This window comes from Muscardinus avellanarius (assembly GCF_963383645.1).
Source record: "Muscardinus avellanarius genome assembly, chromosome: 21".
Taxonomy (NCBI): domain Eukaryota; kingdom Metazoa; phylum Chordata; class Mammalia; order Rodentia; family Gliridae; genus Muscardinus; species Muscardinus avellanarius.
In genome coordinates this window covers 16,165,577-16,236,648 of record NC_137807.1, presented here as the reverse complement: position 1 = coordinate 16,236,648, position 71,072 = coordinate 16,165,577, and the positions used below count along the sequence as shown (strand labels likewise).

The 71,072-nt window shown below is 46.0% G+C and overlaps 2 protein-coding genes across 3 annotated transcripts in view; one reads left to right on the top strand and one right to left on the bottom strand.

Annotated features, from left to right (window-relative positions):
- The window catches only part of DRG1 (developmentally regulated GTP binding protein 1), a gene marked incomplete at both ends in the record, with an annotated part of 18,636 nt that extends 2,644 nt beyond the window's left edge, over positions 1–15,992 (top strand). Inside the window, 8 exons of the mRNA XM_080717375.1 lie at positions 159–282; positions 2,837–3,012; positions 5,678–5,747; positions 8,172–8,341; positions 10,628–10,758; positions 11,772–11,939; positions 12,316–12,438; positions 15,893–15,992. Of these exons, the coding sequence (XP_080573501.1) occupies positions 159–282; positions 2,837–3,012; positions 5,678–5,747; positions 8,172–8,341; positions 10,628–10,758; positions 11,772–11,939; positions 12,316–12,438; positions 15,893–15,992 (1,062 nt within the window). The remainder of the gene's footprint in view (positions 1–158; positions 283–2,836; positions 3,013–5,677; positions 5,748–8,171; positions 8,342–10,627; positions 10,759–11,771; positions 11,940–12,315; positions 12,439–15,892) is intronic.
- An 8,613-nt stretch (positions 15,993–24,605) lies between these two features.
- On the bottom strand, positions 24,606–68,602 carry EIF4ENIF1 (eukaryotic translation initiation factor 4E nuclear import factor 1; the record flags this gene model as incomplete). 2 transcript variants are annotated; one of them, XM_080717655.1, is made up of 18 exons in its annotated part: positions 24,606–24,847; positions 25,574–25,738; positions 28,023–28,361; positions 31,145–31,277; positions 31,987–32,071; positions 32,361–32,500; positions 33,383–33,462; positions 36,649–36,832; positions 37,285–37,356; positions 40,621–40,853; positions 42,827–43,006; positions 43,199–43,334; positions 44,067–44,242; positions 47,080–47,281; positions 47,559–47,845; positions 52,083–52,210; positions 55,936–56,009; positions 68,507–68,602. In XM_080717655.1, 18 exons carry the CDS (start codon positions 68,597–68,599, stop codon positions 24,606–24,608), a joined length of 2,949 nt encoding a protein of 982 aa, XP_080573781.1. The 2 variants fall into 2 exon arrangements, with proteins under 2 accessions (XP_080573781.1, XP_080573780.1); XM_080717654.1 differs by lacking the exon at positions 37,285–37,356 and having other exon boundaries at positions 68,507–68,599.
- Between the last annotated feature and the right edge of the window lie 2,470 nt (positions 68,603–71,072).

The following is a 71,072-nucleotide window of genomic DNA, read 5'->3' as shown; positions in this document are numbered from 1 at the left end:
GCCACCCCGCCTGGCTGTTTTAAACATTTTTAAAAGGTATACAGACATTAGCGGGACCTAGGAAGAAGAAAAACATCATTCTCAGGGCTGTGGGAACATTTTGGATATTTTACTGTCAGTTCTGCTTCTGATTCATGGCTGTTATTCCTCCCTTATAGATGGCTCGGACTCAAAAGAACAAAGCCACGGCACACCACCTGGGGCTGCTTAAGGCTCGCCTTGCTAAGCTTCGCAGAGAACTCATCACTCCAAAAGGTGGTGGTGGCGGCGGGCCAGGAGAAGGTTTGTGTTTTTCTTAAAAAAAATTTTTTTTCTGGTAGTACTGGGGGTGGAACCCAGGGGCTTTCTACCTGTAGGCTATACTCCCACCTATTTTATACTTTATTTGGAAACAGGGTCTCACTAAGTTGCTAAGAGCCTCACTATGTAGCTGAGGCTGGCTTTGAACCTGTGCGATCCTCCTGTCTCAGCCTCCCAAGCAGGTTTTTTTTTTTTTTTTTTGTGGCATTGGGGATGGAACCCAGGTGCATTTTACCTCTGAGTTACACCCCCCAGCCCCATTTATTTTTTTATTTTGAAACAGGGTCTCGGTAAGTTATGGAGGCCCTAAATAGTCAAGGTTGACTGTGAACCATGATTCTCCTTCTTCAGCCTCCCAAGTACTGGGATTACAAGTGTACCACGACACCAGGCTTTTTGTTATAATTTTTACATAATAATAATGAACGTTGCTTAGAAGTAATTAAAAGTTTCCCATCAAAGTTTTTTTCGTATGTTTGTTTGTGTGTGGGGGTGCAGGTGTAACCTAGGGGCTTTACTACCTCCAGACTACATTCCCAGACTTATACTTTATTTGGAAACAGGGTCTCACTAAGTTGCTGAGAGCCTCACTAAGTAGCTGAGGCTGGCTTTGAACCCGTGCAATCCTCCTGTCTCAGCCTTCCAAGCACTGGGATTATAAGGGTGTCCAGCCACTCCTGGTTAAAGTTTTTTTGTGTGTGTGTGTGTGTGTGTGTGTGTGTGTGTGTGTGTGTGTGTGCGCGTGTGCGCGCGCGCTGTGTGTGTTTGTTTAATTGTGGTACTGGGGATGCAACCCAGGGACATTCTACCTCTAAGCTACACCCCTAGCCCTATTTTTTATTCTTTATTTTGAAACAGGGTCTGAGTTGCAGAGGGCCTCACTAAGTAGCTTAGGCTGCAAACTGTGAACCTTCTATCTCAGATTCCTGAATGCTGCGATTATAAGCGTGCACCACCACTCCCAGCTCTATTTTCTTTATATTTTAGGTCTTGCTTGGTTGATGGGCATCTCTACTTGCCGAGGCTGTCTTCGAAGCTGCAATCCTCCTGTATCAGCCTCCCAAGTATTGAGATCACCAATATGCACCACCACACACGGGGTGTGTGTGTGTGTATGTGTGTTTTTATGTTGTACTGGGAATAAAACTCGGGGCCTTCCATATGCTATCACTACCACCCCCAGCCCCTGTTTGTTTGTTTGTTTGGGGGGTGGAACTGGGGTTCCTGGAAACCCTTTTACCTCCGGGCTACACTCCCAGACACCTATTTTTTTTTAATATTTTTATTTGGAAATGGTCTCTTAAGCCAGCGAGTCTGGCTTCAAACCTACGCAATCCTCTTATCTCCACCTCCCAAGCGCGGGGATTACAAGCGTGTGCCACCACGATTGGCCCCTGTTTGTTTTTGGTGGTGCACCACCACACCTGGCAGTATGCTCGGTTCTCTGTTAGAGGTAAACTATAAAAACTTTGGACAGGTGTTCTGGTGCACACTTGTAATCCCAGCACTCGGAAGGCTGAGACAGGAGGATCACACGTTCAACACCAGTGTCAGCTACTTAGTGAAGCCCTCCGCAACTTAAGATAAGAGGGCTGGGGGTGTAGCTCAGAGGCAGAATGCTGCTGTGTTCAATCTCCAGTTTGGGGGGGGGGGAAGGTTGAAGTTGGGCACAGTGCCTCACACCTGTAATTCCAGTACTTGGGAGGCTGAGATAGGAGGATTGCAGGTTCAAAGCCAGCCTCAGCAATTTAGTGAGGCTGTTAGCAACTTAGCAAGACCCTTTTTCAAAATGAAAAATGTAAGCAGTGCTGGGAATGCAGATTGTTGGTAGAATGGCCGTTGGGGGTTAAATCCTTAGGGGCTTAAAAAAAAAAAAAGCCAGGCACAGTGGTGCACACCTGTAATCCCAGTACTTGGGAGGCTGACACAGGAGGATCACGGGTTCGCAGCGAGCCTCAGCAGCTTTCTTTATTTTGAAGGAATTGTTTATTTTGAAACAGGGTCCGAGTTGTAGCTTAGGCCTTCTGTAGCTTAATGAGACCCTGTTTCAAAATAAAAGAATAAAATAGGGCTGAGAGTGTAACAGGGAGGTAAAATGCCCTTCCATGTATTTTATCACTAGTAATGCAGGGGGGGGAGGGGTTTGGGAAACAGGACCCAGCAGATGGGCAGCAAAACTGAAAGGAAGCCAGGCGTGGTGGTAGACGCCTGTAATCCTAGTACTCGGGAGGATCCGCATGTTTGTGGCTAGCCTTGGCATTTTAGCAAGGCACTCAGGAACCTAGTGAGACCCTATTTCTAATTAAATTAAAAAATTGGGTTGGGTGTAGCTTGAAGGTAGAATGCCTCTAGGTTAATCTCTGTACCACACACACATTTAACAAAAAGTGAGAAAAGAGCTTCCCTCTTCTGTGCCTGGGATGGGACTCTGAGATTTTGCCTGCTAGGCCAACTCTCTACCACAGAGCAACATTTTCAGCACCTATGTGGAGTCTTAATATACCCAGGGCTAACTCTTTTTTGTTTATTGTTTTAGGATTTGATGTGGCCAAGACGGGTGATGCGCGAATTGGGTTTGTGGGTTTCCCATCTGTGGGGAAGTCAACACTGCTGAGTAATCTGGCAGGGGTCTATTCTGAAGTGGCAGCCTATGAGTTCACTACTCTGACTACTGTGCCTGGTGTGATCAGATACAAAGGTGCCAAGATCCAGGTGAGTCAAGCCTGCAGGCCGAAGGAGGGAAGAAATCGTTCTTAGGTTCATTTAAGAAGCACGTTATTGGGAGTGCACTGAACGCTAGGTCTGATCTTCAGTCTACTAGACCCTTACTGTCTAGCAGGGTAGATAGAGCAGTATATAAATAAAGTAATACAGTGGACTAATGCCTGTGAAAAATAGAGAAAGAAGTGGCTTTTTTTCCATCTGAGAATGGGGTTAGAATAGCTAGTTAGAAAAGCAAAGAAGACTTCTTGTAGGAAGTGACATTGCAGGTAAAAATTGAAGTTAAAATAGAATTTCACCAGGTGGAGAAGGAAATGTATCAGGCAGCAGTACTACCAAATGTCTTACTGTGGTGTGAGACTCGGTGTGTGGTAAGAGTGGTGGAAGTTTAGTCTAGAAAGGTAGGATTGGATTGAATTACGAAGAGCCTTCTGCTCAGGAAGTTGAATTTTATCTTGTTTTTTTGAGGTACTGGGGATTAAACCCAGGGATGTTTTAACTCTGAGCTATACCACCAGCACATTTTAGAGTGTGTGTGTGTGTGTGTGTGTGTGTGTGTGTGTGTGTGTGTGTTTACTGGGGATGAAATTTAGGGATCTTCTATCTCCAGGCTATACTCCCAGACATATATATTATTTGGAAACATGGTCTCACTAAGTTGCTGAGAACCTCACTAAGTAGCTCTCAGCCACACCCCAACCAAGCCTGACTTTATTCTTTACTTTTGAAATAGGGGCTCACTGAGTTGCTGAGTCTGACTGCAGACCTGTGATCTTCCTGACTCAGCCTCCCAAGTACTGGTATTACAAACATGTACCACCATGCCTGGCTTTTATTTATTTATTTATCTATTTATTTATTTATTTTTGCAGTACTGGAGGTGGAACCCAGGGGCATTCTACCTCCGAGCTACACCCTCAGCCCTATTTTTTATTCTTTATTTTGAAACGGTCTCACTGAGTTGCAAAGGGCCTCACTAAGTAACTGAGGCTGTTGAGATCCTCCTGTCTCAGCCGCCCGAATGCTCGGATTACAAGTGTGCGCTACCACACCCAGCACTATTCTTTTTAGTTTTGAAACAGGGTCTTACTGAGTTGCAAAGGGCCTTGCTAAGTAGCTTAGGCTTTCCTCAAACCGCAATTTTTCGGTCTCCCGAATGCTGGGATTATAATCATGCGCCATCATGCCTGGCCCAGCTTGGCTTTTACTTTTTATTTTTCTAATTTATATTTTGGCACTGAGGGTTGAACCCAGAGGCATTGTACCGCTAAACTACACCCCCAGCTTAATTTTTTTTTTTTTAACGTTACCGGGGTGGAACCTGGGGGTGTTCTATCTCCGAGCTGCATACTCATCCCTATTTTTATTACTTATTTAAACAGGGCCTTCGTAATGTGCAGAGGGCTTCACTAAGAAGCGTAGGCTATCTTCAAACCTGCAATCCTCCTGTCTCAGCTTCCCAAATGCTGGGATTATAAGTGTGTGCCACCATACCCGGCTGAATATTTATTTCTTTATTTGGAATCAGGATCTCTAAGTTGCTGAGATCCTCACTAAATTGCTGATTCTCCTGTTTCAGCTTCCTAAGTACTGGGATTACCAGTGTGTGCCACCACGTTGGCTTACTTTTTTTGTCATTCTGGGGACTGAACCCAGGGGCATTCAACCTGCAAGCTACACCCCCAGCCCTATATTTTATTCTTTATTTTGAAACAGGGTCTCACTGAGTTGCAGAGGGCTTCCCTAAGTAGCTGAGGCTGTCTGAGAACCACAATCCTCCTGTCTCAGCCTCCCAAATGCTGGGATTACAAGCGTATGCCACCATGCTCAGCCCCAGCCTGATTTTTTATTTTTAATTTTGAAACAGTTTCACTAAGTAGCTGAGGCTAACCTTGAACCTGCAATCCTCCTGTCTCAACCTCCCAGGTACTGGGATTATAAATGTGTACCACCACACCTGGCTCTTTTTTTTTTTTTTTTTTTTTTTTTTGGTGGTACTGGGGTTCCTGGAAGCCCTTCTACCTGCGGGCTATACTCCCAGACCTATTTTTACATTTTTATTTGGAAACAGGGTCTCCAAAGCCAGCACAGCTGGCTTTGAACCTGCGCGATCCTCCTGTCTCTGCCTCCCAAGCGCGGGGATTACAAGTGTGCGCCACCACGCCCGGTGTGGCTCTTTATTTTTAATTCTCAATTATTTTCTTTTTTGTAGTACTGCTGATTGAGTCTAGGGGTATTCTTTTTTTTGGGGGGGGTACTGGTGGTGGAACCCAGAGGCTTTCTACCTCCGGGCTATACTCCCAGACCTATTTTATATTTTACTTGGAAACAGGGTCTCACTAAGTTGCTACGAGCCTCACTAAGTAGCTGAGGCTGGCTTTGAACCTGTGTGATCCTCCTGTCTCAGCCTCCCAAGCGCAGGGATTACAAGCGTGCGCCACCATACCTGGTGAGCCTAGGGGTATTCTACCTCTGACCTACACCTCCACTCTCACTATTTGCTGAGCTTGTCTTCAAACCTGTGATCCTTCTGTCTTAGCTTCTCATCTCATAAATTTTAGATACTTGAAAGAGAAAGAGATCATTCTATTTGATCTATTTGGGTTGTATAATTAGTTGTTCCTTTGTTCCCCTCCCTTTGTCCTTAATCTCACAGCTCTTGGATCTCCCAGGTATCATTGAAGGTGCCAAGGATGGGAAAGGTAGAGGCCGTCAAGTCATTGCAGGTGAGTGGTCCAGGGCCACCATCCTGACACATCATCCCTTATATGGTTCCTGTGCCTTTTCCTTTACCCAGGCACTATTGGGCTTAGATAGTATAAGAGGGTGGATAGCATAGTTTTACCTGACTTCACATTACAACAGAAGGTCAAAACTTGAAGGAATGATGAATGTCGTGGTGCATGCTTGTAAGCCTAGTACTTGGGAGGCTGAGACAGGAGGTCATTGCTGGTTTAAGGCTAGCCTCATCAACTTAAGCCCTCTGCAATTTAGTAAGATCCTGTTTCTAAATAAAATACAAAATTGGGATTGAGGTGTAGTTCAGAGGTAGAATGCCAGCTAGCCGTGGTGGTGGATAACTGTAATCCTAGTACTTGGGAGGTGGAGACAGGAGAATTTCAGGTCCAAGGCCAGCCTCAGCAAGTAGGGAGACACTATCAACCTAGCAAGACTATTGTTTCCAAATAAGAAATAAAAATTGGCTGAGGGTGTAGCTCAAAGGTAGAGTGCCTCTGGGTTCAATCCCCACTACTATTTAAAAAAAAAAAGAAGAAACTTGAAAGAAAGTCATCATACTAGTCCACACCTGTAATCCCAGTACTTTGAGATAGGAGGACTGCGGGTTTGCAGTCAGCCTCAGCAACTTAGGCCCTCTGCAACTTCCTGTTTCAAAATGAAAAATAAATGCCGGGCGTGGTGGCGCACGCTTGTAATCCCCGCGCTTGGGAGGCAGAGACGGGAGGATTGCGCAGGTTCGAAGCCAGCCACACGCGCTGGCTTAGGAGACCCTGTTTCCAAATAAAAATGTAAAAATAGGTCTGGGAGTGTAGCCCGGATGTAGAAGGGCTTCCAGGAACCCCAGTACCACCAAAAAAAAAAAAGAAATATAAAATAGGAGTGGGTGAAGTCTGGCGTGGTGGTGCATGCTTTTAATTCTAGTACTTGGAAGGCTGAGACAGGAGGATTGCAGATTTAAACCCAGCCTTGGCTATATAACCAGACTCTAGAAACCTAGTGGAACCCTATTTCCAAATAAATAAAATTGGGTTGGGGTATAGCTTGGAAGTAGGATGCCTCTGGGTTCAATCCCCAGTATAAAAACCACCAAAAAAAAAATAGTAGTGGGGGTGTAGCATAGAGTTAGAATGCCCCCAGGTTCAACCCCCAGTAACACACACACACACACACACACACACACACACACACACACACCTGTAGAAATCTCTGGAAATGGTCGTGGTATGCCTGTATACCCAGTACTTGGGAGACTGAGACAGGATAGGTTCGAGGGCAGCTTCGGCAACTTTATGAGACTCTTTGAAAAAGTCAAAAGGGCTAGGGGTGCTGGGCATGGTGGCACACGCCTGTAATCCCAGTACTTGGGAGGCTGGGATAGGATTGCAGGTTTGTGGCCAGTCTTATTTTAGTGAGATGCTGTTTCAAAATAATAAGTCAGGTGTGGTGGCGCATGCTTGTAATCCTAGTGCTTGGGAGGCTGAGACAGGAGGATCGCTTAGGTCAAAGCCAGCCCCAGCTACTTTTAGTGAGGCTCTCAGCAACTTAGTGAGACCCTAAGTATAAAATGGGTCTGGGATTATAGCCCAGAGGTAGAAAAGCCCCTGGGTTCCATCCCCAGTACCACCAAAAAAAAAAAAGAGAGATTAAAAAATAGGGCTGGAGTCAGGGATGGTGGCACACATTAGGCCCTTTGCAACTCAGTTAAACCCTGTTTCAAAATAAAGAATAAAAATAGGGCTGGGGGTATAGCTCAGAGGTAGAATGCCCTGGGGTCCATCCCCAGTAACACACACACACATATTTACAAAATATGCCTTCATCCTTTGTCTCCTAAATGTATGGCTAAGAAAAGAACAACCTCATCTGGGCATGGTGGTGCACGCTTGTAATCCCAGCATTTGGGATTGCAGTTTGTGGGAAGCCTCAGCTACTCAGTGAGGCTCTCTGAAACTTAGACCATGTTTCAAAATCAAGAATAAGTTGGGCGTGGTGGCGCACGCTTGTAATCCCCGTGCTTGGGAGGCGAAGACAGGATCGCGCAGGTTCGATACCAGCAGTGCTGGCTTAGGAGACCCTGTTTCCAAATAAAAATATAAAAAACAGGTGTCTGGGAGTGTAGCCCAGAGGTAGAAGGGCTTCCAGGAACCCCAGTACCACCAAAAAATAAAAATAAATAAATAAATAAATAAATAAATAAATAAATAAATAGAATAAAAATCAGGGCAGAGGGTATAGCTGGGAGGTCAAATGCCCCTGGATTCCATCCCCAGATGTGCAAAAAAAAAAAAGAAAGAACGAACGAACAACCTCTATTTGAATATTTGAGTTAAGACTATTGAACTAACTTTGGATGTGAACATATATGTTTGTTTGTTTTTTGATTTTTTTTCTTCTCTTTTTTTGATTCTCAGTGGCCCGGACATGTAATTTGATCCTGATTGTTCTGGATGTCCTGAAGCCCTTGGGACATAAGAAGATAATTGAAAATGAGCTGGAAGGCTTTGGTATTCGTTTGAACAGCAAACCCCCCAATATTGGGTTTAAGAAGAAAGATAAAGGAGGCATTAATCTCACAGCCACTGTAAGCGAGGAAGGAGACACTGGATAGGCTTCTGAAGGGATGGGAGTGGGGAGTGTATCATGGTGTATAGATACTGACATTAAAAATTTCTTGAGCCAAGCCTGGGCCTGGTGGCACACGTTTGTAATCCCAGCATTTGGGAATCTGAGTCAGGAGGATTGTGGTTCACGGACAGTGTGAGGTACTTAGGGTGGCCCTTTGCAAGTCAGTGAGACCCTGTTTTAAAATAAAGAAGGCCGGGCGTGGTGGCGCACGCTTATAATCCCCACACTTGGGAGGCAGAGACAGGAGGATCGTGCAGGTTCGAGGCCAGCAAGAGACCCTGTTTCCAAATAAAAATATAAAATCGGTCTGGGAGTGTAGCCTGGAGGTAGAAGCGTTCCATCCCCAGTACCACCAAAAATTAAATAATAATAAATAGGGCTGGGGGTGTAGCTCAGAGGTAGAATGCCCCTGTCTTCGATCCCCAGTACCCCCAAAAGAAAAAACAACAACAACAAAACACGCTCTTGGTTAAAGTAGAAAACAAATTTATGAGTAAATACAATGTGTTAGATGATGATAAACCTAAGTACAAATGTGAAGTAGGGAAAAGGGATTATATTGGTGCGGGGTTGCTTTTTCGCATGTGTGGTTCTGGGAATTGAACCCAGGGGCATTCTACCTCCAGGCTAGTCCCCAGCCCTGTTTTTATTCTTTATTTTGAAACAAGTTCTCACTAAGATGTTGAGGGCCTCACTACTAAGTAGCTGAGGCTGTGAACCTGTGATCCTCCCAGTCTCGGCCTCCCAGATACTGGGATTACAAGTGTGTGCCACCATGCCCAGCTCACCCCAGCTGTGTTTATTTTTGTTATTATTTTGAAACAAGGTCTTGCTAGGTACTGAGTCTCGCCCCTCGCTGAGGCTGCCTTTGAACCCACAGTCCTCTTGTCTCAGCCTCCCAAGTCCTGGGATTACAGGTGTGCTCCACCACGTCTAGCTTGGGGGTTGCATTTTTAAGTTGAGTGGTTAGGGCACTGGTTCATTTTTTTATTGGTCCCTGAACTGATGTGAAGTATAAACCAAATGGATATCTTGGAGAAGAGGGTTTTGTTTGGAGGGAACGGCCACGTGCAAATCCCTGAGTAGCGCCCATCTTTCCACACCTGAGGAGCAGCAGGTGAAAAAGCGGAAGAGAAGTTAGAGAGCCAGTCAGTCTGGCTTAGGGCCGCAGATTTGTACTTTTTATTTGCAGGAGATGGGCAAGTATTATTTGGGTTCTTACCCATGGAGCTAACCATGATTTGACTTAAGTTTTTTTATTTGTTTTGTTTGATTGTTTGTTTTTGTGGTACTGAGAGCTGAACCCAGAGCCATTCTTTCTCCAAGCCACACCCCTAGTCCTATTTTTTATTCTTCATTTTGAAACGGGGTCTCATTAACTTTCTTTTTTATTTTTATTTTATTTTTATTTTTTGTGGTACTGGTGGTGGAACCCAGAGGCTTTCTACCTCCAGGCTATACTCCCAGACCTATTTTTTATATTTTATTTGGAAACAGGGTCTCACTAAGTTGCTGAGAGCCTAAGTAGCTGAGGTTGGCTTTGAACCTGTGTGATCCTCCTGTCTCAGCCTCCCAAGTGCAGAGATTACAAGTGTGCGCCACCACGCCCGGCTTCATTAACTTTCAAACGGTCTCACTAAGTAGCTGAGGCTAGCCTCATACCTGCGATCCTCCTGTCTCAGCCTCCCAATACTGGGATTGCAAGTGGTGCCACCATGCCCAGCTTCTAATTTATCTTTTAAGGTCCCTCCTAATTCAGGAAAGAATTTCAACACATGAATAATAGGCAGTAGAAGTTTGAGGAATAATAAGGAGACTGATGGGATCCAAGGATACACAATTCATCTGTTTACATAAATGTTATCAGTTATTTCCTAAGCCAAGTGTGGTGGCGCACGCTTGTAGTCCCAGCATTTGGGAGGCTGAGACAGGAGGATCGCGGTTCGCGGACAGCCTCAGCTACTTGGGCCCTTTGCAACTCAGTGAGACGTGAGACCCTGTTTCAAAATAAAGAATAAAAAATAGGGCTGGGGGTGTAGCTTAGAGGTACAATGGCCCTGGGTTCCATCCCCAGCACCACAAAAACAACAACAGTTATTTCCTACCAAATGAGTTCGTTTCATCCAGGACAGCGTCTTTAGAAATGAGCTTGTACCTTAGCTGGAATTACTCAGGTCCGAGTAGGCATTCTTGTTTTTGTTTTCCCCCCTCTGACTAGTCATTGTTTGCTGTGTTCATTCAGTGCCCTCAGAGTGAGCTAGATGCTGAAACCGTGAAGAGCATTCTGGCTGAGTACAAAATCCACAATGCTGACGTGACTCTGCGCAGCGACGCCACAGCTGACGACCTCATTGACGTGGTGGAAGGAAATAGGTACTGGCCACGTGTGCGGTCTGCGCTTGAGTTTGAATTTGAAGCACTGTGAAGGGACAGTATTGGACTGTGAATCTAGTTGTACTACTGTTTTACTGTCATTTTATTTTGGTGTAGGTGACTGAACTTAGAACCTTTTATATGTTAGGCAGATGCTCTACTACTGCGCTACACCTCCTAGTTGTGCTAGTATCGTTTTTTTTTTTTTTTTTTTTTTTTTTTTTTTCAGTACTGGGAATGAAACCCAGGGGCATTTTACCTCCAAGCAACACCCCCAGCCCTATTTTTTATTTTTTATTTTGAAACAGGGTCTCACTGAGTTGCCAAGGGCCTCACTAAGTAGTAGCTGAGGCTCTCTGTGAACCGCCGTCCTTCCTGTCTCAGCCTCCCGAATGCTGTGATTACAAGCGTGCACCACTACGCCCAGCATGTGTTACCTCCAGTCCTTCCGTCTCAGCCTCTTAAGTACTGGGTTTACAGGTATGTGCCGCCACGCCTGATTAAGAAGCTGTTTTGGTAGTGAGGCCCTCTGCAACTCAGTGAGACCCGGTTTCAAAATAAGAATAAAAAATAGGGCAGGGGGTATAGCCCGGAGGTCAAATGCCCCTGGGTTCCATCCCCAGACCCGCAAAAAAAAAAAAAGAAGAAGAAGAAGAAGCTATTTTGGGTAGCTTTTTGCGATCCCTTTTGAGAGCCTCTAATTTAGGGTGAGTATGGGGGTACTGGAAGTCATTCAGGCTGAGGTTTTCTTAACTCCAGACTAATGCCTTGCATCTTTTTTTTTTTTTTTTTTTCTTTTGTATTAGTGATTTTATCTGCGGACAGTCTACCTTCAAGCTATGCCTTTTTTTTTTCCTTTCCATTTTTTCTTTTGAAACAGGGTCTTGCTAAATTGCTAAGGCTGGCCTCAAACCTCAATCCTCTTGACTCAGTCTCCCAAGTACTGGGATTATTAAGCGTGGACCATTGCACTCAGCTCAGACTAATACCTTGGGTCTCTTCTACATCTGTAGGGTTTATATCCCCTGTATCTACGTATTGAATAAGATTGACCAGATCTCCATTGAGGAATTGGATATCATCTATAAGGTACCTCACTGCGTACCCATCTCCGCCCATCACCGCTGGAATTTTGATGACTTGCTGGAAAAGATCTGGGACTACCTGAAACTAGTGAGGATGTAAGTCTTTGTGGAATTAAACAAGGCTGTCCTAAAATGATACCTCCTGGAGCTCACTATCACAGTCTTGCTTTTGATGAATGTGGTGATGCACACCTGTAATCCCGGTATTTGGGAAACTGAGACAGGATGATGGGTTCAAGACTAGCCTCATCAGCTTAATGAAACCGTCAAGCAACTTTGAGAAACTTTAAAAAAAAAAAAGGAAATCTCGCTCTTTCTGGAGGTAGAGGTAAATTTGTTCCTCTTACCTACTAGGTCATATTGGTGGCGCTTTCCTCCTCAGATTGGTCTCAGGGGTGATAAAAGGTTGGTTTATGTTCAACACATAAATAATTCTGAGAAGCTGGCAACCTTTGTTTTTTCTTTTTTCTAGTTATACCAAACCCAAAGGCCAGTTACCAGATTACACATCTCCAGTGGTGCTGCCTTACTCTAGGACCACAGTGGAGGATTTCTGCATGAAGATTCACAAAAATCTTATCAAAGAATTTAAATAGTAAGTATCATGGGTGCGTGGCATCTTTTTCTTGTGAGCTTCTGAGGCTGGTACTGATCCTGTGATCCTGCTGTCTCAGACTCCCAAGTACTAGGATTACAAGGAGGTAGTACCATGCTTTGCTTTATCTATCTGTTTTTGTGTGTGTGTGTTTGTGTGTGTGTGTGTGTGTGTGTGTGTGTGTGAGAGAGAGAGAGAGAGAGAGAGAGAGAGAGAGAGAGAGAGAGAGAGAGAGAGAGAGAGAGGGCGGGCGCGCGCGCGCGCGCGCATGTGCTCGAGAGTGGGTGGGGGGTTCTGTGTTGGGAAGTAAGTGGGGATTGAACCCAGAGGCATTCTACCTCAGCCCTATTTGACTTTTTATTTCGAAATAGGGTCTCAAAGTTGCAGAGGACCTTGCAAAGTTGCTGAGGCTGGCCTTGAGCCTGCGATCTTCCTGTTTCAGCTTCTCAAGTACTGGGATTACAGCTGTGCACTACCACACATGTTTCCATTCATTTGTCTTAAAAACCATGAATTTATCCAGACCTGTTGGCGCATGCTTATGATCCTAGTACTGGGAGGCCGAGACAAGAGAATCACTGGTTCACAGCCAGCCTCAGCAACATGCGGCCCTCCACAACTTAATGAGACCCTATTTCAAAATAAAATCCAAAAAGAGCTGGGGGTGTAGTTTAGAGGTAGAATGCCCCTGTGTTCGATCTCCAGCACACACCTCTAAAGAATAAAGAATTTGAAGCCCAGTGTGGTGTACATGCTTGTAATCCCAGCATTTGGGAAGCTGAGACAGGAAAATCGTAGTTCGCGGACAGTCGTAGCTACTTAGTGAGGCCCTTTGCAACTCAGTGACACCCTGTTTTGAAATAAAGAATAAAAAATAGGGCTGGGGGTGTAGCTTGGAAGTAGAATGCTCCTGGGTTTCATCCCCAGTATTGCAGAAAAAAAAATTTTTTTTTAGTCTGTACTGAACATGTATAGACTTTGCCCTCATCTCTATTCTCTGAATAGAATAAAGATGATTTGGCCAGGCGTGGTGGCGCACGCTTGTAATCTCCACGCTTGGAAGGCGGAGACAGGAGGATTGTGCAGGTTTGAAGCCAGCCTCGCTGGCTTAAGAGACCCTGTTTCCAAATAAAAATATAAAATAGGTCTGGGAATGTAGCCCGGAGGTAGAAGGGTTTCCAGGAACCGCAGTACCACACACACACAAAAAGAATAAAGATGATTTGTATAACATTTTTCATTATATGATTTAAAATATAGAAAAGGTTGTATGTCGCCGGGCGTGGTGGCGCACGCTTGTAATCCCAGCATTCGGGAGGCTGAAACCTGGAGGATCGTGGGTTCGCGGACAGCCTCAGCTACTCAGTGAGGCCCTCTGCAACTCAGTGAGACCCAGTTTCAAAATAAAGACTAAAAACTAGGGCAGGGGTTGTAGCTCGGAGGTCGAATGCCTCTGGGTTCCATCCCCAGACCCACAAAAAAAAAAAAAAAAAGAAAAGAAAAGGTTGTATGTCAGTTATATATATATATATTTTTTTTGGTGGTACTGGGGTGGAACCCAGAGGCTTTCTACCTCTGGGCTATACTCCCAGACCCATTTTATATTTTATTTGGAATCAGGGTCTCACTAAGTTGCTGAGAGCCTCACTAAGTAGCTGAGGCTGGCTTCGAACCTTTGTGATCCTCCTGTCTCAGCCTCCCAAGCGCGGGGATTACAAGCGTGCGCCACCATGCCGGGCTATGTCAGTTATATTCACATACTGTGCGTTTATTTTTGGTGCTGGGATTGAACACATAGGCATTATATGTCTGACCTGTACTCCTACTCCACTCCCGGCCCTTTTTCTTTTGAGGGTGAAACTAGAGCGTGAAGCTAGGGGCACTTATGTGGTACACATGTAGTAACCTCATTATTTATTTGTTTTTGGTGGGTGATCTACCTCTGAGCTACAGCCCCAGCCCTATTTTGTTTTCTTTTTATATTTTTGATGGTGCTGGAGTTCGAACCCAGGGGCATTCTCTTCTGAGTTACACCCATGGCCCTATTTTATTTATTTGGAAACAGAGTCTTACCAAGTTGTTGAGAGCCTCACTAAGTTTTGGAGGCTGGCTCTAAACCTGAGATCCTCCTGTCTTAGCCTCTCAAGTACTTGAATTACAGGCATGTACTACCATGCCTGGCTCCTATTTCATTTTTTTATTTCAAAACAGGGTCTCACCAAATTGCTGAAAATCTCACTAAGTTGCTCAGGCAGACTCTGAACCTGTGATCCTCCTGTCTCAGCCTCCCAAGTACTGGGATTTTAATTATTATTATTCGTGTGTGTGTGTGTGGTACTGGGGGTGGAACCCAGGGGCTTTTCTACCTCCAGGCTACACTCCCAGACCTATTTTTTTATACTTTATTTGGAAACTCTCAGTAGCTGGGGCTGGCTTCTAACCTGTTTGATCCTCCTGTCTCAGCTGCCCAAGTGCTGGGATTACAAGTGTGCACCACTATGCTTAGCTCAGCTTTATTAATTTTTTTTTTTTTTTGAAACGGTCTTTTAAGCCAGCAAGGCTGGCTTCAAACCTGCGTGATCCTCCTGTCTCTGCCTCCCAAGCGCGGGGATTACAAGCGTGCGTCACTACGCCTGGCTAATTTTTTTTTTTTTTTTTTTTATGGGATTGGGGATTGAACCCAGAGGCAGTCTACCTCCAGCCCAATTTTATTTCTTATTTGGAAACAGCATCTCACTAGGTTGATGAGAGTCTCACTACTTGTTGAGGCTGTCCTCAGTCTCACTACTTGTTGAGGCTGTCCTCGAACCTGTGATCTTCCTGTCTCGGTTTCCCAAGTATAGAGATTACAGTTGTGTGTCACCATGTCTGCCTGGCTTTTTTTTTTTTTTTTTTTTTGGCTGTACTAGAGATTGAACCCAGGATCATTTGACCTCTGAGCTACACCTCTAGCCTTATATATATATATATTTTTCTTTATTTTTGAAAAAGGGTATCATTGAGTTGCAAAAGGCCTCACTAAGTAGCTGAGGCTGTCCTCCAACCACAATCTTCCTGTCTCTGCCTCCCAAATGCTGGGATTGCAATAGTGCGCCACCATGCCTGGCTTTATTCTTTATTTCGAAACAGGGTCTCCACTGAGTTGCAAAGGGCTTCAGTAAGTAGCCAGGTCTACGGCTTTATGAGCTGGGGTGCTAGCTGGTATGGCAGCTAGCTAGTTGGACTGCTGAGATAAGACTGCAGGTTTGAGACCAGCTTCAGCAGTATAGTGAAACTCGGCGACCTAGTGAGACCCTGTTTCAAAATTTAAAAAAATGAAAGGGCTGGGGGTGTAGCTCAAAACCTTCCTAGGTTCAATCTCCAGTACTACACACATACGTTCAAAGAGCTGGGTGCTAAATCTGAGAGACAGAAGCTGATGAACACTGATGGTTGCTTTTCCCCTTCCATACAGTGCTCTGGTCTGGGGCCTCTCTGTGAAACACAATCCTCAGAAAGTGGGTAAAGACCACACGTTGGAGGATGAGGATGTCATTCAGATTGTGAAGAAATGAAACCACCTGTCCCCATCTGCCGGGCCCACACAGCGGCTTCCCGCAGGACCAAGCACCTCTCTCTGCAGCCACTGGACCCGCGTGCCGGGGGGGAAGGCGGCACCCATGCTGGGACTTCCCTTACCTCGCCTCAGTGTCACTTCTCTTGAACTGCATAAAGACCTCGCAGGCCTGTCAGCTATGTGCTTCCTGTGTCATTGGTTTTGTCCTGGGATGGGCTGAAGGAGGAATGGTGTACCTGAGGCAGCTGCAGAGGACTAGGTAGTGACATCCCGCGTCCTCACCCTTACAATCTCTTAAAATCTCACTCTCTCTTTTTTTTTCTCCCTGTACTAGGAATTGAATTCAGAAGCATTCTGCCTCCAAGTTGCACCCCACCCCTATTTTTTATTTTTGAGACCGGGTCTCAGTAAGATGCAGAAAGCTTCACTAAGTACCAGAGGCTGGCCAGGAAACTGCCATCCTCTCGTGTCAGCCTCCTAAGTACCAGAGTTAAAAGTGTGCGCCACCACTCCTGGCCCCAACATGTAATATCTTATTTGATGTTTAATGATGAGGCCCTTTCAGCCTTCAGTTCCTTTTTGTGTGTGGGCAGGGTACTAGGGATGGAACCCAGGGACATTCTACCCCTAAGCTATACCCTCAGCCCTATTCTTTATTCTTTATTTTGAAACAGGGTCTCAGTGAGTTGCAAAGGGCCCCACTAAGTACGTAGCTGAACTGTCCTCGAACCTTCATCTTCCTGTCTCATCCTCCCAAATGTTGGGATTACAATCGTGGGCCACCACGCCTGGCTCCTTCACTTCTTTTTTCTTTCTTTTTCTTTTTTGGTGGTACTGGGGTTCCTGGAAACCCTTCTACCTCCAGGCCAGACTTTTTTTTTTTTTTTTTTTAATTTGGAAACAGGGTCTCTTAAGCCAGCGTGATCCTCCTGTCTCTGCCTCCCAAGCACAGGGATTACAAGCGTGCACCACCACACCTGGCATCCTTCATTTCTTTAAAGTGGTCTTTTCCCTATGGTGCTGGGAAGAGGAAGAGCTAGGTATAAGTTAACTGGTTATTCTTAACCATTTCTGGCCCATTTGGGGAGGTGGTGTATCATCGCAGTTGGGTAACCTGTGACTAGGCAGCTGGGTCTGGATTGCAGTCCTTCCTCTTATTGTGGAACCCTGAGAAAATTGCTCAACTTTTCCGAGCCTGTTTCCTCATGTAATGGGGACACCAGTGACACTTTTTTTATAGGACGATGATTGTTAGTATTCAGGCTTAGCATCTGGCATACAAGGGCTCGGTAATGTTGGCTCCCTTTGTCACTGGGTCCTCTCTCTGTGCTAGGCAGAACACAGCCATGCATAATGCGTGCTGGGCTGCGTGTCGAGCTTGACCATGCTGCCAGCTGGGCCGCCACATGTGTCCTTCCCTGCAATACAGCCTTGACCCCCGTGGCAGTCCTGGCCTCACTTCAACCACCTGAGCAAAGGCACCAGGTAGGATGAGCACTGCAAGGAGCCAGGCGAGGTGGTGCATGCCCATGATCCCAGTGCAGAGACAGACAGCAGGATCGCAGGTTCAAAGCCAGCCTCAGCAACCTCATGAGACCCTGTTTTCAAGTTAAAATAAAGCTAAGGGTGTAGAAGTCCCCTGGGTTCAATCCTTAGTACCATCAACCAAAAAAAAAAAAAAACCCACTGCAAGTGGCAGCTGGTATGACGAGCTCAAGGCTTGTGTAGACACGTGTGGAGGTGGGAGATATGGTTAGATGAGGGTGGGTGCCAGACCTCGAGGGGCGCTAAAGGCAGAATCAGCCTTTTGGTGCTGGAAATAAGGATATTGCAGTGGGTTGCTGCAGTTACTCAAGTTGAAGGTGATCTTGGTGTGGTGGATTAGTGAGGACCAGGGTAGAGGGTGGGTGTGGCTACTTTTGATAATGACTGTCTCTCTGGAAGAAGCCAAAGATTATTTCAGCATAGAATAAAGGGATGTTAGAAAAGTTCCTGAGAAAAATTAGAAGGGGGAACAGGTTTAAAGGAAGACAAAATTGATTCTGCCTTCAAATGAAATCACAATAGGTATTTGAAGAGGTTGTAAGGAGCTGGGTGTGGTGATGCACGCTTTTAATCCCAGCATTTGGGAGGCTGAGACGGGACGATCACTGTTCACAGTTCACGACAGCCTCAGCTACTTAGGCCCTTTGCAACTCAGTGAGACCCTGTTTCAAAATAAAGAGTAAAAAATAGGGCTGGGCCTGTAGCTTGGAGGTTGAATGTCCCTGAGTTCCATCCCCAGTACCACACACACAAAAAAAAAGTTGTAAAGGATGAGGAGGACGTGGGATTTTTATTCAGTGCTTGTTCTCCTGTTACCTAGGCAATTGTTTTCCTTTGATAGCCTGGGGGAGGGGGGTTGCTGGGAATTTAACCAAGGGGTGGGTATTCTACTTCTGAGCTACATCCCCAGCCTGATTTATTTTTTTACTTTTTCTGTGGTGCTGGAGATGGACCCAAGGACATTCTATCTCTGAGCTACAGCCTCAGCCCTATTTTTTTATTCTTTTTTTTTTTCTTCGTAATGAAATCCAGTTCATCCAAGGCCTCAGGATATTTTGACTAAATTGTGTGTCATTCAACACCCTCCCTTTTCCTTGATTCATGCTCCATAGCCCTTAAGGAGCATTCACCTACCAATCCCTGCGCTCTTCCCTCTTTTGGGTTTACCCTTGGAGGTCTTAGGAGAGGGACACTGGCTGGAGCTGGGCAGCGGTGGAGTTGTGTACACTCTTGCAGCCAGAGGCTTCCTCACGAGCTTCCTGCCTGGTGGCTTGAATTTCCTGTTCTGTTACATATTCCATTCGCACAATTCAGAAATACTGTTTTGTTCTGTACCATATATATATGATTGAACCTAGGGACATTCTCTGTCTGAGCAATACCTCAACTTTATTTTTTGAGGCACTGCTGATGGAACCCAAAGGCATTCTATCTCTGAGCTACACCCCTAGCCCTATTTTTTACTTATTTTTTGTGCAGTGCTGGAGATGGGACCCAAGGGCATTCTACCTCCAAGCTACACTCCCAGCCCTATTTTATTTTATTTTATTTACTTTTTTTGTGGATCTGAGGATGGAACTCGGGCATTCAACCTCTAAGCTACACCCCCTGCCCTATTTTTTATTCTTTAATTTGAAACAGGATCTCACTAAGTTGCAGAGGGCCTCACTAAGTAGCTGAGGCTGTCCATGAACAGCAATCCTCTAGTCTCAGCCTCCTGAATGCTGGGATTACAAGTGTGTGCCACCATGCCTGGCCCTGTTATTTATTTATTTATTTTTTTTTTTATTTTTATTTTTTATTTTTTGTGGTACTGGGGTTCCTAAAAACCCTTCTACCTCCGGGCTACACTCCCAGACCTATTTTTATACATTTGTATTTGGAAACAGAGTCTCTTTAGCCAGAGCCAACTGGCTTCGAACCTGTGCGATCCTCCTGTCTCCCCCTCCCAATGGGGATTACAAACTTGTGCCACCACGCCCAGCTTTATTCTTTATTTTGAAACCGGGTCTCAGTGAATTGCAAAGGGCCTAAGTAGCTGAGACTGTCTTTGAACTGCGATCCTCCTGTCTCAGCCTTCCTAATGCTGGTATTACAAGCTTGTGCCACTATGCTTTTATTTTTTGAGAGAAGGTCTCACTAAGTTACTGAGAGTCTCACTAAGTAGCTGAGCCTGGCTTTGAACCTGCAAGATTCTGTCTCAGCCTCCCAAATACTGGGATTATAAGCGTGTGCCACCACACCCTGCTTCAACTATTTATTTATTTATTTTTGTGGTGCTGGGATGGAACCTAGGGGCATTCTACCTCTGAGCTACACCCCCAGCCCAATTTTTTATTCTTTATTTTGAAACCAGGTCTCACTGAGATTTGGAGGGCCTCACTAAGTCGCTGAGGCTGGCTGCAAACTACAATCCTCCTGTCTCAGCCTCCCAAATACTGGGATTACAAGCATGCACCACCACGTCCGGCTGTTAAACTTTTATTTTGAAACAGGGTCAGCCGGGCATGGTGGCGCAGGCTTGTAATCCCCGTGCTTGGGAGGCGGAGACAGGAGGATCGCACTGGTTCGGAGCCAGCCTTGCTGGCTTAAGAGACTGTTTCCACATAAAAATGTTAAAAAATAGGTCTGGGAGTGTAGCCCGTGGGAGTGTATACCGGAGGTAGAAGGGCTTCCAGGAACCCCAGTACCACCAAAAAAAAAAAAAAAAGAAACAGGGTCTCACTATGTTGCAGGGAGCCTCACTAGCCGAGGCTGGCTGGGAATCTGTGGTCCTCCATCTCAGACTTAAAAGTGCGCACTACCATTCCTGGCTCCTGATTGCTTTCTCACACCTGCTAGACATCCCAAAATTGCTCCAGCCAGGCGTAGTGGCACATACTTGTAATCCCAATACTTGGGAGGTTGAGATGGGAGAATAGAAGGTTCTCAGCCAGCCTCAGCTACTTAAGCCCTCTGCAACTCAGTGAATCACTGTTCGGAAAATAATACATAATCCCCGCGCTTGGGAGGCGGAGACAGGAGGATCATGGTTCTAGGACAACCTCAGCTACTTAGGCCCTCTGCAACTCAGTGGAACCCTATATCAAAATAATAAAAAAAATAGGGCTGGGGGTGTAGCTCAGAAGTAGAATGCTCCTGGGTCCCATCCCCAGTACTCAAAATATAAAATAAAGAATTAAACAAATACAGCTGGGGTTGTAGCTTGGAAATGATATGCTTCTGGTTCTATCCTCAGTACCATAAAGAAGGGGGTGGGGGAGGACTCCCTCTAAAGACATCTTGTTGGCAGAGGCATTTCTTCGTCCTTGCCCTCACCTTCACCCTGTCAGCCTCCTTGTTCCTGAAGACTGCATTAAACTTTTTTTTTTTTTTTTTGGCGGGTCTGGGGATGGAACCCAGGGGCATTCAGTCTCCAAGCTACGCCCCCTGCCCTGTTTTTTATACTTTATTTTGAAACAGGGTCTCACTGAGTTGCAGAGGGCCTAAGAAGCTGAGGCTGTCTGCGAACCTCGATCTTCTGGTCTCAGCCTCCCAAATGCTGGGATTACAAGCGTGCACCACCACGCCCAGCTTTAAATTCCCTTTTTGTTTCCACCTCCCTGTTTCTTTGTAACCAAAATAATTTAAACCTGCACCATCACCATGTGTACACCTGCAATCCTGGTGACTCAGGAGGCTGACACAGGATTATAAATTTGAAGCCGGACTGTGCTAGTGAGACCATCTTAATAATAATAATAATAATAATAATAATAATAATAATAGTAATAATAATTAATAAAGGGCTGGGGGCTCTCAGTGGTAAAGTTCTCTGGGTCCTACCCACCAAAACCCTGAGTCTAACTTAGTGACATTCTTAGTAACGTTTCCTTTCTTCCTGGCTCCACCTTGCCAGTCCTGGCTCATCGCTTGACTTTGCTTCGTGCCTACATTTGCTCCCGTCAGTCACACCAGCTTTTGGCCTGAAAATGAAGCCTTTATTGACAGCTTCACCTACACCGATTACTGTGGATCAACGTGACGGGCAGACAAGTAGTTTTAAGAAGCACAGAGCAGGTAAAGCTATGAGAATCACACGTCAGTGTTCTGCCTTTAACACTAGAGGTGCTTTCCAGCTTCCTTTTGTGGAAATAAAACATTTCCCAAATATTCGAAACATAGGTTTTGTGTGTGTGTGTGTGTGGTACTGGAGATGGAACCCAAGGGGATTCTACCTCCGAGCTACACCCCAGTCCCCAGTCCTATATTTTTTTCTCTCTCAATACTAGGGATGGAACCCAGGGGCATACTACCTCTGAGCTATAGGCCCACCCCTTTTTATTCATTATTTTGAAACGGTCTCACTGAGATGCAAAGGGCCTAAGTAGCTGAGGCTGTCTGAGAACCACCATCCTCCCGTCTCAGCCTCCCTAATGCTGGATTACAAACATGTGCCACCACACCTAGCTTGTAGGACCTATTTCCAGGCTGAGGAATCAGGCTAAGAGTGAATGGTATTATAGGGAAGGAAGATTAGAATTTGAAAGTACCAGGAAGAGACCAACCTCAATCCATAAAGCCAGGTTGTGTTGAAAGGTGACTTGAGTTTCTGGAAGTATAGGCAGGTTGGGCTGTTCCAAGTTCCTAAGTCAACACCCCCAATCAATACTTGGGAACCACAGGCTATTTTTTTGCCCTTGTAGTCAAAATTCAACCACTTGCCCTTGAACTGGAGATTGGCCTCCTTCCCTCCACCGTGGCGTCAACTTTTATGGCCCTAATTGAATCTAGAACTCAGATTGTCATGTCACATCAGTAGGACTGAAAAACCTTCATTCAAGAAAGGGGATTCAAGACCATATGATATTCCGGTAGAATCCTTTTCTTCCGGTGTGTATGTGTGTATAGTTAAAAAAAACAGCTGAAGGATGAGAAGTGCTACACAAGGAGTTAACACAGGCGGACTTGAGGGACGTTCTGTGGACAAGTTAATGAGCTGAGTCAGCTGAACTAGATCAACAGCGTGACCCAGTAGGTATGATTTGGGAGAAACTACTATATACATGGATCTCCAGTAAGAAAATGGTTTTAATTTAGGTGAATCTTGAAAATGGTACAATATTGATAACCTAGTATAGTATTAGCTACAAGCTGTAGTTATAGTGTCAGCTCAGCTGGAGCTGACACAATTGGGTCTTTATTTTTTTTGCAGTACTGGGGATGGAACCCAGGAGCATTTTTTATTCTTTATTTTTAAAAAGGGTCTCACTGAGTTGCAAAGTGCCTAAGTAGCTGAGGCAGTCTGCGAGCTGCGATCCTCCTGTCTCAGCCTCCCATATGCTGGGATTACAAGTGTGCGCCACCATACCGGCTTGAATTCTTTATTTTTAAGCTGCTTTAGGAAGCAGCAGCTTATAAAAAGATAGACTCAAGCCATGCATGGTGGCGCACGCTTGTAATCCCAGCTGGGAGGCTAAACAAGAGGATCAAACTTCACAGCCAGCCTCGGCTACTTAGTGAGGCCTCTGCAAGTCAGTGAGACTCTGTTTTAAAATAAAGTCTGGGGATATATCTTGAAGGTAGAATGCCCCTGGGTTCCATCCCCAGTACTGGAGAGGAAAAAAAAAAAAAAAAAAAGGCTGGGTTTGGTGGCACACACTTGCTTGTAATCCCAGCATGCGGGAGGCAGAGATCAGAGGATCATAGTTCACAGACAGCCTCAGCTACTTAGCGAGGCCTTTAGAAACTCAGTGAGATCCTGTTTCAAAAAATATATAAGACAGCCAGGTGTGGTGGCACACTTGGGAGGCTGAGACAGGAGGATCAAAGCCAGCCTCAGCTACTTAGTGAGGCTTTCAGCAACGTAGTGAGAGCCTGTTTCCAAATAAAATATAAAAATATTTTATATTATATGGGAGTATAGCCCGGAGCTAGAAAGCCTCTGGGTTCCACTCCCAGTACCACCAAAAATTAAAAAAAAAAAAATTATATACATATATATTTAAGACTAAGCCAGACGTGGTGGCGCCCACTTGTAATCCCAGCACTGGGGAGGCTGAGACTGGAGGATCACGGTTCATGGACAGCCTCAGCTACTTAGTGAGGCCGCCTGCAATTTAGGGCAAGGAGTGTAACTCGGAGGTAGAATGACCCCGGGTCCCGCCCCCAGTACTGCAAAAAACAAACAAAACAAAAACACAAAAACTCTATTCCATTCATTTGTGTGTGTTGTGTGTGTGAGTTGCAAAGGGCCTCAGAGTAGCTGAGGCTGCCCGTGAACTGTGATCCTCCTTTCTCAGCTGCCTAAATGCTGGGATTACAAGCATGCGCCACCACACCTGGCTATATTTTATTTGGAAACAGGGTCTTTAGTTGCTGAGGCTGGCTTCAAACTTATGTGATCCTCCTGTCTCAGCCTCCCAGAGTACTGGGATTACCAGCAGGTGCCACCATGCCTGGCTCAATTCCATTAATTTGAAGAAAAATTAGAACACGTTATTTCCCTCAAGGAACCTCTTGGCTCAGCTGTTAGAAACCAGGGAGGGAGTGACTCAGTGATGCCATCCACTTCATTCACACACTTAGCATATGCAACTTTAATCAACAAAAGAAAAAAGTCCCAAGTGTACAAGTGAAAAAAAGTAAAATGTAGACACAGGCTTAACTAATAACTACTTTTATGTACAGCTGTATAAGTTCAAAAAGGCTATCCTATATGTATGTACAAAAGTTGTTTATAGACAGGTCTGTACATAAGGGCCTATACATTTATTTTCTCAGAACCCTTAGGTGCCATCTCTTGGTGAAGACACCAACACTTCATTCACATATTTTACAAAAAAAGAAAAAGAGACTGTTTCGAGGATTGACAACACCGTGCATCCCGTATGGAGACCAGGTAGGCTCCACTCAATTGGTTAAGATCCTTCCATCGTAACGCAGACCACGCCAGGCACATGAGTCCCCTGAACAGCTTCACCCAGAGTGCACAATGTGAAGACCCATTAACCAATCAGAGACGAGGAAGCAGAGTCCTGAGCAGGGCGCCACCGCGGGTCCAGGCGCCGTGAGCCTGCCTTCGCACTCACTGTCGGTATTCCAATTCATCCACACTGATGACTTTGGCAGGCATGGAGGGCAGGGGCTGCTGTAGCACATCTGAGCCGAACCACTTGGCCAGGCCCACGGGGGAGCTGCTCCTCTGGCTGGGGCGATGCTCCAGCTGGGAGTGCAAGTGGGGCAGGCCTGAGCGGCTGGGCACATTCTGCGGGGTCGTCTGGACGCTGACAGCTGCTGCCTGGGTACCAGAGCCTGAAGGGTGCAGGACTGTGGAGATGAGAAGGGTGGTTCCGAGCATGAGGTGGAAAACGGTTCCCCATTAGCCCCAATTCACCAAAACCCTATCTGTAAAACTCCCAAGTCTTTACCAGAAGATTCTAGGGCTTTTTTTGTGTGTGTGGTACTGGAGGTGGAACCCAGAGGCTTTCTACCTCTGGGCTATACTCCCAGACCTATTTTATACTTTATTTGGAAACAGGGTCTCACTAAGTTGCTGAGAGCCTCACTAAGTTGCTGAGGCTGGCTTCTAACCCATGCGATCCTCCTGTCTCAGCCTCCCAAGCGCGGGGATTACAAGCATGCCCACCACGCCCGGCTCTAGGGCTTCTTTTGAAAACACCTTAGCAGAATGCTATTCAGAAGCCATCAACATTAACCCCCCATAATGTGGCCACTCCCCAAAGCAAACAGCCACACCCCAGAAACACTGACACTGGTCTGAGAGCATCTGCCCTGGGCAGGCCCCGTGCTGATGCTCTGCAGGAAGACTCAGCATCCTGTCCTACGAGCTGGTGGACAAGGCAAGTTAGTCCACCCTAGCTTTCTGCTACCTTTCAGAACAATAATCCCAAAGCTCAAAGAAGTTGGTTTACGTCATCTTGTTCTCTAGTCTTGCTAGGAAAAGTTACGGAACAAGTGTCAGTTTTGCTTCACCCCTAAAATCTTCACGCCTCCTCAGCCCATCCACAGCTCGCAGGCCGTCCCAGAGCCTACCTGAGCGCTGGAGCTGCTGCTGCATCACGGCCAGATGCAGAGGGGTCCCAGGACGAGGGTTCAGGAGAGGGTGACTAGCAGCAGGTAAAGGGTAAAAGGGCTGACCCAGGATGGGGCCAGACAGTCCCTGTAAGTGAGACAGGTCCACCCCAGGAGGAAGTACACCTGTTGGGCATAAAGAAAAAACTGCTGAAAAGTCAGTCAATGTGCCTGAAAATTTTCAGCTTTGTAACAATTTTGCAGATCTGGGAGTTTACTAAGAATGAAGAATGCAGTAGCCGGGCATGGTGGCGCACGCTTGTAATCCCAGCATTCAGGAGGCTGAGACCGAAGGATCGTGGTTCACGGACAGCTTCAGCTACTTAGTAAGGCCCTCCGCAATTTAGACCCTGTTTCAAAATAAAGAATAAGAAGCTGGAGCCGGGCGTGGTAGCTAGCACACGCTTGTAATCCCTGCACTTGGGAGGTTGAGACAGGAGGATCTCACAGGTTCGAAACCAGCCTCAGCAGCTGGGCGTGGTGGCCCACGCTTGTCATCCCAGCATTTGGGAGGCTGAGACCTGAGGATCGCGGTTCGCGGACAGCCTCAGCTACTTAGCGAGGCCCTCTACAAGTCAGTGAGACCCGGTTTCAAAATAAAGAATAAAAAATAGGGTAGGAGGTGTAGCTCAGAGGTTGAAATGCCCCTGGGTTCCACCCCGAGACCCGAGAAAAAAAAAAAAAAAAAAAAAAAAAAAGAAACCAGCCTCAGCTTAGTGAGGCTCTCAGCAACTTAGACCCTGTTTCAAAATAAATATAAAATAGGTCGGGGGTGTAGCCCAGAGGTAGAGGCCCCTGGGTCCATCCCCAGGACCCCCCCCACACTAATAATAATAAATAAAAAAGACTAAAAACTACGGCTGAGGGTGTGGTTTGGAGGTAGAATGTGCCTGGATTCTATCCCCAGTACCGCCAAACAAACAAAAAAGAGTGCAGCTGGGTGGGCATTGTAGGACATGCCCGTAATTCCAGCACTTGGGAGGCTAACACAGGAGGATCCCAGGTTCCAGGCCAGCCTCAGCAGCTTGGAGAGGCCCTCAGCCCTCAGCAAGCAGCCTAATAAAAAAGATACAGGGTAGCTCAGAGGAAGAACTCCCCTGAGCTCAGTCCCCAGGCATTCTACCTCTAGTTAAACTCCCAGCCCTATTTCATTATTTTATTTTGAAACAGGTCTCACTAAGTTGTGGAGGGCCTCACTAATTTGCTGGGGCTGACCTGAACCTGTGGTCCTCCTGCCTCAGCCTCCCAAGTACTGGGATTCCAAGTGTACCCCCACACCTAGATGAATGAAGGTGTGTGTGCGCGCGCGGTACTAGGGATGAAACCCAGGGGCATTCTACCTCCAAACACCATCTCCAACCCTAATTTTTTTTTTTTTTTTTTTTTTTTGGTGGTACTGGGGGTGGAACCCAGGGGCTTTCTACCTCTGGGATATACTCCCAGACCTATTTTTTTTTTTTTGGAAACAGGGTCTCACTAAGTAGCTGAGAGCCTCACTAAGTAGCTGAGGCTGGCTTTGAACCTGTATGATCCTCCTGTCTCAGCCTCCCAAGTGCGGGGATTACAAGCTTGTGCCACCATGCCCAGCTCCTAATTTTTTTTTATTTTGAAAAACTCAATAAGTTGCAGAGGGTCTCAAGAAGTAACTGAGGCTGGCCAGAAACCTTGATCCTCCTGCCTCAGCCTCCCAAGTACTGGGATTCCAAGTGTGCACCACACCCAGTTGAAGAATTCTTTTTTTTTTTTTTCCTGGTACTGGTGATAGAACCCAGGGGCACTCTACCTCTGAGCTATACCCCCCAGACTTTTTTTTTTTTTTTTTTTTTTGGTGGTACTGGGGTTCCTGAAAACCCTTTTACCTCTGAGCTACACTCCCAGACCTATTTTGTACTTTTCTAAATTTGGAAACAGGGTCTCTTAAGCCAGTGAGGCTGGTTTCGAACCTGCACGATCCTCCTGTCTCTGCCTCCCAAGCCCAGGGATTACAAGCGTGCGCCACCACGCCCAGTGGGACCTAATCTTCTAATGGACTAAGGGATGGATTAGATTATTCCCCTTGCCCATCAATTTAATGGAAGGATCTAGTAACATTTTTGTAGAAATGAAAACCTGGAAATACATTTAACAGCACCAGCAACTGCTGTCACACTATACACAAGGCAGGTCAGAAACTCACCAGCCTGAGCTGGGCATGGTGGTGCACGCCTGCAATCCCAGTACTTGGGAGGCTGAGATAAGAGGGTCCCAGGCTTGAGAACAGCTTCAGCAAGTAGTGAGACTCATCAACCTAGCAAGACCCTGTTTCAAAATTAAAATATAATAGGGCTGGGGGTGTAGCTTGGAGGTAGAATGCCCCTGGGTTCTATTCTCAGTACAAAAAAAAACACAAAAAAAACAACAACCCACTCACCAGCCTGGAGCAAACTTGGAAGATGCTGTGGATGGACTCCCTGGGCCAGCATCCTCTGGACCAGCCCTGGGTGCAGCTGATGGGCCGGCCTCACAATAGGAACGTGAGGAACAAGGGGGACCTGGTGGACAGGGCGGAGGAAGGGTGTTCCGGGGACCGGGGACGCCAGCGTGGATGTTCTGCCAGCTGCTTTAGGTCGGTAGTCTTGTTCTTTGGTGTAACGGTTGCTCTGGGACAATGGGGTGGAACATGAAGACCGCTGTAAAGTTGACAATTTGGGATTTGTTGTAGAAGAGTCCCGATCAGCATTAGGTATGGAGTTAGATGACAACATGTTCTCTGTAAGGATTCAGACAAAATATTTTGGTATTGACAAAGCTTTCCCAACTATATGGTCTCCCCAAAGGTTCATTAAATCTCAATTCTTATTCCATCTCATTAAATTTAGAGGACTAGTCGGGCGTGGTGGTGCACACTTGTAATCCCAGCATTCGGGAGGATGAGACCGAAGGATCGTGGTTCGCGGACAGCCTCAGCTACTTAGTGAGGGAGGGGGTGTGGTTCAGAGGTCAAATGCCCCTGGGTTCCACCCCTAGACCCGCAAAAAAAAAAAATTTTTTTTTTTAGAGGACTATATGGTAAATTGTGAGTCATGATTGTAGTAGTCAGGGATAGAGCTAAGATTAGACTAAAAAAAAATTTTTTTTTATTGCAGTACTAGGGATGGAACCCAGGGGCGGTCTACCTCCAAGATGCCCTCTTAGCCCTATTTTTTTTTTTTTTTTTTTTTTTGAAACAGGGTCTCACTGAGTTGCAAAGGGCTTAAGTAGCCGAGGCTGTCTGGAAACCTAGATCCTCCCATCTCAGCCTCCTGAATGCTGGCATTATAAGCATGTGACACAACCTGGCTCAGCCCCATTTTTTTATTCTTTATTTTGAAACAAAGTCTCACTGAGTTAGAAAAGGCCTAAGTAGTTGAGGCTGGCCACAAACCCAATCCTCCCATCTCAGCCTCCCAAATGCTGAATTACAAGTGTGCGCTGCATGCCCAGCTAGACTTGAATTTTATATTCTTCCCTGGAATAAATGCCTCCCCCCAGCTTTGTGCTTGCCAGTCAGGTGTCTAACACCGAGCTACGTTCCTGACTATGAAGAAAAACAGTTTTTTTGTTGTTGATAGTAATGGGAATTAAACCCAGGAGTGTTCTTACTACTGAGCCATAACTCCAGTTCTTTATTTTTATTTAAAAAAATTTTTTTACGGTATCAGGGATGGAACCCAGGAGCATTGTACCTCCGAGCTACACCCCCAGCCCTAGTTTTTAGTCTTCATTTTATTTTTTAAACAGGGTCTCACTGAGTTGCAGAGGGCCTCGGTAAGTAGCTGAGGCTGTCTGCAAATCGTGATCCCCCGGTTTCCTCCTCCCAAGTGCTGGGATTACAAGCGTGCGCCACCGCACCCAGCAGCTTTATTTTTATTTTGAAATAGGTTCTTGGTAAATTAGTGTGCACTGGCCTCCAACCTGCGATCCTCCCGTCTTGCCTACATCTCAAGCCAGGTGTGGCAGGGTATGCCTGTAATTGGGAGGCTGAAATAAGAGGATCTCAGGTTTGAGGCTAACCTCAGCCATACAGCCAGGCTTCAGTGAGGGGTTCAATCCTCAGCAACACACACAGAGAGCCTACATCTGCCCAAGTGCAGCGGGCCATTCCTATAATCCTAGGCACTCAAGGGGTTGAGGCAAGAGGACTGAAAGTTGGAGGCCAACCATATCCATTTAATGAGACTGCTTCAAAATAAAAGTCTGGGAATGTAGTTCAGTGCTAGAGCACCCCTGGGTTCAACCCCTAGTATGGGGAGTGAGAGGAAGTCCACTCTCTAATATTCCTTGGCCTGGTGGCCTAACGTAATTGGGTATCCTGTTTTACAGTGGTGGACTTATATAGGAGTTAGTCTCGTCCTCATCAGCTTTTTGGAATAAACATGCTTTTCAGCCTAAGAAGAAAATAAAGCAAAGCACGTATAAAATAGAATCCATAACACAAAACAGCAATTAAAGTCTGGTTAAAGAATCTGTACTTTTAAGCCGGGCGTGGTGGTGCAGGCTTGTAATCCCTGCACTTGGGAGGCTGAGACAGGAGGATTGCACAAGTTCGAAGCCAGCCTCAGCTACTTAGTGAGGCTCTCGGCAACTTAGACCCTGTTTCAAAATAAAGTATAATATAGGTCTGGGAGTATAACCCGGAGGTAGAAAGCCCCTGGGTTCCACCCCCAGTACCACACACACACAAAAAGAATCTGTACTCTAATAGGACCAACAGGATTTCAATTTGTTCTCCTCCCACAAGCCTTCACAGAGGGGAAAAAAACACCTCAGAGCCAGGCATGGTGGCGCACACTTGTAATCCCAGCGCTTGGGAGGCTGAGACAGGAGGATCGCAGGTTCAAGGACAACTTCAGAAGTTAGTTAGACTCATCAACCCAGTGAGGCCCTGTTTCAAAATAAAAATAAAGAAATAGTACCACACACACACACACACACTCAAAACCCCATCTGTGTCACCATGTCCTTCGCAATCCCCACTAAACAACTCACTCTCCCCTCACACACTTCCTGTATACTTTTTTTGTGTGGGTCTGGGGATGGAACCCAGGGGCATTTGACCTCTGAGCTACACCCTCTGCCCTATTTTTTACTCTATTATTTATTATTTATTTATTTATTTATTTATTTATTTATTTATTTATTTATTTATTTATTTGTGGTACTGCAGTTCATGGAAGCCCTTCTACCTCCGGGCTACACTCCCAGACCTATTTTTTATTCTTTATTTTGAAACGGTCTCACTGAGTTGCAAAGGGCCTCACTAAGTAGCTGAGGCTGTCTGAGAACCGCGGTCCTCCGGTCTCACCCTCCCGAATGCTGGGATGACTAAGTGTGCACCTCCACACCCGGCTAAAGCTCATTCTTTTAACCTTGCGCTCGCAGCACTCAGGTTAATCAGAATGCAGAGCATCAGGAGACTGAGCAGTGCATCTGTGTCATGGAGCAGGGCCCAGGGCAGCAGGGCGGGCTGGTCAGCAGCGGGGCCACGTTTCGCGGCAGCTCAGCTGCACGTACCTTCACTGGCCTTCTGAGCATCCTCCTTCCTGTCACCAGGAGCTGCTTTTCCAGAAGCTGGCTCCTCTCTGCTTTTCTCCTTGCTCTCGTACATCTTCCGGATCACTGAGGTAGGGGTGAAGGAAGGAGAGAGCTGCAGAAAGAAGCGACTGGCATCAGCACTTAGGCGCCTTCCCTGCTACCCGCCAGGCTACTGCTCATTCACTTCCCCACCTGCGACCAGGCTGGGAGGAGGCGCGCGCCAGCTCCCCGAGCAGAGCTCACCTTTCATGTGCAAAAGGGTGTTTCAGAGAGAACCGCAGAACCTAAAGGACTCCATGCTCCTGATGTTTCTCTTAATTTTCTTAATTTGGTTATTGGAAAATTCCTAAATATTACCATTTTTGGTACTGGGGGTTGGACATGGAGGCACTGGGGCATTTCCCCTCTGAACCCCAAGCTCTCTCCCCCCTTTTTATTAAGAATTGGGGATGGAACCCAGGGGCATTCCACCTCCAAGCTATACCCCCTGCCCTTTTTTTTTTTTTTTTGGTGGTACTGGAGATGGAACCCTGGGTCACTGTACCTCCAAGCTACACTCCCAGTCCTATTTTATATTTTTTATTTGGGAACAGGGTCTCTTTAAGCCAACACGGCTGGCTTCGAACCTGCGCGATCCTCCTGTCTCCGCCTCCCAAGGGTGGGGATCACAAGCGTGCCCACCACGCCCGGCATCTTTTTTATTTTTTTGAAACAGGGTCTCACTGAGTTGCAGAAGGCCTCACTAAAAATCAGGGACACCTCAGGGCACATACTACCTAACACAGGTATGACCAGTCCTTCTAATCACTCAGGACACTGACCATGCTCGTGATGGAGGCAGCAGGGGCCGGGGAGGAGGAATTCCCTCGGTGCACCGGTGCTGGTGACTTGGTGACGCGCTGTTGCCTGTGAACAAACCAATTATCAGTGTGAACCACCAGTCACCCAAACTGCAGGTCCTAAAGCCAGCCCCGGCACTTAATGTGCACTTCTCTATACTGATGTCTCTACAATCAAAGTCAATCGTACTTCCTGTACTGGTAACACCTGAAGTGGGGTGGAATTGCCACCATGTTTTACGCAACCTCTCAGGGCGTGCAATAAACTGTACAGTGGATAAGTAATTTACTAACCTGAGGAAAACTTTATTTGCAAATCAATACTCAAACCCACACAGGTTGGATTAGTAACGTACCTGTTTCTGAATCCATCTCTGGTTCTGTCCACCTGTGGTTTGCCAAAACCAGGCTGGTAGAAGTTTGTGGCTTGTACTGCAAGGTCCTGGGGCAGGGCCAGCCCCTCCAGAGCGGCCTGCTGCAGCTCCAGATGGCTCATCTGCAGGAGAAAAGTGGCAGCAGGGTGAGCAGGGCAGCCACTGCACTTTCTACACGCAGCTCTCTTCCCCTTTAGGTGTTTTAGCAGCAACCCAGAAACATCAGATATTGCAGACTTGAAGAAATTATGGTACCATTCATTGCAAGTATGTTATTTTTGGTATCGGGTACTGAATTCCGTGACACCCCAGCCCTTTTTTTTTTTTTTGGTGGTACTGGGGTTCCTGGAAACCTGTCTACCTCAGGGCTACACTCCCAGACTTATTTTATACTTTTTTATTTTTGGAAACAGGGTCTCTTAAGCCAGCAAGGCTGGCTTTGAACCTGTGCGATCCTCCTGTCTCCATCTCCCAAGCGCGGGGATTACAAGCGTGCGCCACCACGCTCGGCACACCTGGGTGTGTGTGTGTGTGTGTGTGTTACTTGGAATGTAACCCAGGGGCATCTTCCCTCCAAGCTACATCCCCAGCCCTATTTTTATTCTTGAAACAGGGTCTCACTGAGTTGCAGAGGGCCTAAGAAGCTGAGGCTGTCCGTGAACCGCGATCCTCCTGCCTCAGCCTCCCAAATGCTGGGATTACAAGCGTGCGCCACCATGCCTGGCTCCAGCCCTTTTTAATTTTGAAACAAAGTGTGGCTAAGTTGCTGAGGCTGGCTGTGAATCTGCGATCCTGTCTCTGCCTTCTGAATATTGGGATTGCAGGTGTGTGCTACCAAACCCGGCTCACTGGCCATTTTCTAGCCTGAACTGGAACTACTATACCACAGCAAAATAAACCAAGTAGCTCCACTGCTGCAAAGCCACTTCCAAGCATTGTAGCTATTCACTGCTCCGTCTATGAGGCAACAAAGAAGAGCAAGCGAAGGTGGGTGTGCGCCTCACCTGGACTGTCACAGGGCTCACGGGCTTGTGCATGCTTTGGAATGGATCCCCAAGAAGCTGCTGTGGTCCTGGTGTGAAACCTGTTGGGAGAGTCAGAGAATGGATGAGAGGCAAGCCCGCGTTGGTTGATCCGGGCAGCTCGCCCCTCGCGCTGCTCCTCCCTGGACGCCACCATCTTGTTGAGAAGCACCGGCTCCCTGAGCTGAGAGCAGCACTCTTCCTCTGTCCTTCTCAGTGAGGGACACGGGCCCCAGTTAGAGCTTATGATCCAAATTGCTGTCTACCCACTGTCCCTCTACTCTGTAACCTTTGTCCCTTTCAGAATCAAGGCCTCTCTGAAGGAGAACTTTGCTAGCCAGTTAACTTGGCCATGCTCACGAAGCATCTGATACCAAAGCAAGGCCCATGATGGTGTGCTTGGGCTCACACTCCTCCCCCAGAATCCCATCTCCCTGACTGCGGACAATTCACATGCTGCCTCCCATGGTATGGCTGGCCAGCACTGCAGGACACACTTCCTGGAAGCGCTTCTATCAGTCACATCCTGAATCAGACAATCCACTATGAAGTCTTGTAGCTTCACAAAGAGCCCCTATTCTCTGACTACTATTTCTGTTTTTTTGGTATGTGTGTGATACTGGGGATGGAGCCCAGGAGCACTTAACCTTCAAGCTACACCCCCACCCCTATTTTATCCTTTTGTTTGGAAACAGGGTCTCACTAAGTTGCAGAGGACCTAAGTTGGCTGAGGCCGGCTGCAAACCTGCATCCTCCTGTCTCAGCCTCCCAAGTACTGGGATTAAAAATAGGTGTCACCACATAGGCCGGGCGTGGTGGCGCACGCTTGTAATCCCCGCGCTTGGGAGGCAGAGACAGGAGGATCACGCAGGTTCGAAGCCAGCCATGCGCACTGGCTTAGGAGACCCTGTTTCCAAATAAAACTGTAAAAATAGGTCTGGGAGTATAGCCCGGAGGTAGAAGGGCTTCCAGGAACCCCAGTACCACAAAAAAAAAAAAAAAAAAAAAAAAAAAAAAAATCAGGTGTCACCACATTCAGATTATTTTTTTGGTAAGGGGATTGAACCTAGGGACTTTCTATCTCTGAGATACTACCTAAGTGTTTTTTTTTTTTTTTTTTTTTTTGAAACAGGGTCTCGATAAGTTGCAGAGGGCTTCGCTAAGTTCCTGAGGCCTCAAACCTGTGATCCTCCTCTCAGCTGCTCAAACACTGGGATTATAAGCATATACCACTACATCCAGCTTTGACTTTTTATCAAGGAAAAGCTTAAGAAGTTAACTTTTTTGAATTGAATTTTCCAAATATGTGCTGGGCGTGGTGGCACACACTTATAATCTCAGTACTTGGGAGGCTGACAGGAGGATTGCAGGTTCACAGCCAACCTCAACTGAGGCCTTCTGCAATTTAGTAAGACCCTGTTTCAAAAAAGAAATAAAAAATAGAGTTGAGGATGTAGCTCAGAGGTAAAATGGCCCTGGGTTCAATCCCCAGTACTGCAAACAAAACAAAACAAAGCAAAACAGAATTCTCAAAATATGGAAGACAAAAGCCAGGTATGGTGGTGACGCTTGTAATCCCAGCATTTGGGAGGCTGAGACCGTAGGATCGCAGTTCGCGGACAGCCTCAGCTACTTAATGAGGCCCTCTGCAACTTAGTGAGACCCTGTTTCAAAATATAGAATAAAGGCCGGGCATGGTGGCGCACGCTTGTAATCCCTGCGCTTGGGAGGCAGAGACAGGAGGATCACGTAGGTTTGAAGCCAGCTGCGCAGGGCTTAGGATACCGTTTCCAAATAAAAATATAAAAAAAATAGGTCTGGGAGTGTAGCCCGGAGGTATAAGGGCTTCCAGGAACCCCAGTACCACAAAAAATATATAGAATAAAAAATAGGGCAGGGGGTATAGCTTGGAGGCCGAATGCCTCTGGGTTCCATCCCCAGACCCGCAAAAAAAAAAAAAAAAAAAAAAAAAAAAGAGGAAGACTAAAGAGCTACATGTACCTCTGAGCATTCTGAGCCAAGGGCCTATGTCATTTTTTTTTTTTTTTTTTTTTTGGTGGTACTGGGGGTGGAACTCAGAGGCTTTCTGCCTCCAGGCTATACTCCCAGACCTATTTTCTATTTTATTTGGAAACAGGGTCTCACTAAGTTGCTGAGGCTGGCTTCGAACCTGTGCCATCCTCCTGTCTCAGCCTCCCAAGCGCGGGGATTACAAGCGTGTGCCACCACGCCTGGCTGTCATTTTCTTTTTTAAATAGGGTCTTATTAAGTGGCTGAGGCTGGCCATGAACCTGCAATTCTCCTGTCTAAGCCTCCCACGTCCTGGGATTAAAAGTGAGTGCCACCCTGCTTAGCTCCAATTTAATCTTAAGGACAAAACGAACAACATAAACATATTAATCCAGAAGTCTTTTTTTTTTATGCTGGGGATGGAAACCAGGGGCATTCTACCTCCAAGCTACAACCCAAGCCCAAATTTTCACTCTTTGTTTTTTGTTTTTTTTTGTGGTACTGGGGTTCCTGGAAGCCCTTCTACCTCCGGGCTACACTCCCAGACCTATTTTTACATTTTTATTTGGAAACAGGGTCTCCTAAGCCAGTGCGTGCGGCTGGCTTCGAACCTGTGCGATCCTCCTGTCTCTGCCTCCCAAGCGCAGGGATATAAGCGTGCGCCACCACGCCCAGCATTATTCTTTATTTTGAAACAGGGTCTCACTAAGTTGGAGAAGTCCAAAGTAGCTGAGGCTGTCTGTGAACCCAGATCCTCCTATCTCAGCCTCCCAAGTACTAGAATTACAAGTGTGCAATACCAAGCCTGGCTTAAAAATCCTGCTTTTAACTCCACTCCTCCCTCCAATGAGTGTATTCCTTTCTTTTTTCATTTCTTTGCAGTACTAGTGATGGAACCCAGGGGCATTCTACCTCTGAGCGACACCCCCAGCCCTATTTTTTATTCTTTATTGTTTTGAAACAGGGTCTCACTGAATCACAGAGAGTCTAAGTAGCTAAGGCTGGCCTTGAACCGTGGCCTCCCAAATGGTAGGATTACAAGCGTGTGCCACCACACCTGGCTCCTACATATTTCTTTTAAAACTCTTCAGGGATGCCCATGAAAAGAATGCCTGTTGTAGGGGAAAAGCATAACCTGTACATGTGTAAGGGAGATCAGTTCCTGCGCTGGACAGCACAGGCCCACGAGGCCCTGGGCACTCCCCAGCACCACACGCACACACAAGAAGACTCGTTACCAATAGGTGATGGTATTCTCGGGCGAAGGTAGTCTGCTGAGGCTGCTCGCGTTTGAAACACTTGTGACATGGGAGGAGAGGGTACTCTTTGGCCCAGTAAAGGTGCAGTAGGCTCTAAGCTCCCCATAAGGCCACTCAGAAGATTGGAAGAAGCAGGTCTCTGGACTGGTTGACCCAGAAGTTCCTGAAGACAGAAAAGCCAAATCACTATCAACAAACCTAGTTCTTCCTTCTGGTCAGAAGCTGTGAACTATGGATCAACTTTGGGAAGACAGGTGATAAACCTCCCTTGAACTCTACTGGAGGACCTGGCATGTACACATGTATCACCTATCAGTATTCAGCTGGCCACACTTGCTTTAAGTTAATGCTATCCATACAGGTTCTTTCCCACAATTTCTATACCTGCAAACCAGAAATCAAGGGCTTACTCTGCCACCTTTACAGCCACCCTGCTTTCCCTCCTCTTCCTGAGTAGCAGCAGGAGAGCGCTACTTCAGGCAGCAGTATCACTTCGTTGACTGCCAGTCAACAAAGGTCATTCTCTAAGACCCAAAGATGGATGGATCCCCATGAAGAACCAGCTTAAAGGACTGCTGTTAGGATTCCGAGGCCTGGGTATAGGATGTAACATACCTGCAGAATGTTCTTAGGAACAGGCTGGCCTGGAATCTCGGCAGGGGACATCAAATGGCTTTCAAGATTTCGCTAGAAAAAGTCAAAGGAAAACTGGTTTTAACTTGTGTATGTGTGTGGTACGGGGCATCAAACCTAGGGCTTCATGCTTGCTAGGCAGATGCTCTACTGCTGCACTCTTTCTCGTTCTTTATATTTTACTGAGAGGAGGTCTCATTAAATTTCCCAGATTGGCCTTGCATTTTCAATCCTCCTGCCTTGGAAACTCAGGCAGCTGGGATTACGGGTGCATGCTATTATGTCCTGCTTTAACATTCTTTTTTTTGTTTTTTGGTGATACTGGGGGTGGAACCCAGGGGTTTTCTACCTGTGGGCTATACTCCCGGACCTATTTTATACTTTTATTTGGAAAGAGGGTCTCACTAAGTTGCTGAGAGCCTCAGTTAGTAGCTGAGGCTGCTTCAAACCTGTGGATCCTTCTGTCTCAGCCTCCCAAGCATGGGGATTACAAGCGTGCGCCACACGCCCAGTTAACATTCTTTTTTTGCTGCTGTGGTACTGGAGATGGAACCCAGGGGTATTCTACCACTGAGCTACGCCCTTAGCCCTACTTACTTACTTACTTACTTACTTACTTACTTACTTACTTATTTATTTATTTATTTATTTATTTATTTATTTATGCATTGGGGATGGAACCCAGGATCATTCTACCTCTGAGCTGCACCCAGCCCTATTTTTTATTCTTTTTTATTTGTTTTTTGGTGGCCCTGGGGTTTCTGGAAACCCTTCTACCTCCGGCATACACTCCCAGACACCTATTTTTTTATATTTTTATTTGGAAACAGGGTCTCTTAAGCCAGAGAGGCTGGCTTCAAACCTGCGCAATCCTCCTGTCTCTGCCTCCCAAGCGCAAGGATTACAAGCGTGCGCTACCATGCCAGGCCTATTTTTTATTCTTTATTTTGTAACTGGGTCTGAGTTGCAAAGGACCTCACTAAGTAGCTGAGGCTGTCCGCGAACCACAATCCTCCTGTCTCAGCCTCCCAAATGCTAGGATTACAAGCATGCGCCACCACGCCTGGGTTTATTCTTTATTTTGAAACAGGGTCTCACTAGTTGCAGAGGGCCTCACTGAGAAGCTGAGGCTGTCTGTAAACAGCGATCTTCCTGTCTCAGCCTCTCAAATGCTGGGATTACAAGCATGTACCACCACACCCAACTTCAGCTTAACATTCTTAACACACTTAATTTGCAGATTACTTGGAGACCAAAGGAAAATATTACATACTTCCAAGTAAACTGATACTTAGCAGCAGAAGGATGTTTGAGTCATAAAAAATATCTAATTTAGGCTGGGTGTGGTGGCACACACTTGTAATCCCCACGCTTGGGAGGCAGAGACAGGAGGATCGCGCAGGTTCGAAGCCAGCGCACTGGCTTAAGAAACCCTGTTTCTATATTTAAAAAAAGCATAAAAGTAGGTCTGGGAGTGTAGCCCAGAGGTAGAAGGGTTTCCAGGAACCCCAGTACCACCAAAAAAAAAAGAAAGAATCTTACTTTTTCCCTTCTCTCATCACAAAGTTTCCAAAGATCTGGGAATGAAAAGATTTTACATGCACATGCAAAATCTACATATCAACTTTGTGTGTGACAAACAGCCCAGTTATCCAAGTGTTTTATGACTGAATTTAGGATTGGAACTGAATGCAAAACATTTTAATAAAAAAATTCTCCTTAACGGCCAGGCGTGGTGGCACACACACACTTGTAATTCCAGCACTCAGGAGGTTGAGATGGGAGGATTGCGGTTCACAGACAGCCTAAACTACTTAACGAAGCCCTTCACAACTTAGTGAGACCCTGTTTCAGAAATAAAGAATAGGGCTGAAGGTGTAACCTGGAGGTAGAATGCCCCTGGGTTCCATCCCCAGTACTGCAGAAAGAAAGAAAGAAAGAAAGAAAGAAAGAAAGAAAGAAAGAAAGAAAGAAAGAAAGAAAGAAAGAAAGAAAGAAAGAAAGGCGGGCAGGCAAGAAAAGAAAGACAGCCAGCCAGGTGTAGTGGCACACATCTATAATCCCAGTGGCACACATCTATAATCCCAGTACTTGGGAGTCTGAGATAGGAGCGTCACAGGTTCAAAGCCAACCTCAGCAACTTAATAAAATCCTGTTTCAAAACCATAAGATAAAAGCCGGGTGTGGTGGCACACGCTTGTAATCCCAGCATTTGGGAAACTGAGACCTGAGGATCACAGTTCGTGGACAGCCTCAGCTACTTAGTGAGGCCCTCTGCAACTCAGTGAGACCCTGTTTCAAAATAAAGAATAAAAAATTGGGCAGGGTATGTAGCTTGAGGTCAAATGCCTCTGGGTTCCATCCCCAGACCTGCAAAAAAAACCCCAAACAAACAAACAAAAAAAACATAAGATAAACTGGGCGTGGTGGAGCACACTTGTAATCCCAGCATTTGGGAGGCTGAGACAGGATGATTGCAGTTCGTGGACAGCCTCAGCTACTTAGTGAGGCCCTTGGCAACTCAGTGAGACCCTGTTTGGTTTTTTGTTTGTTTGTTTTGCGGTACTGGGGATGGAACCCAGGGCAATTCTACCTCTGAGCTAAAACCCCAGCCCTATTTTTTTTATTCTTTATTTTGAAACAGGGTCTCACTGAGTTGCAAAGGGCCTAAGTAGCTGAGGCTGTCCATGAACCGCAATCCTCAGGTCTCAGCCTCCCAAATGCCCAGCTAAGATTCTGTATCAAAATGAAAAATAAGCCGGGCGTGGTGGTGCACGCTTGTAATCCCCACGCTTGGGAGGCTGAGACAGGAGGATCGCAAAGGTTCAAAGCCAGCCTCAGCTACTTGGTGAGGCTTTCAGCAATTTAGCAAGACTCTGTTTCCAAATAAAATATAAAAAAGGTCTGAGAGTATAGCCCGGAGGTAGAAAGCCTCTGGGTTCCACCCCTAGTACCACCAAAAAAAACCCCCAAAAAACAAAAAAACAAAATGAAGAATAAAAAATACGTCAGGGGGTGTAGCCCAGAGGTCGAATGCCCCTGAATTCCAGATCCACAAAAGAATAATAATAATTAATAATAATAATAATAATAAATAGGGCTGGGGTGTAGCAAAAACAAAACAAAACCCATAAAATAAATGAGGCTGTGGGTATAGCTCAGAGGTAGAATGCCCTGGGTTCAATTCCAGTACCCTCAAAATTCCAACTTAGAATACCTTTCAAAATCCATTTATTGTAGTGGAAAGTGAAATAGATGAAAAGGCTAGTGATAGTGAGATAGGAGAAAAGGCTGGTAAGGTCTGCGTCAAATACTTACACTGACTTTGGGCTGAGAAGGCAAAGTCCCACTTGCCTTCATGGTGCTCACGAGCTTGTTGAATGCCGTCATATCGCCATCCTTCTTGAGCTGCCGGTTGCCGGTTACGGCATTCAGGGTCTCCTCTATGTGCTCTGCCATGAAGGGAGTTGAGTTCTTTACTTGTTGGTCCACTTTCAAGCCCTTGAGCCCTGCTTCTACCTCTTCCACTGAAAGCACAACCCCTGAATGTGCTGAAAGTTGAGAAAGTCTGGGTTAAGTCAAGAAAGGGACACTTAAAAAAGAATTCACTGCGGCTGTCATGACGGTTAATCTGAAAATAATTTACTTCACAATTGAAGTGAAGTTGCCAAAAAATGCCGGCACACCTAAAATCACAGTTGCTGAAAGGAAATGAAGCTATAATGTTGTATTTAGTCAGAGAAAGAAGAAGCTGAGCCTACAATGCTTGGATGCTAAAAACTGGGAGCCCCATGAGGTGCTAGACTTTATAAAACCTGACACCCCTGCTGCATGTCCTGCAGAAGGGTACCTTGTGACATATTACCAGGAACAGGAATCTAAGGAGCCTAACACCCGCAAGAATGGAACCTGCACTGTGGCCGTTACAGTTCTAAGCTGGTGATGCTAAGGATGTACACCCTGATTTAATCAAGAACCTGGCAGGCTGGGGCAAAGTTGTGAGAAACCGAGCAAGCTGTGCTTAGGAGGATTAAAACACTCACTGGGGTGTTACAACTAGGGACTGGGTAAGAATGTGGAGGAAAAGTTTTTTTTTTTTTTTTTTTGTGGCACTAGGGATGAAACCCAGGAACTTTCTATCTCCGCACTATACTCCCAGACCTACTTTATATATTATTTGGAAATAGGGTTTCACTAACTTGCAGAGAGCCTCACTAAATAGCTGAGGCTGGCTTCAAACCTGTGTGATCCTCCTGTCTCAGCCTCCCAAGACTGGGATTACAAGCGTGCGCCACCACACCCAACTGGAGGAAAAGTTCTTATGGGGCCATGACCCACTGACTATAAGAATCTCAAAATGTACTGTTTAGCAAAGTGTGGTGCCCCACACGTTTACAGTCAGCCTCAACAACTTAGTAAGACCCTGTTTCAAAATAAAATAGGGCTGTAGCTGGAGGACAGAATGCCCTTGGATTCAATCCCTAGGATCCCCCAATATACACACAATGTATCATTTGACAAAATAAATCCTCTGAAGAATATAAACACAGCCTGAATAGCCCATGTTTGTAATCCCAGCATTTGGGAGGTTGAGACAGAAGGACATGGTTCACGCATGGATAGCCTCAGTTACTTAGTGAGACCCTGTTCAAAATAAAGAAAAAAAAATAGGGCTGGGGGTAGCAGAGCATGGTGGCACACACTTGTCATCCCAGCATTTGGGAGGCTGAGACAGGAGGACCGCAGTTCAAGGACAGCCTCAGCTACTTAGTGAGGCCCTTTACAACTCAGTGAGACCGTTTAAAAAAAAAAAGGGCTGGGGGTATAGCTCAAAAGTAGAATGCCCTGGGTTCCATCCCCAGTACAGTACCGCAAAAAAATAAATAAATAAATAAATAAACAAAAAAAAGAATATCATGTATTTGACAAGATGTAAGAGCAGTATAGTTGGGTACAGTTGTGTCCAACTGTAATCCCAGTACTTAGGAGGCTAAGACTGGAGGATTGCAAGTTAGAGACCAGCCTCAGTAATTAAGCAAGATCCTGTCTCAAAATAAAAATTTAGCAGAAGGTGGTAACACACACTTGTAATCCCAGTACTTGGGAGGCTGAAACAGTATGATTGTAGGTTCACAGTCAGCCTCAGCAACTTAGTGAGATTGTTTCAAAAAAACAAAAAAATAAATTGGATGTGATAGTGCATGCTTATAATCCCAATACTTGGAAGGCTGAGACAAGAGGATCACAGGTTCGTGAACAGCCTCAGCTACTTAGTGAGACCCTGTTTCAAATAAATAAAAAATAGGGCTGAGGGTACAGCTTGGTGGTAGAATGCCCCTGGGTTCAGTCCCTAGTTCTGCAAAAATAAAAAAAGTAATAATGATAAAATAAGGCTGGGGATGGGGCTCAGTGATAGAAAGCCTCTGGGCTCAATCCTTAGTGCCAGAAAGGAAACTGCATTAGAGCCAATTCCTTTAAGACTGACTAATCTTTTTCAGATATCTGAAGATTTTTGAATACTTACAGCTCTCCTTAAGTTTTTCTTTATTTGCAGAAAGACTAGAAAGAAGAGGTTTTAAATCCACTTTGGCTTTCTGTAGCATTTCTAAAATATCCACTTTATTTTCAGCATGGTCTTCCAATGGTATAGGAGCAAAATAATTTCCCGAGTTCTGTCCAGGGGAGAGGATGGCTTGTTCTAGACCTGATATTGCAAAGAAACATAGTCATAATTGGTCGAAACATCACTGAAAATTACTGACAACAGTATGAAAAGGAACTAACAGCTCTGCGATATCCGGACTCTCTGCTCCTGAGGAGCCCCTGACTAATGCAGACAGAATAAAGCATGTCAGACAAAGCCCAACTCCATACTCAGGCCAGAACCCAGCCCTACCTGCGAGCCTCTCCAGCTCTTCGTGTGGTGTTGACCCCAGGCTGCTGGAGCGGCTGCCCGAGCGGCTCGGGTTAGAAAACCACCTGCTGAACCGGCTGGCAGAGACCGACCCTTCCCCCAGAACATCTTCTATCATCTACGAAAGAAAGATGAAAGAAGCTAACGGTTTTTAGGTAAAAAAAAAAAAAAGGTTCAAGTTTTAAGGGTTGCCAATTTTGAAACTTTGACACTGCTGACCTAAAGAAAAACACCCTTAAGACAGCCTCAGCAAATAATGAGAATCTCATGAACCTAGTGAGCACCTGTTGCAAAATAAAAATAGAGCTGGGGATATAGCTTAGAGCTAGAATGCCCCTGGGTTCAATCTCCAGTGTGGCATGGGCGCGCGCATGTGCTCACGCACACACACCCCACACTAAATTAAAAAAAAATATATATATAGCCGGGCATGGTGGCGCACGCTTGTAATCCCGGTACTTGGGAGACGGAGACAGGAGGATCACGTAGGTTCGAAGCCAGCCTCAGCTACTTAGTGAGGCTCTCAGCAACTTAGTGAGACCCTGTTTCCAAATAAAATATAAAATGGGTCTGGGAGTATAGCTCGGAGGTAAAAAGCCTCTGAGTTCCACCCCCAGTACCACTAAAAAAATAATAAAAAATTATAGCTGGGTGTGATGGTGCACGCCTGTAATCCCAGTCTACTTGGTAGCCCGAGACAGGAGGATGGCAGGTTCGGGGACAGCCTAAGCAAGTAATGAGACTGTCATCAACCTCGTGAGACCCTGTTTCAAAACAAACAAAAACAAACCCAGGTCAACGTTAACAATTCAGTCTCTAGCCACATTAATAAGTGTGCTGCTACACTCACCGAAGCCAAGCACGGCACTTTATCGAGATTAAAGAACTCGTTGAAGTCAAATTCCCCTGGGGACTGCTCAGGCAACGCAGCTTCCCTCGGCACCTCCTGATCGGCAGCAGGCTCCTGGGCGAGGATGGCCTCCACCTCGTCCTCTTCGGCCACTCCTCCATTGCACTCGACTATGCCTGAAAGCAACACCAGGACCGGTGTCTGATGAAGCAAACCACTCCAGTCTCGCTCGCTCTCGGCCATCGGCAGGCCATCGATGACTCCAAAAGCAGACTTCTAGCCTGGTGTGGTGGCCCATGCCTATAATCTCAGTACTTGGGAGGCTGAGACAGGAGAATTACGCAGGTTCAAAGCCAGCCTCAGCTTAGTGAGATCATGCTTCCAAATAAAATATAAAATAGGTCTGGGAGTGTAGCCCAGAGGTAGAATGCCCCTGGGTTTCATCCCCAGTACCAAAAAATAAAAAATAATAAAGGCCATGGTGGGAGGCTGAGACAGGAGAATTGCAGTTTGCAAATACCCTTTGCAACTCAGTGAGACTCTGTTTCAAAATAAAGAATAAAAAATAGAAGGCTGAAACCAGGTGTGGTGGCGCATGTTTTTAATCCCAGAATTTGGGAGGCTCAGAGGAAGATCACAGGTTTGTGGCCAATGGACAGCCTCAGTTATTTAGTGAGGCCCTTCGCAACTCAGTGAGACGGTTTCAAAAAGTAAATAATAAAAGGACTAAAAAATAGGGCTGGTGATGTGGTTCAGAGATACGATACCCCTGAGTTTTATACCCAGTACCACACACAAAAAATAAATAAGTAGAGAATAGAAAATAGGGCTGGGAGGGTAGCTTGGAGGTATAATTCCCCTGGGTTCTATCCCCAGTATTGAAAAAAAAAAAAAAAAGAAAGAAAAAGAAAAAACAGAAAAAAATGAAAAAAGAAAAAAAAAATCAGGCTGGAGGAAGTGTAGCTCAGAAGTAGGATATTCGCCCCTGGGTTCCATCCCCAGTAACACACATACACATACAGTCTTAATTTGATTGCAATTTTAAGGTGTCACCGATTATTCCCTTAAGTTTTAAAGTTTTTTTTTTTTTTTTTTTGGTGGTACTGGGGTTCCTGGAAGCCTTTCTACCTCTGGGATACACTCCCACGGGCTACACTCCCAGACCTATTTTTTAACTTTTTATTTGGAAACAGAGTCTCTTAAGCCAGCACGCACGTGCGGCTGGCTCCGAACCAGCGCGATCCTCCTGTCTCTGCCTCCCAAGCGCGGGGATTACAAGCGTGCGCCAGCACGCCCGGCAAGTTTTAAAGTTTTTAAAATATTTTTGTTGAACATAATCTGCCAAGTTTGTTTTCAACTAAAACTGACAGCTGGAAGGAACTAAAACTCACTGAACAAGATCATCTCATCTTCAGAATTAAAAGTAACCCTTATACCAGGCGTGGTAGGCACGCTTGCAATCCCAGCGCTTGGGAGGCTGAGACAGGAGGATCGCATGGGTTTGAGGCCAACCTCAGCTACTCAATGAGGCTCTCAGCAACTTAGTGAGACCCTGTTTCCAAATAAAATATAAAATAGGCCTGGAACTATAGCCCGGAGGTAGAAAGCCTCTGGGTTCCACCCCCAGTACCACCCCCCAAAAAAAAAAAAAAAAGTAACCCTTAAAGAAACGACAGGCACTACTGTCATCTTACAAAGGAGAAAGTCTACCCACTGAGATTTTTTTTTTTGCAGGTGTGGGAATGGAACCCATGGGCATTCGAACTCTGAGCTACACCCTCTGTCCTATTTTTTATTCTTTATTTTGAAACAGGGCTCACTAAATTGCAGAGCCTCACTAAGTAGGTGAGGCTGCCCGCAAATCACAATCCTCCTGTCTCCGCCTCCCAAATGCTGGGATTACAAGCGTGCGCCACCACGCCCGGCAAGGACGATCTCTTCTTAGCAGCAGCCTGAGCACCAGACCCCAGGCAGCCCCTGGCTCCTCACCACGTCCTGCGCTGCTTCTGCCCAAGCCACTGGCCCAAGATGGTCACCTATGGGTGTCTGGCCAGTACCAGGCTTTTCACACATATTAGCTCTGGCTCCTTCGGTTTAGCAAGGAGCTTATCCCATAGCTGAAAAACACTGACCTGGGACAGTCTATTAGCATGAAGAAGGTAGGCAGGCTTCCAAAAGCCGCCGTTTTTTTTTTTTTTTGGTACTGGGGATTGAACCCAGGGACATTCTACCTCTGAGCTATGCTTCAGGCGTAATTTTATTCTTTATTTTGAAACAGGGTCTCGCTAAAGTTGCAGAGGGCCTAAGTAGCTGAGGCTAGCCGTGAACTTGCAATCCTCCTGTCTCAGCCTCCCAAGTACTGGGATTATAAGCATGCCCCATTATGCCTGGCTTTTTTTTTTTCTGTACTGTGCATTAAAACCAAGAGTGTTCTGTCTGAAATACACCCCCCCACCCACACCCACATGCCTTTTTTATTTTGAAACAGATCTTGGCTACGTTGCTGAGGCTAGCTATGAACCTACAATCCTCCTGCCTCAGCCTCCCAAGTATTGGGATTATAGTTATACACCACTGCATCTGGCCCAAAAGCAAGTTGTTCAACTTCCAGCCTCACTATGAAGTCTTCAGTGACAGATAAGTCACTCAAGCCCTCTGAGCCTGCACGGGCTCCTGTATGAAAATGGACATAAAGGACCTGCTGCATAGGGCTGTCAGGACTGATCACATAGAAACAATACATCACTCTGTCTAGCGTGCAGTGCTTAAAGGAATAAGAGCTTTCTTTACTGTTAGCACGTTTCTCATCCCAGCGTAGCATTTCCTGTGTACAGTGCTCACAGGAGACAGTACAATGTACACTCAGTGAATTCTCACTTAGGGAGCAGTTTCAAAATCAACATTAAAAACTCGCTATCTCCTAATGCCTGGTGTCCACGCTTAGACACACAGTGAAGCCCAGGACAGTCACAGCTCCCCTTAAGTGCAGCCTCCCTCCACAGTCTGTGCTGACCTTCCTTCACAGAGGCCGTCCGCCGTCTTGTTCTTTTTCTACCTTTGTGATCTTCTTCTAGTATCTTATCATCAAAGCCAGTCAACTCAATAGTTTCAGACTGACTTGTGGGTCCAGCTGAGAACCATTCTGGCTCTTCTTCAGTGTACGAATCGTTTCTTCTACGCTCACCGAAGACACGCTTACTGTCCCCAAACTCCCTCTGGAAAAGTACAAAGAGCAAGATTAAAAACAAAAATTCTAGTCAAAGCATCTGTGCTTCACTCAAGGTCTTAATAAAGTAAGCAATGGTCAAGAGTGAAACGGAGACATTGCGCTGTAGGCTGGGAGACCTCCTCACGCCTCTGCCCCAGGAGCGCTGCTCCTCCTGTCTGGCTGAAGAGCGGGCTGTGTTCCCCCAGGTTCTTAAAGCAACCTGGGAGAAATGAAGTGAGAACCAAACCCCAGCACGCGAGGTGCCCAGGGGCTGGAAGACAAACCCGGAAACGCTTGTCCTTGTAGTCCCTCTCGCGATCTCTGTCTCTCAAGTCCCGCAGATCCTTGTCGCTGAGACGGTGGTCCTTCTCAAAGGTCCGAGGAGAGATGATCCTGCCACTACCAATCCTCCGTCCACCGAGCAAGCGAAGCCCGTCACCATCTTTTTCCAACGGGCTTCCCGCGCGGCGGGAGCCAACAGCAGCAGTCACGTGGCAGCCCCCTCCGAAGCTGCGCCTCTGTGGGCTGAGAACAACATCCAAGTCACCTTCCTTCACACGCTCCCGTGGGTCTGCAAAGACATGAGGAAAACGCAAGCTAAATAAAAGGCGGCTTTTCTTCTCTGCGTGTTATCCTATGGCTAGCAAAGGGGGAGGGCTGGAAGAGAGTTACGGCTAAAAATTGGTACTATCAACAGTATCAGGGTAAAATGCACATCACATATTTAAACAAGGCCGAGAGCCGGGCATGGTGGCGCACGCTTGTAATCCCAGCATTCCGGAGACTAAGACAGGAGGATTGTGGCTCGCAGACAGCCTCAGCTACTTAGTGAGGCACTCTGTAACTTAGACCCTATTTCCAAATAAAGAATAAGCCGAGTGAGGTGGTGCACGCTTGTAATCCCAGCATTCGGGAGACTGAGACTGGAGGATCGTGGTTCGCGGACAGCCTCAGCTACTTAGTGAGGCCCTCTGCAACTCAGTGAGACCCTGTTTCAAAATAATAAAAAATTGGGCAGCTGCCAGGCGTGGTGGTGCACGCTTGTAATCCCCGCGCTTGGGAGGCAGAGACAGGAGGATCGCGCAGGTTCGAAGCCAGCCGCGCGCGCTGGCTTAGGAGACCCTGTTTCCAAATATAAATGTAAAAATACGTCTGGGAGTGTAGCCCGGAGGTAGAAGGGCTTCCAGGAACCCCAGTACCACCAAAAAAAAAAATTGGGCAGGGGGTGTAGCTTGTAGGTCAAATGCCTCTGTCCATCCCCAGACCTTCAAAATAAATAAATAAATAAATAATAAATAATAATTTTTAAAAATAAGGAATAAGAAATAAGGCAGGGGATAGAGCTTGGAGGTCGAATGCCCTGGGTTCCATCCCTAGACCCGCAAAAAAATAAAAATAAATAAAGCTGAGATTTTTACGTTTTCTCTTCAGACCAATATATGTGCTTGATGTATGTGTGCAATACATGGTTTTTTTATTAGTCTCTGCAATGCTTTATTTTGATTAAGATTTTTTTTGGGGGGAGGGTACTGGGAATGAAACCCAGGGGCATTGTATTTTCGAGGTATACCCCCAGCCCTATTTTTAGTCTTTTTATTTTTTTTATTTTTTATTTTTTTGTGGCACTAGGGTTTCTGGAAGCCCTTCTACCTCCAGGCTACACTCCCAGACCTATTTTATATCTTTTATTTGGAAACAGGGTCTCTTAAACCAGCATGGCTGGCTTCAAACCTGCGCAATCCTCCTGTCTCCACCTCCCAAGCGCGGGGATTACAAGCGTGTGCCACCACGCCCAACTAGTCTTTTTATTTTTTTTATTTATTTTTTATTTTTTTATTTATTTTTGCAGGTCTGGAGATGGAACCCAGAGGCCTTCGACCTTCGAGCTACACCCCTTGCCCTATTTTTTATTCTTTATTTTGAACTGGGTCTCACTGAGTTGCAGAGGCCTCACTAAGTAGCTGAGGCTGTCCGTGAACCGCGATCCTCCGGGTCTCAGCCTCCCGAATGCTGGGATTACAAGCGTGTGCCACCACGCCCGGCTAGTCTTTTTATTTTTGAAACAAGGTCTCATTAAGTAGCTGAGGCGATCTGCGAACCACAATCTTCCAGTTCCAGCCTCACAAATGCTGGGATTACAAAAGTGCACCACCATGCCCGGTGAGACTAAGATATTACTCATCTCCTGTAGTTAGAAGCACATGTGTCCACTAATTAACTACACCAGGTAGAAGTATTTGTTTTGTTTTGTGTTACTGGGGGGGTAGAATACAGGGGCTTTCTACCTCTAGGCTACACCCTCAACTCTGCTTTTTTTTTTATTTTGAAATAGGGTCTACGTTGATGAGCACCTCAGTAAGTTGCTGAGGCTGTCCTGGAACCTGCAATTCTCCTGCTTCAGCCTCCCACGTACTAGGATTATAGTCATGTTCCACCACACCTGGCTTTAGGTATAAATATTTGAAAAAAGAGTAACTGCTTAAAAAGTTAAGTAGAAGATGAGCCAGGCTTGTAAGCACACACACAATTACAAGCACACGCTTGTAATCCCAGTACGTGAGAGGCTGAGACAAGGATTGCAGGTTTGCGGACAGCCTCAGCAACTTAGTGAGGCCCTCTGCAACTCAATGAGGACCTGTTTCAAAATGAATAAAAAATAGGGATGGGGATGCAGCTTGAATGTAGAATGCCCCTGGGCTTAATCCCCAGCACTGGAGAAAAATTTAAAAAAAGAAGTAGAAGATGGATGTGGTGATGTTGACATATAATCCCAGTACTTGGGAAGCTGAGACAGGAAGATCACAGATTCAACGCCAGCCTCAACAACTCAGAAAAACCCTATTACCAAATGAAAAATAAAATAGAGCTAGGGATGTATCTTGGAGGTAGATGCCCATGGGTTCAATTCCAGGTACTGAAAAAAAAAAAAAAAAAAAAAAAGAAGAAAGAAAACTGGGTATGAGACAGGAGGATTGCAGGTTTGTGGACAGCCTCCACAACTTAGCGAGGCCTTGTTTCAAAATAAAGAATAGCTGGGCGTGGTGGCGCACGCTTGTAATCCCAGCACTTGGGAGGCCGAGACAGGAGGATTGCACAGGTTCAAAGCCAGCCTCAGCTACTTAGGCTCTCAGCAACTTAGTGAGGCCCTGTTTCCAAATAAAATATAAAATAAGTCTGGGAGTATAGCCTGGAGGTAGAAAAGCCCCTGGGTTCCACCCCCAGTAACACACACACACACACACACACACACACACACACACACAGTAAAGAAAAAAAACAAAATGGAACTGGGGCTGTTGCTTGAAGGTAGAATGCCCTGAATTCAATCCCCGGGAGAGAAGCCAGGCATGGTGGCTCACGCTTGTAATCCCAGCATTCGGGAGGCTGAGACCTGGAGGATCGCGGTTCGCAGACAGCTTCAGCTACTTAGTGAGGCCCTCTGCAACTCAGTGAGACCCGGTTTCAAAATAAAGAATAAAAAATAGGGCAGAGGGTGTAGCTCGGAGGTCAAATGCCCCTGAGTTCCATCCCCAGACCCGCAAAAAATAAATAAATAAATAAATAAATAAATAAATCCCAGGGAGAGAGGAAAAAAGAAAAAAGGAGGGAGCAAGCAAAGAAAGGCCACTTAGTGAGGCCCTTTGCAAGTCAGTAAGACACTGTTGCAAAAATAAAAAGAATAAAAATACGACTGGGGGTATGAGGTAGAATGTTCCTTGGTTCCATCACCAGTACTCAAAATAAAAAAAATTTAAAAAAAAGGAAGGAAGGAAATCAGGTGTGGTGGCACATGGTTGTAATCACAGTACTTGGGAGGTTGAGACAGGAGCATTGCAGGTTCGAAGCCAGCCTCAGCTGCTTAGTGAGGCTCTCAGCAACTTAGTGAGACCCTGTTTTCAAATAAGATATAAAAAGATATATCTGGGGGTATAGTCTGGAGGTAGAAGACTCCTGGGTTCCATTGCCAGTACCACAAAAAAAAATTCATTTGAAGAACTAAATATACTGATAGACTCTGTGTAGAAGACATCTCAAACTAGAATCAACCGTATCTTCTTTGATTAGTTCCAAGTTTTTATGTTGAGTTGTCTTATCTCAAAAAGACTTCTTGCAGCAATTTCCTTGACTGGTTTCTGTATACCAAGTCTCCATCATTAAATATCTCTTCTAATTTGAAGGGTAAAGGTACAAAGCCGGGCATGATAGCGCATGCTTGTAATCCCAGTACTTGGGAGGCTAAGACAGGATGATCACAAGCTCACAGAGAGCCTCAGCAACTTAGTGAGGCCTGTATCAAATTAAAAAATAAAAAATAGAGCTGGGGGTATAGCTCAGAGCTTGGAGGTAGAAAGTCCCTGGGTTCCACCCCCAGTATCACAAAAATAAATAATTAAATAAAGAGTAAAGGTACAAAAGATCTCACTTTATTCCAGTCTCAAACCAATTCCAAACTCTGATTCTGATCACAGAATCATGAGTCAATAATTGTCAAAACTGATTTACACCTGAGGATTGGTACTGTACCTGAGATGAGGCACGATCAGATTACCAGAACAGCTTTATGTTACCTACTACATCTAACTTGGTCACCCACGCCAATGAAGGGTACCAGTGCACAGCCTATTGCCCACTGCTACAACTAAGAACTATTATTTTACCCACTAATTAGGAAAAATTCATCTTGTAAATAAGTTTCCTGATGACATTTCCCCTAGTGCATGAAATTCTCACAACTAAGAACAAAACCAGCAGCCAAGAGTGTGTCCTCCCAAATCACCGTGGCCCCTCATGAGCAACAGTGGGCTCACCTACTATCCTTCGCACCAGGGAAGGTCGGTCGGTATCCAATTCTTTCTTCAGACTTTCCACTGGCGAGCTCCGTCCTGAAGTTGGGTAGAGGGAGGCATGCCACTTCTCAGGATCCCAAACACCATCACTACAGGCCAAAAGGTACCAACAGTTAGCACTACACAGGTAGTCTAATTTCTAAATCTCTCCATGTAATAAGTTAGGAAAATCCCTTTCCAATACAAAACTGTATGGTTGCCTTCAGGACAATAACCTCTCAAGATGAAAACAAAAACCTTCAGTAATTCTCCGTGCTGATCACTTAACATCAACAGGCACTTGGAAACAAATGATCTATATACAAATTAAACAATTAGCACAAAAACCTCAGGTGCATTAAATTACAGCAAGTATGCCTATCCTATACAAGATTCACCAGGAAAACTGATTACTCAGTTTACTAAAGACTGACAAGGGAAGAAAAAACCACCAGAAGCATTTCCTGGAATGTCTGCTGTGCATTTTTCCAGAACTTCTATGCAGTCTCTATTCTTCCACAAGTAGGACAGCTCTTAAGTGACTAGGACGTGAGATCTAGGGTGGATGTTGTGATTCCCTCCAACGAGATGGCTCGTGGTAGAGCGTGTGGAACAGAAGCTTTGATGCCCAACAACCTAGGACCACAGGCCAGCTTGCAACTGCCCTGACACCTTCCTGGACATGTCGCTGGGCTGATATCCCCAAACTGCCAATGAGACCAGGCCACACCATATACTAGCACCATACTCCATGCCTGTTCTTCCAGCCTAGGATGGGTGTGATAATCACCTCTCCACAAACCAAAATCCCATGAAGGCAAGTGTCTACAACTGAGCTACACCCTAGCTCTGAACGTTCCTCAAAAAAGCAAGCCAACTTCTCAGCTGCAACAAACCTTCACCATAAAAGAGGTATACCTATCTCACAGGATGTTTGAGAGGATTCCTTGGAGTTCAAGAGCCTAACAAGTCTTCATTCTTTTTTTTTTTTTTTTTTTTTGCGGGTCTGGGGATGGAAACCAAGGGCATTCAACCTCTGAGCTACACCCCCTGCCCTATTTTTTATTCTTTTATTTATTTATTTATTTGGTGGTACTAGGGGTGGAACCCAGAGGCTTTCTACCTCCAAGCTATACTCCCAGACCCATTTTATATTTTATTCGGAAACGGTCTCACTAAGTTGCTGAGAGCCTCACTAAGTAGCTGAGGCTGGCTTTGAACCTGTGCGATCCTCCTGTCTCAGCCTCCCAAATGCTGTGCGCCACCACGCCTGGCCTTATTCTTTTATTTTGAAACCGGGTCTCACTGAGTTGCAGAGGGCCTCACTAAGTAGCTGAGGCTGTCCGTGAACTGCGATCCTCCGGTCTCAGCCTCCCAAATGCTGGGATTATAAGCGTGTGCCACCACGCCTGGCTAAGTCTTCATTCTTGAAGAGAAACTGAACAGAGCTCTCTCCATTACCTTTATTTTCAGTATCAATAGACACCATGTCTCCACTTTAAAAGCTAAGTTGTCTGTTCATGATAACTTTATTTTATACCAAGAGGAAATACAGTTCTAACAAGTTTCAATCTGAGGGATAAAAAAGCTTACCATTTTAATGAAAACAACAACAACAAACACTCAGCTTATCTGAGATTCATAGAAAATCATAGCCAATTAGAATAGCCATAATTCCTATAACACCTTTATCAGAAGAATGTGGTACTGAATCTAGGATGAGCAGCCTTAACAGTCTATATGTAAACTTTGAAAAGTCTGTGTCCAAGCTGGGCGTGGTGGCTCACACTTGTAATCCCAGCATTTGGGAGGCTAAGACCGGAGGGTCGTGGTTCGTGGACAGCCTCAGCTACTTAGTGAGGCCCTCTGCTACTCAGTGAGACCTGGTTTCAAAATAAAGAATAAAAAATAGGGCTGGGGGTGTAGCTCGGAGGTTGAATGTCCCTGGGTTCCATTCCCAGACCCGCAAAAAAAAAAAAAAGAATAAAGGCCGGGCGTGGTGGCGCACGTTTGTAATCCCTGTGATTGAGAGGCTAAGATTTGAAGCCAGCCTCAGCTACTTAGTGATACCCTGTTTCCAAATAAAATATACAAAATAGGTCTGAGAGTATAGTCTAGAGGTAGAAAGCCTCTGAGTTCCACCCCCAGTACCACCAAAAAAAAAAAAAAAAAAGAATAAAAGATCGTGCTGGAGTGCCGGCCGGATGTGGTGACACAAGCTTGTAATCCAGCATTTGGGAGGCTGAGACAGGAGGACCCGGGTTCGCTGACAGCCTCAGTTACTTAGCGAGGCCCTCTGCAACTCAGTGAGACCCGGTTTCAAAATAAAGAATAAAAAACAGCAGGGGGTGTAGCTCAGAGGTGGAATGCCCCTGGGTTCCATCCCCAGACCTGCAAAAAAAAAAAAAAAAAAAAAAAAAATAGGGCTAGGGACATAACTCAGAGGCAGAATGTACCTGGGTTCCATCCCCAGGTACCGCAAAAAAAAAAAAAAAAAAAAAAAAGAGCTTGAAGTGTAGCTCAGAGGGAGAATGCCCCTGAGTTTCATCTCCAGTACTAAAAAAAAAAAAAAAAAACAGGTGATGATGTAAGTACAATGTAGGATCACTGTAGATTTCCAGGCCCTGTTTTGCTGCAGTTTTTTTTTTTTTTTTTTTTTTTTTAGCGCTGGAGATTGAACCCAGGTTCTACTTCTGAGCTACACCCCCAGCCTGATTTTGTATTCTTTATTTTGAAACAAGGTCTAAGTTGCAGAGGGCGTAATAAGCTGAGGCTGGCCACGAACCTGGATCCTCCTGTCTCAGCCTCCCAAGTACTGAGATTACAAGCACCACCCCGCCTGGCTCTGCCAGTTTCTTTAAGTCAAAGCCTTCTACCTTTTCTTTTTTGGTACTGGGGATTGAACCCAGAGGCACTCTACCTCCGAGCTACACTCCTGCCCCACTATTTATTCTTTATTTTGAAACAGGGTCTCATTGAATTGCAAAGGGCTTCACTAAATAGTAGCTGAGGCTGTCCGTGAACTGCGATTTTTCTCTCAGCCTCCCAATAATTTTTATTTTGAAACAGGGTCTTGCTAGGTTGGCCAGAGTCTATTTGATGAGCTTATCCTTGAACCTGAAATCCTCCTGTCTCAGCCTCTCAAGTACTGGGATTCCGGGCATGGGCCGCTCTGTCCAGCTCCCCTCTTGGTTTCCTAAAGGAGCTAAGATGCAGCAAGGCTAATGTGAATCCTGAATAGTTGCTGGGGACATGACACGGGGAAGGGCTCAGAGCACTCCTGAGCATTGGGGCAGCCCTGAAAGTACCCACAAGGCCTGGCCCAAGAACTGTATCTGAAGACCTGAGCGCCTGCCTTTGTGTAAATACAGTACTAAGGATTCAATCCCAGGGTGCTCGGCTGCTGCTAGCCTGAGCCATTTTTTTTTTTTTTTTTTTTGAAACGTCTTGCTAAGTTGCCAAGGGTGGTCTTCAGTTTGTGACCCAGCCTCCCAAGTGCTGGGTCACAGGTACAAGGCAGCTCTGCAGCCATCCTGGGTGAGGAGCTGTTTTGCGCTTTTCTTTCTTGTGAGTGGTGCTGGGGGCGGAACCCAGGGCCTCCCATATCCAGGAAGGCACTCTGCCGCTGGGCCGTTACCCACCGCTCTTTGTTCTGCTTTCTGGGTCTTTAACCAAACCATTTTCTAGTTTTAGTTTCATTACCAGTTCACTGAAGTCCATGTTTTTACCTCCTAAAATCATTCCTTCATAATTCCACGAACAATAATTTCAACACAATATAATTTTTAATTTACCAAGTGTGGTAAGACAAAGAAGATGTAGAATGAGAGCATACCTGTCGTACTTCTCAGAGAGGCACGGCGGCCTCTGTTTGGAATGGGGGCGTTCTTTTATATCCAAGAGCTCCTCCTAGAAAGAGAAATTAAATGGAGATTTTGAACACATTTCTCAGGCCACATGCTTTCAACTTATTTCTGAGTAATTTCTAGCATCTACATTAATCATTTCACACAACACTTATTTATTCTTTTGATCTATTTCAGAAAGAACTGGAGTTAGGTGAAGCAAGGTTCTTACGAGAACCTCAAGCAGGGAGAGGTTTACGGTGAAAGAGCAGGAGGGAGGCAGACGCGATCCAGGCGTGGCCTGTGACGGACGGAAAGGGCGCAGTGAAATTCATCAAGCTGTGCAATGTGAGCCGGCGTGGAGGCCCACGCTTGTAATCCCAGCATTTGGAAGGCTGAGGCAGGAGGATCTCAAGTTCGCGGCCAACCTCATCTACTTAGTGAGGCCCTCCACAAGTTAGTGTTTCAAAATAAAGTCTAAAAATAAAGTCTAAAAATAGGGCTGAGAGTGTAGCTTGGAGGTAGAACGCCCCTGGGTTCCATCCCCAGTACTGGGAGAAAAAATAACTGAGGGGAGAACAAGGATATTCCTTTATAATCTCTTACCCAGTTAAATGAGATCCTGACCCTACAGAAGATTATTATGTGTACGTGTGAGCGCACTACTAAATATTGAACCAGAGGTGCTCTAATGCTGAGCTATCTCCCCAACCTTTTTTTTTTTTTTGCAGTACTAGGGATGGAACGCAGGGGCATTCTACATCTGAGCTACACCCCCAGCCCTGTTTTATAGTCTTAATTTTTGGAACAGGGTCTGAGTTGTGAAGGGCCTCGCTAAGTAGCCGAGGCTGTCTACGAACCGCGATCCTCTGGTCTCCGCCTCCCGAATGCTGGGATTACAAGCATGCGCTTCCGCACCCAGCTCCAATCTACTTTTATATTTGGTACTGGGTATTGAATTGAAGTGTGTTCTACCTACAATCTACACCCATACAAGTTCTCCCTAGGTTCCTGATACTGGCCTCAAACCTGTGATCCTCCTGTCTCAGCCTCCCAAGTACTGAGATTACCGGTGTGCACTACCATGCTCAGCTTATTTTATTTTTTAGATACTGGGAATGGAACCCAGGGGCATTCAGCCTCCGAGCTACAACCCCTGCCATATTTTTTTATTCTTTATTTTGAAACAGGGTCTCACTAAATTGTGGAGGGCCTAAGTAGCTGAGGCTGTCCGCCAATCATGATCCTCCCGTCTCAGCCTCCCAAATGCTGCGATTACAAGCATGCGCCACCACGCCCAGCTCAGCTTATATTTTTAATTTATTTTTGTGGTACTGAAGATTGAACCTTTGGGCTTTCTACTTCTGAGCTACACTCCCAGTTCTATTTTACTGTGTTTATGTGTGTGGTACAGGAGATTGAACTCAGGGACAGTCTACCTCTGAACCACACTCTTGGCCTAATTTTATCTTTTATGTTGAAACAAGGTCTCACTAGGTTCCCAAGGCTAGCCTTGAACCTGAGATCCTCTTGTCATAGTCTTCCAAGTACTGGGATTACAAGCATGCACCACCATGCCTGCCTTTATTTATTTATTCTGTGGTACTAAAAATTGAACCAGCGGCATTCTACCCACAAGCTACACCTCCAGCCCTATTTTTTAAATTTTGAAACAGGATCTTGCTACGTTGATGAGTCTCACTACTTACTGAGGCTGTCCTTGATCTTGCAATCCTACCAAGTACTGGGGCTGTCCTTGATCTTGCAATCCTACCAATCTCAGCCTACCAAGTACTGGGGTTACAGGCATGCAGGACCACACTTGGCTTATTTTTTATTTTGAAAGGGGGATTCACTAAGTTGATGAGACTAGCTACAAACCTGCCAACCTGCTTTCTCAGCCCTTCCAAGTGCTGGGATTACAAGTGTGTGCCACCATGCCTGGCTTAAATTCTTAAATCAAAGCCAGGCATTTTATTACACGTTTGTAATCCCAGCATTTGGGAGTCTGAAACAGGAGGATCACAGTTCACAGACAGCCTCAGCTACTTAGTGAGGCCCTTTGCAACTTAGTGAGACCCTGTAATTCCTTTTGTCAATTGACCCAATAACTTGATTTATCTTTCCTTTTTCCTGTCTCTAACACAGACTTCAGTCTAGAATCAGATATTCGGCTGTCATTTCTCTCTGGTCTCCTTTATGGCAATGTTTCTGCAACTTTTATGTACTATGACATTCACATTTCTTTCTTTTTTTTTTTGTGGTACTGGGGTTCCTGGAAGCCCTTCTACCTCTGGGCTACACTCCCAGACCTATTTTATATTTCTGAAACAGGGTCTCTTACGCCAGCGCAGCTGGCTTTGAACCTGCGCGATCCTCCTGTCTCCGCCTCCCAAGCGCGGGGATTACAAGCGTGCGCCACCACGCCCGGCTTACATTCACATTTCTGAAAAAGTCTTTTCTTACAGCACATTATTCAGCCAGATGTGGTGGTGCACACTTGTACCTAGTACTTGGAAGACTGAGACAATAGGATCACAGATTTAAGGACAGCCTCAGGAAAGCAGCAAGAATCGGCAATCAAAGCAAAAAATAAAAAGGGGCTAATGGTTTAGCTCAGAGGTAGAATGCCCCTGGTTCAATCCCTAGTCAAACACACACACAAGAACATTGTTCGTTTTGGATGTCTGATGTTTCCTCATGGTTTAGGCTCCTGCATTCCTGCAGCAGAATGCCAGCCTAAGAAATGTATGTCCTAGCTGCTTGTGATCCCAGAACTTGGGAGGCTGAGACAGGAGGCTTGCAAGTTCAAGGGCAGCCTCAGCAAGCAGTGAGACGCTCATCAACCTCGCAACGCTTTGTTTCAAAATAAAAATGGGTCTGGGAGTGCAGCTCTGGGTTGGAATGCCCCTGGGTTCCACCCCAGTACCACACACACAAAGATGTGTCCTTAGAGCAGCACTAGATGAAATCGATGCCTGGCTGCCCCTAAGCAGCGATGTTAGCCTGGTCACTGGGTAACAGTGCTCCCTAGTTTCTGGTGTCTCTACTGCTTAGTGACACTACTTTCCCACTTGCAATTATTATGTAATCTGTGGAGAGACAACTTAAAATCATCTAAACTCCCCTCAACTTAGTTCTACTGATGATCCTTGCCCACACCACTCTTTGCTTTCCAATGCCAATTCTCTCCATACATACGTGCCAGTTTTTGGCATTATGTTCTAAATACATACCCACCCTTCTCCCCCACTTACTCTCTAGACTGATGTGACTTCACAGATCCTTAGTTTTCTCAAGGTCCGCAATTCACTAATGTTAATTATTTTAGTGCTCAGATTGTCCCAGATTTTGCCAGTTGGAGTTTCTTCAAAGCTGGCTCATATACCCTTTTCAGCATGACTCCATCTTTTTATTTATTTATTTATTTATTTTTTGGTGGTACTGGGGATGGATCCCTTCTACCTCCAGTCTACACTACCAGACCTTTTTATATTTTTATTTGGAAACAGGGTCTCCTCTTAAGCCAGCAAGGATGGCTTCAAACCTGCAGGATCCTCCTGTCTCCGCCTCCCAAGTGCGGGGATTACAAGCCTGTGCCACCACACCCAGCTGATTTTTTTTTTTTTTAATACTGGGAATTGAACCTAGGGACATTCTACTGCTGAGCTACACTCTAGCCCTTATTATTTTCCTGGAACTGGGAACTGAACCCTGAGGCATCCTATCTCTAAGTCATACTCCCAGCCCTATACTATTTTGAAATAGGGTACCCCTAAGTTGCCAAGACTGGCCCTAAACCTACGATCTTCTGGTCTCGGCCTCCTGAGTACTGAGATTACAAGACATGTGTCACTGCATCTGGCATCATCTTTTTTTATAAAAGCACTGCCTTGCTGGGCGTTGTGATGCATGCTTATAATTCCAGTACTTGGGAGGCTGAGACAGAAGGATTTTGGGTTGGCGGCCATCCTCAGCTACTTAGTGAGGCCCTCTGCAACTTAGTAAGACCTACTTCAAAACTAAACTAGGAGCAGGGCATGGTGGCTCACACTTGTAATCCCAGCATTTGGGAGGCTCAGACCAGAGGATCATGGTTCACAGACAGCCTCAGCTACTTAGTGAGATCCTGTTTCAAAATAAAAGAATAAAAAATAGGGCAGGTGGTGTAGTTTGGAGGTCAAATGCACCTGGGTTCCATCCTCAGACCCACAAAAAAATAAATTATAAAAAATAAAAATAGGGCTGAAGGTGTAGCTCGGACATAGAATGCCCCCACGTTCCATCCCCAGTACCACCACCACCACCAAAAGAAAAAAAAAAAAAAAAAAAAAAAAAAAGCAGTTATTTTTGGTTTATCTTGTACCCATCCTGTCCCAAACCCGGAATCAGCTACTTCAGAGAAATTTTAGTTCCTTCGAGAATGGCAGCTCCACTCCCTTCTCTGCTTCCTAAACCAATGATTTGCAACCTACAACCAGAGTCAGAATCCCCAAAGGGCTTTTTAGATGCATACAGCTGGGAGCTAAACCCCAGAGTGTCTTGATCCTACTATAACAGAAAAGGAACCTAAAATTTGTGATTTTAACATATTACCAGATAGTACTAACACTGGTGTGAGGGACACTTTTTTTTGCGGTATTGGGGATAGAACCGAGGGGCATTCGACCTCTGAGCTACACTCCCTGCCCTATTTTTTAACCTTTATTTTGAAACAGGGTCTCACTAAGTTGCAGAGAGCCTCACTAAGTAGCCGAGTCTGGCCACAAACATGTGACCCTCCTCAGTCTCTAAAGTACTGGGATTGCAATCCACCACGCCTGGCGTGGGGGACACATTGAGAACCCATCTTAATCACTTTCACCCACAAATAAATAATAAATAAATGAATTATTTTTTTTTTTGTGGCACTGGGGATGGAACCCAGGAGTCTTCTACCTCTGGGTTACATTCCCAGTCCTACTTTATATTTTGTTTGGGAAAGCCAAGCGTTGTGATGCATGCTTGTAATCCCAGCATTTGGGAGGCTGAGACAGGAGGATCGCAGTTTGAAGACAGCCTCAGCTACTTGGTGAGGCCCTTTGCAACTCAAGAGAGACCCTGTTTCAAAATAAAAGAATAAAAAATAGCTCTAGGGGTGTAGCTCGGAGGTAGACTGCCTCCAGGTTCCATCTCCAGTACCGAAAAAAGAAATATAGATAGATAGATAGATAGATAGATAGATAGACAGACAGACAGACAGACAGACAGACTGATTTTGTTTGGAAATAAGGTCTCATTAAGTTGCTGAAAACCTCACTAAGTAGCTATGGCTGGCTTTGAACCTGTGCAATGCTCCTTTCTCAGCCTCACTATTTAACGAGACCTTGTTTCAAAATAAAATATAAATGCTGGGCGTGGTGGTGCACACTTGTAATCCCCGCGCTTGGGAGGCAGAGACAGGAGGATAGCGTTGGTTCGATGCCAGCCTTGCTGGCTTAAGAGACCCTGTTTCCAATTAAAAATATAAAATGGGTCTGGGAGTATAGCCCAGAGGTAGAAGGGTTCCCAGGAACCCCAGGAACCCCAGTATGTATGTGTGTGTGTGTGTATGTGTGTGTGTGTGTATATATATATATGTGTGTATATATACATATACATATATATGTATATACATATACACATAATACATATACATTATATATGTGTGTGTCTCTGTGTGTGTGTGTGTGTGTGTGTGTGTATGTATGTATGTATGTATGTACGTACGTATGTATATATGTCGGGGGTGTAGCCCGGAGGTAGAGGACCCTGGGTTCCATCTCCAGTACTGAAATAAAAAGACCCTCTGGATAATAAGTGCATATAATGAACCCACTTATAACCATCTTAGTTTAATGTCACTAAGGCTTAGGGATAGGTGTAAAACGTACCAGCATCACTCTAACTTGAATTCCTGATGTTCTTGGAAGCACAAAAAGAAACCATCTGACCTGAGATTAACTATATATTAACTATATATCTGAGTTGCTCACAAACACCATCATTTATCAAGTTTTCCAAAGAAGACTGAAGCCTTACTACTCAAAGTATGAGTGGCCCAGCAGCACTTGGGAGTTCCTTAAAAACCCAAATCTGAGCAGGGTATGGTGGCACACTGTTGTAAACTCAGCATTTGGGAGGCTGAAACAGGAGGATCACAGTTCAAGGACAGCCTCAGGTACTTAGTGAGGCTCTTTGCAACTCAGTGAGACCTTGTTACAAAATAAGGAATAAAAAAATAGGGCTGAGAGTTCCATCTTCAGCACCGCAAAAAAAACCAAAAATCTGATGCTGGGAGTGATGGCACACGCTTGTAATCCCATCATGTTTGTAATCCCAGCAGGACCAGAGGATCACGGTTCCCAGACATTCTCAGCTACTCAGTGAGGCCCTCCGCAACTTAGTGAGACCTGTTTCAAAATAAAGAATAAAACAATAGGGCAGGGGGTGTAGCTCAGAGGTCATCGAATGCCCCTGGGATCCATCCCCAGACCATCCAAAAAAAAAACTGAGCAGGATGTGGTAGCACAGGCCTGTAATCCCAGTTCCTGGAAGCCTGAGACAAGAGGATAGCAGGTTGGAGGCCAGCCTCAGCAAGTAGTAAGACTCAACAACCTAGTGAGACCCTGTTTCAAAATAAATAAAATCGACTGGGATTGTAGCCCAAAGGTAGAATTCCTCTGGGTTCAATCCATAGAACCACAAAAAGAAAAAAGAAAAATCTGTCCAGACATGGTGGCACACAACTATACTAATCCCTATACTTCAAAGGCTGAGACAGGTGTGTCACATGGTAAGAGTCTCTTTCAAAAAAAAAAAAAAAAAAGAGCAGGGCGTGGTGGCCCACGCCTGTAAATCCCTGCATCTGGGAGGCTGAGACAGGAGTTCGTGGCCAGCCTCAGCTACTTAGTGAGGCCCTCTGCAACTTAGTGAGACCCAGTTTCAAAATAAAAAATAGGACAGAGTATAGCTCAGAGGTAGAATGCCTGTGGGTTAAATCCCCAGACATGCAAAAAAAAAAATAAAAATAAATTTTAAAACACCAGGTGTATTGGCGCATGCTTGTAATCATGGCATTCAGGAGGCTGAAATAGGAGGATCGCAGTTTGAGTACAGCCTCAGCTAGTTAGTGAGGCCCTTTGCAACTCAGTGAGACTCTGTTTCAAAATAAAAAAGTAGGGCTAGGAGTGTAGCTGGGAGCTTGAATGCCCCTACGTTCCATCTCCAGTACCATAAAAATACATAATAAACAAAAAAATGGCTGAGGGCGTGGCTTAGAGATAGAACATTCCTGGGTTCAATCCCCAGCTGCCCCCCTCCACCCATACAAGCCAAATCTTCAGCCTACTCTGATCTACCACTTAGAATTCAGTTTGCTTACCGGGCGTGGTGGCGCACGCTTGTAATCCCCTAGCTTGGGAGGCTGAGACAGGAGGATCACACAGGTTTGTAGCCAGCCTCAGCTATTTAGGGAGGCTCTCAGCAACTTAGTGAGACCCTTTTTCCAAATAAAATATAAAATAGGTCTGGGAGTATAGCCCAGAGGTAGAAGAGCCTCTGGGTTCCACCCCCAGTACCACACACCAAAAAATAATTAAATAATTTAAAAAAGAATATAGCAGCCAGGCATGGTGGCACACACTTGTAATCCCAGCATTTGGGATGCTAAGACAAGAGGATCACAGTTCACAGACAGCCTCAGCTACTTAGTGAGGCCCTCCACAATTTAATGAGACCCTGTTTCAAAATAAAAAATAGGGTTGGGAGTATAGTTCGGAGGTAAAATGCCCCTGGGTTCCATTCCCAGTACCACCATAAAAAAAAAAAAAAAAAAAAAAGTAATATAGCACTGAGAGGTAGAATGCCCCGGTTCAATCCCCAGCACCACAAACAAAATGAAAAGCCGGGTATGGTGGCACTCCCTTGTAGTCCTAGCATTTGGGAGGCTGAGACATGAGGATTGGGTTTTTGGACAGTCTCAGCTACTTACTGAGGCCCTTTGCAGCTCAGTGAGAGCCTATTTCAAAATAAATAATAATAGGAATGGGGGTGTAGCTTGAAGGTAAAATGCCCTGGGTTCCATCCCCAGACCCACAGGGAGAAAAAAAAAACCATCTGGGAGTGGTGGCGCATGCTTGTAATCCCAGTACTTGGGAGGCTGAGACAGGAGGATTGCAGGTTCACAGCTAGCCGCAGCTACTTGGTGAGGCCTTCTGCAACTTAGTGAGACCTTGTTTCAAAATAAAGAAGAAAAAAAAAAAGAGGCTGGGGGTGTAGCTTGGAGGTAGAATGCCTGTGGGGTCCATCCCCAGTACTGCAAAAAAAAAAAAAAAAAGGGGGGGGGCGGGGACAAAACACTGATCAGAACAGTTTCCTTCTACAGTTGTTACTGCTGCTTCTTGCTTTCTTACTAGAGATTAAGCCGGGGGCATTCTCCCTGAGTTACGCCACCAGTTCTATTTAATTTGAAATAGGGCCCCCTAAAGTTGATAAGAGACTCACTTGCTGAGGCTGTCCTCAAACCTGAGCTCCTTCTGTCTCAGCTTCCCATGAGCTGGGACTACAAGCATGCTGCCACCATGCCCGGTCTTCCCCTTTAGTTTTAAAACAGTGTTTGACTACCCAGATGAGGCAGGCCTTGAACCTGTGATCCTCCTGTTCAAGGCAGGGATTAAACCTGTAATCCCTCCTAACAAGTGGGATCATAGGTGTGCACCATTACATCCAGGCTCCCTCTACTGCTTCTAGACCTCTAGCTTGTGAACCTGAAGTGGCAGAGACATTAATGGCTTTATTTATTCCAACAATTTGATCTAAGCATGTAGATGAGGAGTAAGATGGCTCAAGTATTATTCCAGTTATGGAACTAAGAACACTGATCATAATGCTCAGAATTCAGGATCATTTTACAATCTCTCAAAGAAGACAGGCTTGGTTCTTCTTAATCCCACATAAAATTAATAATGTTGAAGCCAGGTGTGCTGGCGCACACTTGTAATCCCAGCATTTGGGAGGCTGAGACCGGAGGATCACAATTCGCGGACAGCCTCAGCTACTTAGTGAGGCCCATTGAAACTCAGTGAGACCCAGTTTCAAAATAAAGAATAAAAAATAGCACTGGGAGTGCAGCTTAAAGGTAGAATGCCCCTAGGTTCCATCCCCAGTACCGCAAAAAAACAACAACAACAACAACAAAAAACTAGTGTTGAGAAACACATACAAAAACACTCCCTTAACACTGCCTAAACATTCTCCTAAAATTACCATGAGCTAAAGCTTCATGAAGCCGGGCGTGGTGGCACACTTGTAATCCCAGCATTTGGAAGACTGAGACCAGAGGATCGCAGTTCTTGGACAGCCTCAGCTACTTAGTGAGGTCCTCTACAACTCAGTGAGACCCGGTTTCAAAATAAAGAATAAAAATTAGGGCAGGAGGTGTAGCTCGGAGGTCGAATGCCCCTGGATTCCATCCCCAGACCCACAAAAAATAAAATAAAATAAAATAATTAAAAAATGGCACTGGGCATGGTGGCGCACGCTTGTAATCCCTGCGCTTGGGAGGCTGAGACAGGAGGATCGCGCTGGTTCAAAGCCAGCCTCACTGGCTTAAGAAACCTGTTTCCAAAAAAAAAAAAAATATATATATATATATATATACATATATATATAAATATATATATAAATAGGTCTGGGAGTGTAGCCTGGAGGTAGAAGGGTTTCCAGGAACCCCAGTACCACCAAAATAAATAAATATATAAATAAATAAAATAAAAATAAAGCTTCATGAATAGAGAGTAGACCTATTTCCAACTAAATTTGGTTAAAAAGACTGTTAAATCTAAGCTCCACTGTCATTAACCTTAAAATTTTTTTTTTTTTTGCAGGGCATGATGGCACACGCTTACAATCCCCGCGCTTGGGAGGCGGAGACAGGAGGATCGCGCAGGTTCGAAGCCAGCCTCGCTGGCTTAAGAGACCCTGTTTCCAAATTAAAAAAAAATAAAATAGGTCTGGGAGTGTAGCCCAGAGGTAGAAGGGCTTCCAGGAACCCCAGTACCACCAAAAAAAAAATTTTTTTGGAACCCTAAGCTACACCCCCAACAGTATTTTTTTTTTTTTTTTTTTTTTTTTGGTGGGGAACCCAGAAGCATTCGACCTCCGAGCTACAGCCCCTGCCCTATTTTTTATTCTTTATTTTGAAACCGGGTCTCACTGAGTAGCAGAGGGCCTCACTAAGTAGCTAGGCTGTCCGCGAACTGCGACCCTTGGTCTCAGTCTCCCGAATGCTGGGACTACAAGCGAATGCTGGGACTACAAGTGTGCGCCACCACGCCCAGCTTTAACTTCTTATTTTGAAACACTAAGTTGTGAAGGGCCTCACTAAGTAGATGAGGCTGGCTGTGAAACTGAGATCCTCCTGTCTCAGCCTCTCAAGTACTGGGATTACCATGCCCAGCTAAATTTACTTTTTTTTTCTTTCTTTTTTTTTTTTTTGTGGGTCTGGAGATGGAACCCAGGGACATTCAACCACCTAGCTACAGCCCCTGCCCTATTTTTTATTCTTTATTTTGAAACCAGGTCTCACTGAGTTGCAGAGGTCCTCACTAAGTAGCTGAGGCTGTCCGCAAACCGTGATCCTCCGGTCTCAGCCTCCCGAATGCTGGGATTACAAGCATGCGCCACCATGCCCGGCTTAAATTTACTTTTCTTAATCAGTTATTTAGGGCACATTCAAGTATGACAGAATTTTGAGGCTGGATTGTCAAAAATCAATAATATTGACCTTTACTGCTAACAAATATGTCTTCCTCTAAAAGAGATCCTTAGTATCATCCTAAAAAGAACAAGCATACAGGTAGAAATACACACAAAGATGAAATATATGTGCTACCTTCTGATCAGTAAGAGAAAATAATTCAAAGGCCTCTCTGCTGACACTCTCTAAGAAGACAACCAGTTAAAGTAGACTTAAATTCAGAAAGTTCTGAGACTCGACATCACCAGTTTGTAAGCTCTTCAGTTCGGTTTCCCTTCATTTGATAAGTTTGTCTCCATTCAAAATTCACCTGTCACCATCTTAGGCGCTGGATCCAAGTCGTGAAGCACTACTCAAGCACACTCAGGTTTGAGAGTGGCCAGACAGGGAAGAACAATTCACAGTCTGTCATACCAAACACACTATGCTAAGACAGCAATTAACCAAGAGCTATTTAATTATTTTTTGGTATTGAATGCAGGGGCATTTTCTACCTCCACCTTAACCCTTAACCCTGTTTTATTTTTTATTTTGAAACAAAGTCTTGCTAAGTTGCTCAGGCTAGTCTTGAATCTGCAATCTCCCTGCCTCAGTCTCCCCAAAACTGGGATTACAGACATATGACATCATGTCCTGCTGAAGCCTTTTGTTAGTCCATATCCAATTTATAACAGACAAAAACAAAGAATTAGCCAGGCGTGGTAGAACACACCTGTAATCCCAGTACTTGGGAAGCTGAGACAGGCAGATCACAGGTGTGAAGCCAGCCTTGATAACTCAGTGAGGCTCTCAGCAAAGCTTTGTGAGATCCTGTTTCCAAATCAAACAAAAAAATAGAGCTAGGCATGTAGCTCAATGGTAGAATGTCTTTGGGTTCCATCCCCAGGAAAACAATAAAAATCAAAAAGCTCAGTTACCTACAGCAGATCATTCCTATAGAGAATTCATCTCTCAAGTACAGAGGACACTGATTTTGTGAAGCATCCCAGAGCTGGAATCCTCACCCTACAGTGCCTAGGTCAATAACAGATCAATTACATAGTTGGTCAGAACTTAGTACCAATACAAACTGATCTAGCCATTCAGAGGGTCTAAAACAAATATTCCCTTCACTTAAAAGCTACTTAGAAGCAAACTCCAGTTTATAGTCTTAGCATTTATATTTCCCGAAAAATGTTAAAGCAATGCTCTACTATATTTAGTTGCTATTTAGTTTAACAAGTCAGAGCAAGACTACCACTTTATTTTTTTAAATACAATGAAAGAAAAAAATTTTTTTTGTGTGTGTAGTACAGGGGATAGAACCCAGGAGTGTTCTACCTTTGAGGTACACTCCAGCCCTATTTTTTTATTCTTTATTTTGAAACAGGGTCTCACTGAGTTGCAAAGGACCTCACTAAATAGCTGAGGCTGTCTGCGAACTGCGATCCTCTGGTCTCAACCTCCCATCTCAGCCTCCTGAATGCTGGGATTACAAGCTTGCACCATCACACCCAGCTTAAAATGAAAGAAAATTTTGGTACTGGCATTGAATCCAGGGGCTTTCTACCTCTTAGCTATACCTCCAGCCCTTTTTATTTTGGAACATGGTCTTGTTAAGTTGCTGAGGCTGGCCTCAAATATGCCATCCTCCAGTCTCCGCCTTTCAGGTACTAGTATTACAGGCCTTTGCCACCAGGCAGGGCTAAAACTACCAATTTAGATAATGCCAACAAAATACCTACACAATGTTACTAACCTCCCCACCTATAAAGAAACACTATTTCATTAGTAACTAAGCCTACTTTTGTATAGCGATGAGGTGACTTTGAGGCCGGCAGCTTCTTCACGTCAAGGAAAGTGTCTCCATTTTCTGTTTCACCCACACTTCTATCCATGGCTCCTTGGCCTACAATTTTTTGCACCTGGAAGATAAAACAGCAAAAAATTGTCAGAGAAAACAATTATTTCCAAGTGTCTCGGTTGCTTCTCAAAGAAACCGAAACTTTTCCAACCTCTTAAAAGTTAAAACAAAAAGCACACCTAATAATGATGATCTAAACCGAGATCAAATTGGGAATAGAACCGCTGAGACTTAGTTATCCCTCCTAGCAAAGATTTACAAACGTCAGGAGGGTGAGGAAAGTAGGAGTGAGAGGTGCCCAACTCAGGGCCCAACCTTTAGGAAGCTTTAATACAAAGAGAAACCGAGACTCCTCGGTGCCATTCATGGGGACCAATCATAAAGTGGTGGGGAAGTTGCCCCGAGTCGGGCCGGCGGGAGACTGGCTGGGGCTGGGGAGCAGTGAAGTGCCTGTCACTGGGCAATGGACCGGGCCAGCTGCCCCTCGTTATCCGAGCTCAGGGACCCGACGCAGGCGCCCGGCCGGCTGCACCTGTGGCCATGTCGGGGTGCCCATTGCAAGGAAGAGAGGGCGCTGACGCTCTGATCGCAGGCCAACCCCCGGCCCCGCGCGCAGGCCCCGCCGCGCGGCCTCGTTCCGAGGAAGGGCGGGGACCGTACTCACGGAGCGAAGGCGGCCGGAGGGAGCCGGGAGGCCGAGTCCCGGCGCCGGCGCTCGGAGCTGGCGCTGGAGCTGGCGCGGGCCGCCCCGGCCTCGAGCCCCGCCGCCGCCGCCCGCGCCCGCGCCCGGGGAGCGCCCCCGCCCGCCGCCCTTACTCGGCGCCCCGCCTCGCCGCCTCCCGGGCCCGCGCCGCGGCCTGCGCTGCCAGGCCGGCTGTCTCCCCGCAGCCGCCGTACCGCCGCGCCGCGCCCCGCCTCCGCCGGCTGATAACCCCCGCCGCCGCCGCGCCCCGCCCCCGCCGCGCGCCCGGATGTGGGGGCCGCCGCGCTGCCGGCCCGGAGCGCCCGCGCGCCCGCGCCCCGCAGCCCCCCGGCTGGCCCGCGCTCGGCGGTCGGCGGGGCCCGGGGCGGCGCGCGGGGGCGCCCTGCGGCGGGCGGGGCCGCGGCGGGCGGGGGCGCCGAGGACGCGCGCAGGCGTTCGCGCCGGGCAGCCCCGGGCGCCGCGTTCCCACGCGCAGGCACCGGCGCGGGCGGCCCGCCGAGGACCCCGCGCCGCGCTCTCAGTGCGGAGCCCGGCGGGGCCGGCCGCTGCCTCGCGGACCCGGTGCGGGGCTGCGCGAGTGCACTTGGCACCGCGCTTCGGGGCAGATAAAGCCCGCCGGCGAGAGCATCGAAGTGTTGCTGCCCGCCCGTCGCGCGCCTCTCCCCTCGCCTGCGCGGGAAGGGGACCCGGACTAGTTAGGGATGGAGATGGCGAGCGTCTAGCGCGTAACGTCGCGCCGAGACTCCAGCTGCCCGAGGACACAGAAATGCAAATGTGAGCGGCAGCCAGACCCCCGGGAGGCTCCTGCGAGCCGGGCCTGCTCGCTGGGACTGCCCAGAACCGTGTGCAATGTATCTCGGACGTGGAGAAACGTAATCTTTTTTTTTTTTTAAATTAAAGGATAGCGAAGTCTACTCTTCTTTCAAGAGGTCCCTCTTAAGCTTCACGTTAGGCCCACGCTTGTAGTCCCAGTACTTGGGAGGGTGAAACAGGATTGCAGGTTTGTGGCCAGCCTCAGTTTCTTAGGCCCTACGCAATTCAGTGAGACTCTGTTTCAAAATAAAAGAGTAAAAAATCGGGCGCAGTGGCGCACGCTTGTTATTCCCAGCATTTGGGAGGCCGACACAGGAGGATCGCAGTTTGGGGACAGCCTCAGCTACTTAGTGCAACTAAGTGAGGCCCTGTTTCGTAATAAATTTAAAAAATAGGGTTGGGGGTGTCGCTCGAAGGTAAAATTCCCCTGGGTTCTATCCCCGGTGCCGCTAAATAAATAAATGAGTCGGGAGTGGTGGCGCAAGTTTATAATCGCAGCATTTGACTGCAAAAAAATAAACTTCCCATGGAATCTGGGTTCTTAAAAGCTGGGAGTGATAGGGCCAATCACTGTTATTACAGAGTTTGGAAAGTGACTTTTTTTTTTTTTTTTTTTTTGGCAGTGCTAGGGATTGAACCCAGGGCCTCAGGCATGCCTCTTACCAAGCTATACTTCCCAACTAGAGAAGGGGTGTTCTTGCCCTTACGTCTTTTCTATGCCACTTAGACATTTCACCACCCTAGACCACCCTAAACATCGGTTTTCTCATATAGCAGGAAAAATAAATATGCAGGACCTACTTTTCAGGCATGTAGAAGGAAGGTGGGAGCCTGTTCTGCTGGCACACGTGGGTTTTCTCAGTACTTTGGAGGCTAAGACAATAAATTGCAGGCTTGAGACAATTGCATACTAATTTAGTGAGACTCTGTTTCAAGATAAAAAGATATGGGGGTATAGCTCAGATCTAAAATGTTTCTGAGCGGGGTGTGG